The 72,089-nt window shown below is 34.8% G+C and overlaps 2 protein-coding genes across 2 annotated transcripts; both read right to left on the minus strand.

Annotated features, from left to right (window-relative positions):
- Positions 1-15,713: 15,713 nt before the first annotated feature.
- Positions 15,714-22,324, minus strand: LOC148953270 (uncharacterized). Its single transcript, XM_089088442.1, has 3 exons — positions 22,262-22,324; positions 21,091-21,162; positions 15,714-16,088 (listed from the first exon to the last, which is right to left on the minus strand). The coding sequence occupies exons 1-3, from the start codon at positions 22,302-22,304 to the stop codon at positions 15,880-15,882; spliced, it is 324 nt and encodes a 107-aa protein (XP_088944568.1). The 5' UTR covers positions 22,305-22,324; the 3' UTR covers positions 15,714-15,879.
- A 21,680-nt stretch (positions 22,325-44,004) lies between these two features.
- On the minus strand, positions 44,005-68,544 carry LOC148953271 (uncharacterized). The gene is made up of 3 exons (XM_089087596.1): positions 68,470-68,544; positions 67,295-67,363; positions 44,005-44,290 (listed from the first exon to the last, which is right to left on the minus strand). The coding sequence occupies exons 1-3, from the start codon at positions 68,510-68,512 to the stop codon at positions 44,118-44,120; spliced, it is 285 nt and encodes a 94-aa protein (XP_088943722.1). The 5' UTR covers positions 68,513-68,544; the 3' UTR covers positions 44,005-44,117.
- Between the last annotated feature and the right edge of the window lie 3,545 nt (positions 68,545-72,089).

The raw sequence follows: 72,089 nt of genomic DNA on the forward strand, positions 1-72,089 counted from the left end.
GCAAAATAAAAACGTGAAAAAAGGCTTATCGTATATATGCAAAAAGAACCGTGTATTATAGAAAGTGGGGGATCCTAGCATGCAATACCAGGGGGTATGGCTAATATTAGATGCAAATTTAAAGCCCTTAAGAACTTTTTAACGAAAACGCATCGTTTCTTTGAGTGGAATGTTAGATTTAACACCATTATGACAATACACCCCACCCTAACTTTTAAGGTGTAAAAGCATATTACTCCAAGGCAATACAAGCCACCCTGGTAAACTATGGATGGCCTACGGCACCCTATGGTACTCTCATAATTCCAAGGGTATTTACAGATATGTTCATTGACAAAAAAATACTTTTAAATCCAATGATTAATGTTTGAGCAAATAACCCTCAAAATGATAGAAACAGGTTAAAAATTACAAATCTCGCTAAAAGAACCTTTAAAACAGGACTCTGAAGTTGAAGTTCTACAGCTCCCTCTAGCAATCATTTCCAGAGAATAGGATTAATATTAGATGTAAATTTTTAGGCATTGTTGAGGTATTTCCAAAAACAACGCGTTTCTTAGAGTGCAATTTACATATTTACCCACCCAGCATCCATGATAAAAATTCTTTAACACCTCCATCTTATCTTTAAATTGTAGAAAAAGTTATTCCATGCAATTCACGCCACAGTACCATTATTTGACTTCCCCCACAACCCCTAACAATCATTCCTAAGACATTTTTCAGACATTTCTTGCTAAAAATTATGCCTCAATTCGGTGATTCAAGTTTTACAAATCAATTCCTACGTGATACATCATGTCAACTCACACCACCGTGGCATTAAACACCTTCCCATCCGTCATTCACGTGGCACCACCCCTCATCACCCCCTTGGACACTTTCAACCATTTCACTTCGAAAATAAGCTAGTGAATTTAAATTAAACAGTATATTTTTGATCAGCGAGAAGTCGCCATTTCTTTGCTAGAGCGTAATACTCTAACCAATTCATGCCACAGTACCGCACTACTATTGCTCAAATCATCATTTCCAAGACATTTTCAGACATTTCGAGTAAAAACTTATGCTTTGACCGAATGATTCTTGTTTTTCGCATGTCAAGCCATTCATGATGCTCAACAAGGCACATCACGCCATGGCATTACGCTCTTGGCCCACTCCCAGGAAATTTCGACATAGAATATACAAGCATTTAAGGATTTAAGCAATTATCTTAAATACTTTAACTTTTACTTTATATATTTAATATTTTCTTGGGATTATGGCCCGAGGTTTGAGATTTAAAAAAATTATTTTCTATATTTTGTGATTTTTATATATTTTTCACTATTTTCCTGGGGTTTAATAGATCCAGGGCATGAGCAAATCCAGTATCAAGTGAGACGTATGACCTAGTCTATCTTTATAGTGTTGTGTCGTGGTTTTTCGTATTAGTGTTACCTCCGTTGATGTTTCAAAGCACATTTTGCAGCTTTCTCCTTTGAATCGTATGACTCAGGATGTATTTATAGTGTTTAATCGTGCTTTATCTTGTCAGTGTTAACTCTGTTGATTTTTCAAAGTGCATTTTTTTCATAGGAAATGTATGACAAGATATTTTTATAGTGCTGTATCATGGTTTATCATGTCAGTTTTGCCTATGTTGATTTTTCAAATTCTATTTTGGAAGGTTTCTCGTTTGAAACACGTTATTCAAAATTTTTTTGTAGTTTTGTGTCGCGCTTTACCTTGACTATGTTACATCTGTTGATGCTTCAAAGTTCATTTTAAAAGTTTTTCATTTGATACTTATGACTCAAGATGTTTTTCTTGTGAAGTTTCAGGGTTTGTCTTGTCACTGTTACCTCAGTTGATGTTCCAAAGCTCATTTAGGAGAGTTTCTCGTTTGAAACGTATCATTCAAGATGTTTCTCTAGTGTTGTGTATAGCTTTGACTTGTCTGTGTTACCTCAGTTGATGTTTCAATCTGCATCTTGGAATTTTTTCGTTTGAAACTATGACTCAAAATGTTATTGTAGTGCAGTTTCGTGGTTTATCATGAAAGTGTTACTTCAATTGATGCTTTCAAAGTACATTTCGGAAGTTTCTCGTTTGAAACGCATGACTTGGGATATTTTTCTAGTGATGTGTCGTGACTTGTCTTTGTAACCTCTCTTGATGCTTTCCAGGTTCATTCTGGAAGTTTTTTCGTTTGAATCGTATGACTCAAGATGTTTTTATAGGGTTGTGTCGTGGTTTATCTTGTCAGTGTTAGCTCTGTTAATGTTTCAAAGTGTATTTTGGAAGTTTTATCGTTTGAAATACATGACTTGGAATGTTTTAATAGTGTTGTGTCGTGGCTTATCCTGTCACTGGTACCTTTGTTGATGTTACAAAGTTTATTTGAAACTTGTATTTTTTCGTTTGAAACATATGACTCAAGATGTTAGTTGTACTGTCCTGGTTTGTCTTGTCACTGTTACTTCACTTGATGTTTCAAAGTACATTTTGGAAGTTTTTTTGTTTAAAACACATGACTTAAGATATTTTTCTAGCGTTGTATCGTGGTTTGTCTTATCAGTGTAACAAAGTTTTGCTTAATACTATCAAATTTATGTGGGAAGTAACTGGTTTTTCTTAATAGTGACACATTTTTTCTAATAGCAGCAAGTTTCCCGTCAAAGATAACAAATTTCTCTTAGAAGTAACAATTTTCTGTCAATGCTACCAACTTTTCTGTTAGAAGTAGCAAGTTTTCTTAACACTAACTAATTTTCTCCTCGAAGTAACAACTTTTTTCCTTAACATTAACAAATTTTTAATTAATACTATCAAATTTCTCTTGGAGGTAACAACTTCTTCTTAATAGTAACAAATTTGTTTCTAATAGCAGCAAGTTTTCCGTCAAAGATAACATATTTCTCATAAAAGTAACAATTTTCATTTAATGCTACCAAGTTTTCTGTTCGAAGTAGATTTTTTTCTTTAACACTAACAAATTTTCTCTTCGAAGTCACAACTTTTTCCTTAATACTAAAAAAAAATTTACTTAACATTATCAAATTTTTCATGGAAGTAACAGGTTTTTTCATAATAGTAAAAAAAATTCTAATAGCAGCAGGTTTACCGTCAAAAATAACATTTTTTCTTAGAAGTAACAATTTTCTGTCTATGCTAACAAGTTTTCAGTTAGAACAAGTAAGTTTTTCTTAACACTACCAAATTTTCTCTTCAAAGTAATAACTTTTTACTAATAGTATGAAAGTTTTTCCAATAGCAGCAAGTTTACCGTTAAGGATAGCAAATTTATCCTAGAAGTAACAATTTTCTGTCAATGCTACCAAGTTTTATGTTAGAAGTAGCAACTTTTTCTTGCCACCAACAAATTTTCTCTTTGTAGTAACAACTTTTTTCCTTAATACTAACAAAGTTTTATTTCTCATGTTTCTGAGAAGTAATTTCTTCGATCAAATTTCTCATGGAGGTAACAGCTTTTTCTTAATAGTAACAAACTTTTTCAAATAGCAGCAAGTTTTCCGTCAAAGATGACAAATTTCTCTTAGAAGTAAAAAATTACTGTTCACACTACAAAGTTTTTTGTTAGAAGGAGCAATTTTTTTAATACTAACAAATTTTCTCTTGGAAGTAACAACTTTTTTAATAGTAACACATTCTTTCTAATAGCAGCAACTTTTCCGTCAAAGATAACAAATTTCTCTTTGAAGTAACAATTCTCTGTCTATACTAACAATTTTTTTGTCAGAAATAGCAATTTTTCCTTAACACTAACACATTTTCTCTTCGAAGTAACAACTTTTTTCATTAATAGTAAGAAAGTTCTGAATATTATTAAATTTCTCATGGAGATAACAGGTTTTTTTTAGTAGTAACAAATTCAAATAGCAGCAAGTTTTCCGTCAATGATAACAAATCTCTCTTAGAAGCAACAATTTTCTGTCTATGTTAACAAATTTTCTGATAGAAGAAGTAAGTTTTTATTAACACCAACAAATTGTCTCTTCCAAGTAACCAGTTTTTTCCTTAGTAGTAACAAAGTTTTTTAAAAGCAGCAAGTTTTCCGTCATAGATAACAAATTTCTCTTAGAAGTAACAATTTTCTGCTAAGGCTACCAAGTTTTATGTTAAAAGTTGCAAGTTTCTCTTAACACTAACAAAATTTCCTTTGGGAGTAACAACTTTTCTTTAATACTAACAATCTTTTACTTGATATTAGCGAATTTTTTTTAAGGTAACTAGTGTTTGCTTAATAGTAAAATTTTTTTTCTAATTGCAGCATCTTTTCTGTAAAAGATAACAAATTTTTCTTAGAAGTAACGGTTTTCAGTCTACAATAACATGTTTTCTGTTAGAAGAAGCAAGTTTTTCTTAACACTAACAGATTTTCTCTTCGAGGTAACAAATTTTTTCCTTAATAGTAACAAAAATTACCTTAATACTTTCAAATTTCCATTGAAAGTAATAGGTTTTTATTAATAGTAAGAAAGTTTTTTTTTTTCAATAACAGCAAGTTTTCTGTCAACGATAAGATACTTCTCTTAGAAGTAAAATTTTTTTGTTTATGATAACAAGTTTTTCGCTAGAAGTACTAAAGTTTGCTTAACACTAACACATTTTCTCTTGAAAGTAATAACTTTTTCTTTAATACTAACAAACTTTTAATTAATACTATCAAATTTTTCTAAAAAATATAAGGTTTTTTCTTAATAGTAATAATTTTTTTTTCTATTAGTAGCAAGTGGTTTTTTCTATTATTAACAAGTTTTCCTCTAGAAGCAGCAAGTTATTTCTTATCACTAACAAATTTTTTCTTTGACTGAAAAACTTCCTAATTAATACTAACAAAGTTTAACTTAATACTATCAAATGTCTTTGGAAGTAACAGCTTTTTTCATAGCTTTTCTTCTTTTTTTGTTTTTTCTTAACAATTTTTTTTATACCAGCAACTTTTTCGTCAAACAATAACAAATTTTCTCTCCGAAGTAACAGCTTTTTTCTTAATAGTAACAAAGTTTTTCTTAATATTAACAAATTTCTAATGAAGGTAACGGGTTTTTCTTAATAGTAACAAATTCAGATAACAGCAAGTTTTCCGTCAAAGATAACAGATTTCTGTTAGAAGCTACAATTTTCTGTCTATGCTAACAAATTTTCTGTTAGAAGAAGTAAGTTTTTCTTAACACCAACAAATTGTCTCTTCGAAGTAACCACTTTTCTCTTAATAATAACAAAGTTTTTCTAATAGCAGCAAGTTTTCCGTCAAAGATTACAAATTTCTCTCAGAAGTAACAATTTTATGTTAAAGCTACCATGTTTTCTGTTAGAAGTAGCAAATTTATTTAACACTAACAAATTTTCTCTTGAAAGTAACAGCTTTTTCTTTAATACTAACAATAGTTTACTTAATATTATCAAGTTTCTCTTGAAGGAAACTGGTTTTTGCTTTATAGTAATAATTTTTTACTAATAGCAGTCAGTTTTCCGTCAATGATAACAAATTTCTCTTAGAAGTAACAGTTTTCTGTCTATGCTAACAAGTTTTCTGTTGAAAGAAGTAAGTTTTTCTTAACAATAACAAATTTTTTCTTCGAAGTAACAACTATTTTTCCTAATAGTACCAAAGTTTTATTTAATGCTATCAAATGCCTCTTTGAAATAAAATGTTTTTATAAATAGTAAGAAAGTTTTTTTTAATAAAGGTAAGTATTTTTGTCAAAGATAAAATTCTTCTCTAAGAGGTAACAATTTTTTTGTTTATGATAACAAGTTTTTCGCTAGAAGTACCAATTTTTTTTACATTAACAAATTTTCTCTTCAAAGTAATAACATTTTCTTTAATACCGACAAACTTTTACTTAATACTATCAAATTTCCCATGAAGGTAACAGCTTTTTCTTATTAATGACACATTTTTTTTAATAGCAGCAAGTTTTCCGTTAAAGATACCAAATTTCTCTTAGAAGTAACAATTTCATGTTCATGCAAAAAAGTTTTATGTTAGAAAGAGCAGTTTTTCCTTAACACTAACATATTTCTTCGAAGTAACAACTTTTTTCCTTAATTTTATCAAATTTTCACTTAATACGATCAAATATCTCTTTGAAGTAAAAGCTTTTTTAATAGTAACACATTTTTTCTAATAGCAGCAACTTTTTCGTCAAAGATAACAAATTTCTCTTAGAAGTTACAATTTTATGTCTATGATAACAACTTGTCTGTTAGAAGTAGAAATTTTTTCTTAACACCAACCAATTTTTTCTTCGAAGTAACAACTTTTGCCTTAATACTTAACAGGTTTTTCTTTATAGTAAAAAATTCAAATAGCAGCAAGTTTTTGGTCAAAGATAACAAATTTCACTTAGAAGCAACAATTTTCATTCTATGCTAACAAATTTTCTGTCAGAAGAAGTAAGTTTTTCTTAACACCAACAAATTGTCTCTTCCAAGTAACCACTTTTTTCCTTAATAGTAACAAAGTTTTTCTAATAGCAGCAAGTTTTCCCTCGAAGATAACAAATTTCTCTTAGAAATAATAATTTTCTGTTAAAGCTACTACGTTTTCTGTTAGAACTAGCAAGTTTCTCTTAACACTAACAAATTTTCTCTTGGAAGTAAAAAATTTTTCTTTAATACTAACAATCTTTTACTTGATATTATCAAATTTCTCTTGAAGGTAACTGGTTTTTGCTTAAGAATTACAATTTTTTTTAATACCAGAAAGTTTAGCGTCGGAGATAAAAAAATTTATCTTAGAAGTAACAACTTTCAGTCTATTCTAACATGTTTTCTGTTAGAAGAAGCAAGTTTATCTTAATACTAACAGATTTTCTCTTCGAAGTAACAGCCTTTTTCCTTAATATTAACAAAGTTTTACTTTATATTGTCAAATATCTCTTGAAAGTAATAAGTTTTTATTAGCAGTAAGAAAGTTTTTTTAATAACAGCAAGTTTTCTGTCAAAGATAAGATACTCCTCTTAGAGTTGACAGTTTGTTTTGTATATGATAACAAGCTTTTTGCTAGAAGTACTAAGATTTTCTTAACACTAACAAATTTTCTCTATAAAGTAATAAATTTTCTTTAATCTAAAAAGCTTTTAATTAATACTATCAAATTTCTCTTGGAAGTAACAGGTTTTTTCTTAATAGTAATAAATTTTTTATAGCAGCAAGTGTTTTTTTTTCAATATTAACAAGTTTTCCTCTAGTAGTTTTTCCTCAAGTAAAAAGTTCTTTGTTAACACTAAAAAATGTTTTCTTCGAAGTAGCAACTTCCTCCTTAATACAAACTAAGTTTAACTTAATACTATCAAATGTCTTTGGAGGTTACAGATTTTTCTTAATAGTAACGGTTTCTTTTCTAATGCCAGCAAGTTCTCCGTCAAAGATTTCGAAGAGAATCTTGCGACTTTGGAAAAATATCCGAATCTAAATGATTGTTTTAAAAAGTTATCACTGCAATAGAAATTTTTCTCTCAAAGAATACTTGATGATATTGTGAAAGATGAATCTCCAACTTTGAAGTATTTTATTATGCTTATGAGTCATGTCCCAAACGCATTCACTCAATTTATTGACATACTAATTGAAACAAAACAAAATATTGTTGTGGATTTCCTTTTAAACACTACCTTAGAAATTCAATGACGATTTAATACTCTACAAATATGTTTTCGTGAGAACAATAACTAAATCGACAATTTAGAAGATCCTGTTTAAACAGGTTTGGTTAATTTGAATTATAATGTCACTAAGTTTCTCATCTCTCTCTCTCGGAAAGAAAACTCTTTTTATCGAACGTAAGTCTATTTCATTTTTGCGGTGAGAGAGTCAACACCAAAAAATATTCTATACATGTTCAATATGCATGTGAACACTGGACAGCTGTTTATCCTGTGAGAATTGTACAATTTTTGACGAGTATGATGAAGAATGTAGATTATGCAATCCATGTAAATTGCATAGAGCATATGGAGTACAAATTAAAGACTGTCATTCCTGTCTTGAAGAAATTCGTGACTCTCACACTGTAGGATTTCCTTGTTCTAATTGTCACTATGATAAATTTGACCAGTGGGAGAATATCTATTCTAGCATGATTGGAAGGAACCCGATTTTCTTTGTATGATTGGAAGTGAGATTTTAGTTTGTTTCAAAGAGACGTGTATCGTCTTGGTTTTAAAATGTTTTTTAAGGAAGAATCAGGTCTACGCTTCAAGTGTTGGAATAACAAGAGAATTTGTTTTCAACGTTATGTCTGTGAACACAATGGCTATTATGAATATAAGCCTACTGATTTTTATTTGGCTATTGCAGAAAGTGATTTTCCATTTGAAAACACTATATGTGATATTGATTCAAATTAGCAAACTGAAACACCTGAATTTTATAATATGAATGAAAAGTATCATAGACCTCATCAATAGATACAATAAGAGTGAAGTTACATTGTACTGTAGAAAATATAATCCTGGCTTTGCACATCCAAATCAATATATAGTGAATGCAGGTGATCTGCCACCATTAGTGGTTTTTGACAGCTACCTATATGTAGAAGAAGAAATCTAAGATAAGAAAAAACAAATTTCTTTTATTTAAATACATTTTTGCTAACAAACAAACTACAAACATGTTCTGAATTTTTTATTCGTAGGGCACTGAAATCAATATTATACAGGTATGAAAGTGTGTTTACCACTAGGAAGTCATCCAGGCGATGGCTGTATACGTAAATGTTGAGAAATTCATTGTAAGTATAGTCACAAAATCGGAAAACCAAATATAATAGTGTATGAAAGCCACAGCTCTTAGTCGTTAAATCCTGCACTCTATTCTGGTTTTGAATAAAACTTTTCTCACAGCTTTCAATAAAGTTGTCGATGTGCAGATTGTAGGATGTGTATGGTAGGCTAAGAGGATAAGCCTCCCTTATCCTAAGAGGATAAAATTTTTTACATTATTCACTGTTTGGAAGATATATAGCCCCTATCCCGTCTTTACGTGCTAGGGAATGAAATGGAATGGTATTAACAATAACAAGGGTATTTTTATCACTTTGAATTTTGTCAATGAAATCCGAGGGTATACTATAGGATTTGTATTTGGACATGTTCTGATCCATATTAAATATGTTGATTATTTGATTTGTGTTCATAGTGTGAGGTTTATTAGAATACTGCCTTCGGGAATGATTTCTCAGTAAGTTTCAAATTGATTTAATGAGATTAATACAATACTCTTAGCAGAAAGTAGCTTTTATAAAAGAGTTTTTGCAAACATTTCTATCAGTTATACCAATTTCAAATAGTTGTGAATCTCGATCTAGAGACTGCGACGTCAAATCGTAGTGTCCTATATTATAAAAGTATAAATTTTAGAGCAGGATTCCATTTACTTAATAAACCACGGAGGAAAGTCCAAACAATTCAAATTTGTGTGGGGAACATGTCCACGATCCTATAGCACTAGTACTTTTTACAAATGCCAAAGCTAGATTTGAAGGAATTTCAACATTAATTAATGAAGAGTCTGTGAAGCTGTGTGAAGCCGTCGCAATATATATCTGATTGGTGATTGTATGAGGAACAAGTAGTTTGATATTATTTCCACTAGCTCTCAGTTTACCCACTGCCAAAGCAACATAACTCATAACCTCTTGCTTTCGTACATGAAGTATTGCTGAGATGAGAGACTGTTACATTGCTTTTTGTAGAAAGTTCTTTGCGCAAAATTAAATTGGATGGCGCAAGCGTTAAATTTATGTCCACCTTAATATTTGGTGGTAGCCATTGGGATATATACAAAATATCTCGTGATTTATTTTCCCTACCTGATGTGATTCACTAGTTGTCGTTTCTGTATGTGTTTTAGTAGTTTCATTGTCAGTCGTATAATCATAACCGTCGGTTGAACCCCTCAATTCCTTAAACAACTTCAACATGAACTCTTTGTAGCGCGTATAATTTGTTGCTATTGCTCACCGGTGTTCCCATTATGTAGACAATGATTTGTCAAAATAAATTATGCAATACACAATTTTAATAGGATATTCAATCAGTAAGACTTGAATTTTATTATCAGATTTATTGTCTACCACATGTAAATATATAAGTATGAATACAAATCCACAAAACAATCTTTATTGGAATAAATTTGAAAATAAATGTTTTCATATAGAGGTTTATGTTGGTAGAATTGTTCATAGTAACAATTTTTTACACTCACTTCAACATTTTCTGCATTGAATAGAATTAAAGAGAAAATGATTGATTGATGGGATTCCTTGTGCGGTAGATATGCCGCAGAAAAGAAATTCCTTTTTGATCTAACAATTTTCTTCCTTTTTTTCTTCTTCTTTGACAAGAGTGATGTCTTTCGTTTCTGAACTGTGTAGAGACTGATGAGTGATGCAGTGTTTCTTGACTTTTTTAAACCTTTCCACTTTGCAGAGATTTCGAATGCTCGCCAAGGGATCGTGCACCGGACCTGATATTTTCCGAAACACTATTTTTAAAATCCTTGCCAAAGCCCTAATCGTGTAGTGTAGAGGATGTAAAATCTGCGGCAGTCGGTACAATATATACCCCCGTAACTTTGGTCAATAGTTCGTTCTTCAAAGTATTTGAAAAAAAATCCCTCAAACCAGAATATTGTAGTTGCAGCCAATTTTCTTGATTTTCAAGCCAATATTTTTCCCTTGTTGTATTTAGGTTTCTGTATAAGTGAAACATCTGAGTGTCAGCGGTACTTATATTATACATCAATGAACTATTTTTAAGGGTGGTTGTAAATATGTGACACTCATCACATTTAAAAATGCCTATCAAAAGTCATGACCCTGAGGGAATATGAATTTTAGAAAAAGCGAGTATTTCTGGGATCCAGCAGTAGCTAGCAACCTAGTAAGAGATAATCACGCCCCATATAAACAAATGAAATAGGTTATAACTCCTAAAACTGGAATCAGATGAAAGTTTAGCACTAAATTACATTAAGGAACGAATTGTAACCCATAGTAACTGAACTAATAAAAGGAGTCATTATATACATAATTATTTTAAATATATTCTTTAAGAAATCCTTATATATAAAAATTTCCCATACCTGGATTCAAACTAGAGCCAACTGGGTGATATCCAGCTATACCAACCACTAGACCATGTAGGTATATATTAAAATATCTTATTAATGAAGTTTATGCTAAAGAATACATAAGGGGTCGACGCTGTAAATGAGAATTTTGTAAGTATTATCGGTATCATGGTTTTATTGATAGCTGAATTACAAACTAAAAGAAAATGACCCTGGGTGGCCTTCAACAACAGCCTTTTGGTTAACGGCTGATTTTGCTAGCCACTAGCACGACGACTTCATTATTTAAAGTTGTAAAACTAACAATATGATGCATAAAGGAACGATACAGTTCATTATAATTACATTAAAGAACAAATAGTAAATTCCATAATAAAATTACTAAGAAACTAAAAGTTCGTTGTAAAACTTTACTTTCCTGTAAAATCTATATTAAAAAACGATCATTGAAATTTGTATCCTGGAACCAAACCTTCTTGGCTTAACTCATACAGTACGTATCTCTATTTTGTTGTCCTATATTTCTAAAAAAAATCAAAGTTTTCTTAATTGAGGTTTATATTAAAAGATGATCAGTAGAACAAACCATTGCCTGTATTGGACTTATTTAGCTGCCTGATCTGGGTTGCAGCGCTTGCTAGCAACCTAATAAGAGACGATCACGTCCAAAGTTAATAAATATAATAACCCATAACTCCTAAAAATAGAGATTAAAACAAAAAGAACACCATTAGAATCGCTTTACCCAAAAACATCCTCTATAGAAAAATTTCAATCACATGGCTTGAACAGCAAGAGAAATATATTGGCTGGAAAATCAGAAAAAGAGACAGCTACTACAGTATTCTGCCAAAACTGCATTTTTTTTCTTTTTTTCTTCTCCACAGATAGATTGACACTGGAACATCGTAGAGAGTTGTTAAATAGCTCATTTTAAAGGAATATGCAAGATCTAGTGCCATTTGTAACTAAAAAATATATTTTAAATTATAATCAATTTTTCCACTAAAACTGAATTTCATGTACAAGATTGATCAATGACGTCATAATCGTAGGTTTTATATTAAAGAACGAACTGTAGCTCATAGTAACTGAAATAATAAAAGGAATCATTATATACATGATTATTTTAATCATATTCCTTCTTGGATTAACTCATACAGTACGTATCATCATATTCACCATAATCATCATAAGTGAAAATTTCACATACCGAGAATCCAACTCGAGCCAACAGGGTGAGAGCCAGCTATCTCAATCACTAGCCCATTTAGAATATATTAAAATACTTCATTACTGAAGTTTATGTTAAAGAAAAAATTATGGACTTAGATAGCTGCCTTATTCTTTGAGGATAGTCTCTTACTATTCCAAAGAAGAAAAGCCGTAGGCTTTTCCCTGTTTGTAAGATGGTTTTCTGGGTTTTAAGGGGTTACAGTGGTAGCTTATAACCTAGTAAGAGACGATCACGTCCAAGGTTAAAAATATAATAACCCATAACTCCTAAAAATGGAGTCAGATCAAAGCAAGTACGCCATTAGAACCCCCTTGTCCGAAAACTCTATATAAGAAACTTTCTTTCCCTTCGCTTGAACAGCAAGGGATTTATATTGGATTGAAAATCAAGAAAGGTGGGAGCTGCTACAGCATTCTGCCAAAATGACAAGTTTTTTCTTTTTTTTTCTTTTCCACAGATAGCTTGGCACTGGCGCATCTTAGAGAGTTTTCGATGGCTCATTTTAAAGGAAATTCTTATATTTAGTGCCATTTGTAATTAATTTTTTTATTATAATTAGAATCAATTTTTACACTAAAAACTGCATTGTTATTGCCAGTCTTGATGAATGCCAGCTATCATGACCACTAGTTAAAAGCACATATGCTTACCATTGTACCCTCGTAGTTTATATTGCAGTATTTATAGTATGACAAAGCAAAATGTAGTTAGATTGCTTGAATATTAAAGGAAATCTATTGGTTTGAAAAAAAAAAGAAAGAAAAGTTACTGGAACTGCAATATTCTGCATCGAGAGTATCTTTTTATTTGTTATTTCCACTCCGATAGCTAGGCACTGGAAAATACGGGCTTTTGTAATTTAAAAAAACAAAAAAAAATGAATGTTTTACAGATTACATTAAGGAACAAACTGTAGCCCATAGTAACTGAAGTAGTAAAAGAAATCATTATATAGTCGATTATTTTAATTATATTCGTTAAGAAATCATCATAATTAAAAATTTACCATACCGGGAACCGACTTCGAGCCAACTGGATAAAAGCCAGCTATCCTAACCACTAGACCAGGTAGGATATATTCAAATATTTAGTTAATGAAGTTTATGTTAAAGAACAAATTACAGTAAATAATGAACTTTAGTCCATAGTAGCTGAAGTATTATAAGGAATCAATATATAGCTGATGAATTTTCCTTAAGTCTCTAAGGGGACGCCATTCCCCCCCATAGCCCCAAGCCCAAACCCCAAGAAAATACCAAGGGCATTAAGGCCAAAGCTGGGGAATTTTGAGACATATATTATTCTAAATCACAAGGTACTGCGTGCATTCAGTTTTTCAAAAAGAGGGAAATACTATATCTTAGGAACGGCTGAGGGTATTAGATTTAAACTTTCATGACATAATGAGGGCTACCAGCCCCTCCCAGAAGATTGTCAGTTACCCTTCATCCATTAATATTCGATCAAATTTTGAAATAGAAATGTTGTTTACAGTAGCGTAAAGCTAAAAACAACTATGCCTTTGGGATTAACTCAACTTTTGAGAGGGATGCCATAGATAATAAAACAAACTGTTTGCGTGCTTGTTGTCAGAAGTACATATTATCAATATCTAAAGAACGGATTGAAAATTTCGTTTTAGTTGAAATGAAATTACGTATTATCATACGAATGATTACATATTATCATACGAATGATTACGTATTATCATTTCTTTATTAATTTGAAATTTTCAGAGGATGTTGAGGAAAATATTAAAGGGCTATCGAAAAGGTGTCCACGCCCTTGTTCTTTTTAGATGCTTCCTTCCCTCACCACTGATCAAAATCTTGTACACTCCGCTCTCACAGCCTCGCATAGAAGGACTGTAAATTATGCAGTTTGTCCTTTTTTACATATAGGAATTTTTATTAGGAAGAGGGAGGACTTTTGATTCTAGTCGTATTCATAAAGACTAAGGATATTAGGTTGAAACTTCAAGGAAACACTGAGAGGCATGTTAAAATAAATCAAAAGATATAATGTGCATCCTATTTTCAAAAAGGCGTATCTGCAGTATCTCAAGAACAGCCGACAGTGTTAAGTTTAAAAATTCAGGACATTCTGAGAAGGATGCTAAAAAGTGGTCGGAGGCCAAATAGTCACTATCCCATTCCCTTTTCAGCTTTCCATTTCATTCAGAATGACCAAAAAGTGAAATAAATATACGGCCAGGGGTGATGTAACTCCCCATAGTCCCTGGAGCAAGTGTTGTAAGTTATATAAGTTGCCATACAAGGTTGGTTATTGGGAAAAGGGGGCATATTTGATACTTAGTGTCCAAAAAGGCGAAGAGTCTTAAGGTGAAACTTTTAAAGAATCTTGAGGGGGATGTCATTTGCAGGTTAGTTCCCCTGTTTGGTTTTAGTCCAGCTAATTCACTAGTGGAATGTTCGCAGGGTTATTCAGTTTACTTTCTAATCTAGCCCCTGTTAATTCGTTTTTTCGGAGATATATTTCACTCACGTAAAATTGCTTGCTGCGAAAGAAGTCGTTATTCTCTAATGAAGTTTAGATATTCCGGTTATTTAAAAAATTGTTGAATCTCATTACACGGAGCTGATAATTCACAATATTAATTGAGTGCCATAATTTTTGCAGGTGGAAATTGTTGAACTTTCCACAATTACTAATTAAGAGATAATAGAATCGGGAAGGAGAACACTGGTATTTATATCTTCAATAAGAAAATCCTTTCCCTCTGCCTTCACTTTCGTGAATCTGTACCCCTGAACTATTCAATAAGAAAAAAAAACAGCTCACTTTACTAAAAATCCAGTCCAAATAGCAATGGCTTCAAATCATCACTATCTAACTCTCTTGCTCTTTTGACTTTCAAAGTTCAATTGATATGTTTCATTTGCGTTACTCTTGCTAAATAGAATAAAGCAAGGCGGCTAATTATTTAATCCGAAATACTTTACATAAAGTGCATCGTTGCATACAAAATCAATTACGCCACTTTGGCAACGTTTAGGATAATCACTGCGAAGAAAATTCTTCTTCATTCTTGCACAGGGAATACCGTCATAGCAATTACTGGATAATGAACCTCGAGGAGTATAATCTTCACAAATTCGAGAAGGCTGACAAAAATCCCTAGAAACCCCCCAAAATCTTAGATAAAAAGCTCGCTCCTAGAAGACCTAAATAATCTTTTAGGGGAAAACACTAAAGTGAAAACGCTGCTAGCAGTTTCTGCAGGCAGAAAAAAATCATGCTTCTTTATTGTGACCACCTATATACCCACAACGAATCATCCCTTCCTAGTGTCACTTACTTAGGCACAAAAACAATGGTTGGATACTTTTAAAGCAATCCTTGCATATTATTTGAGTAGAAGGAGAGTTATTTTTGACAGCTTTAATGAAAATTTAATGAAATATTACAAAAAAAGTGATCCCAAAGGTAACAATCAATAGCTCTTCTTAGGAATACTTCGTAAAAAAAAAAAAAAAAAAAACAAGTCCTTAAGGAATTTCAACTTGTCATCGGTTCAATAGCTTCTTTTTTTTCAGAAGCCGAATCCCGGGTCTATAAACGGTAAATCTGGTTGGATATCTGGTAAATCTGGCTGGATAATAGGTAAATCAGGTTGAACATATCCTTCATGTTCTTGATATCCGTAGCTTGAGAATGAACTAAATCCTTCAGCGCCACCATAGCCTCCGAGTCCCCCAAATCCAGGTGTCAAATCAGATGCTAATCCTCCTAGAAGACCACCTGGAATGATAGTTCGTTTAGAAACTGTTTTGGAAGAGTCAAAAGTAGAGTCCACGGATGATGAACATATAGTAACAAATTAGGTGTCATGTATAACTTTACTGAAAGCAGTGGTGGATCCAGGGGGCGAGGGGCGCCCCCCCGAACGTAGTCTAAAGTAGTGTACTTTACTTAATTAACGCAAGATTGCGTTAATTAAACTTCCTCCTAACACAAGTTTATCGGATCAACCTATTTCGCGCCCCCCCCCCCTAAAAAAATCCTGGATCCGTCCCTGACTGAAAGCGTCCCAAAATACAAAACATAGCCAGACTGTAGTTACAGTTATTTAACCGGTTTTATTTGTGATATCTACAATTAATATCTTATTGCTTTAAGTAAATTATAAAAAATAAGGCCTATCATTTCCAAGACAATAAAATAGTTTTTTAACAAATAAAACTTTCAAATGGGGATGCGTCCATTTATTTAGACAGTAAAAAAACAGGCGCAAAAGTCCAGAGATTTTGATCACATATACAGCGACCGTCTTCAGCAGAAATACTAAAATAATAAAATTGAAACTAGCATATTTATATACAACAAGATAAATAACTTTTCGGGTCATTCACAAAATAATGAACTTCTGGATTATTCACTTGACTATTTTCAAAGAGAGTTCATTGAAAAAGCTCATTCAAATTTCTTGATGTGGATTTTGTTTGATTTTTTTTTTTACATTTTGGGCAAGATTAAAAAAGAAAATTTACATCAAGAACTTTGAATGAACTTTGTCAATGAACTCTCTCTGAAAATAATCTAGTGAATAATCCGGAAGTTCATTATTTTGTGAATGACCCGAAAAGTTGTTTATTTTGTGGTATAAAAATATGCTAGTTTCAATTCTATTATTTTAGTATTTCTACTGAAGACGGTCGCTGTATACAGTCACGTATACAGCCTGTATACGTGACCGAATTATCTGGACTTTTGTAGACGTATTTCTCCTAGCCAAGTGGATTGGTGCGCCGGATTAAGAATCCTTTGTCCGAAAGGACGAGGGTTCGAATCCTGGCGTGCTCAATTTATTTGGTTTTGTGACTGGGGTCAGTCGCGTGACTCTGTAAGCTCAGCCAGAGTCGACCCGGCTTTAAATGGGTACCTGGAGAAATCTAGGGAAGGTGAACAGGAAGGGTGTGCGAAAGCACAGGATGGTTGGCCCCCAGCCCCTCCCCCCATTGCACTTGCTGGCTGAAGGGCCAAGAAACGGAGATCAGCACCGCCGGTAGGGACTGTATATCCCAATTCCGCATTCTTTACCTTTTTTTCTTACTGAAGACGGTCGCTGTATATGTGATCGATATATCTGGACTTTTGTACCTGTTTTTTTTTTCAGTGTCTAAATAAATGGATTTATCCCCGTTTGAAAGTTTATTTTTTCGTCTCAGAAAGGGCCGTGTGGTCTAAGAAAACAACACTTAATTAAAAGTGTTAAGTCGAAAAGATAATTTCTTATTACAATTTTCATGATATTTCTCTTTCCTTCGTGAATTATTTTTTTTTTGAATTTGGAAATTAAAGTTTTCTTGAATTTTATCATAAAGAGTTGAAGTTTCTGATCTACACTGTTTCTCTTTACTCTCCAAAAGTTATATTCTGGTTTCGTTCAGTTTGTTCAGTCTTTTTTTTTATATTCACAGTTACTAGAGACATACAATGTTGTCCTTCCCTCTGAACATTCGGATTATGCTAACGCATAATTTCTATTCGCTCTTTTTCTACCTTTGCTTCAAGAAAAATTGGGCTCATACAAAAACGGTGTACTAAAAGCTCTTTTTTTTCCGTAGGTGATTATACTTTGGCTATAGCCTAAGTAATACAATTTTCAGCTGAAGGGTTTTGAAAGACAAGAAGTAAATGAGACACTTATAATTGCCAACTGGCTTTTATTTTGCAGTGTAAAATGCTCTTAGTTAAACAGTAGCTAGTTAAACTTCAGCGTAAAGAGTGCAGGGGTTGAGGAATTGGTAGCCCTCCTCATATAAAGGATGATTTCTTCTTTGGTATCATAGATACCTTAGCGTAGTTACTACATCTTAAAAGTTATATAACTTTATATACAACATCTAATAATTCTAGAAGCGACTTGAATCCAATTGTTTGGAACATTTCCAAACAACAATTTATTAGATGTTAAATTGTCAGTTTCCGTCCTCAAATATGGATGCATAAAAACTTGGATGTTTAAGTTAAAAGGCTTGACTTGCACGTTTCAATATTTGAATTAGAATTTTGTATAAGTCTTATCCTGTTAGATGTTTACTCAGAACTAAAATACAAACAACCTTAAAAAAAACTATAATTTGTAGAGAAAAATAGATAAAGATGCTCTTCAATCCTTTCGTATTTCGTGTTTATTCTGTCTTTTCTTGGGTCTCATAATCATTTTGACTTGGCTATAAAATTATTGTTTTTGAATCATGCAACATAATTTATCAGGGGTAATAGATAATTCTTTAATGGAGTATTACTTTAAAATGAATCCCCTGGACATGATGCCAGGATCCCAATTTGGCCCTAAAAAATAGATTTTATTCTATAGTTTTAATTTTCATCAACTTTTGTCATTTGAATATTTTATGCATAAACTAACAATTCAATTAATCATAGTTCAAAACTCGGATTGACTCTCCACCCCCATTTCGGAAACAATGCTATACTAATTACCATATTAAATCATAAAAACTAATTAATCAGGCAACAAAAGCCGTCGCATGTCTTCAGTGTATGAGGTAGATGATTTTTCCTTTTCTTAAAATATAACTTTAGCCTAAGGAACGTAACTGAAGAGTAAATGAACCATTATTTCCTGTAGCTACAGCTGAGTTAAAACTGGGATAGAACAAAACTAGAACAAAGCTAAACGAAAAGACACATTGTGTTTATGTAGGTATGATATACGTTTTCATTAAAAAGGTTATTTTAATTAGTGGGTCTTCTGTTGATAGTTTTCTAAGCTTAAAAGTATACGAAAATCGTGACTTTAAAATTTCTGTTGATTTCCTAAGCATCAAGATTCCAGAAAAAACATGGATGGTTAAACAAGTATAAGTCATTCACTTTTGTAGGGTGAGTTGAGCTCCAAAATTTTCTAAATCGTCACTCGTATACTTGTAGGACCTATCTGCTATTTTTGAAATTCTGAAATAATCACTAAAAGCTGTTTCCTGACCTGCATCCAAAGAAAGGACCAGCCGGACAATGTATTTTTGATCAAACTCCTATCCTCCGGATCTACATTAACCTTCTGTTTTTCTCTTTGAGAATATCTGGCATAATTTCGAAAATGCTAGTTACGTTATTTAGGCGAAATAACGGTAATGCCGTCGTTACCTTCGCTGTATATGTGACGAAGAACTTGCTTTTATCTTGTTTCCTGTATAATGTGGATAATAAGTCCCAACTCTTCTCTGATATTGTCAAAATTGGATATAATATATCGTAATTGGTGATTCGAGCCTATCCTTGAGATATCACCCTTTCAATCTTTCGCTAATGTCTGAACTATCATAAGCTACATCAACCAGTTCATGATGAGGACCTGTGAATAAAGAGTGACATGGCAAATAGTAACCGAATCTCAAAACACAAAAGTTTGACATCACTAGATATATCAAAAGCATAAGCTTTTTATGCTGATTCCAAATATATAAGATTTATTGTGTTTAGTATCACCAATCAAAAGCTTAAAGCAGGAGAAAATTTGCCTGATTTTCCAAAAAGGGAGAAACAATCCATAAAAATTAAATATCTTAATGAAAATTACACCATCAATTTTAGCGTATCAGAGAGCCCTGCTGTAGAGGTTTTAAGCTTCCATCTACAACAATGTGGAATTTTTATTGTTTGCCAGAAGAAAGATATCTGATACGTATTTACTTTTTTTATCTTTTTTTTATATTTGTCTTCCTCAGGGGCGATTCTCATGAACCAATGGTCCTAGAATTTCGGGAATGAGCTTGTTTGAATGACATTTAAGAGCCCTAGTGCCCTTTTAAGTGACCAAAAATATTAAAGGCCAACTAGCCCTTCCCTTAAAGTCATTCGATAAATTTTTTGAGAAAGCCATTTTGCTCAGCATAGTTGAAAGGTCCGATAACTATGTCTCTGGAGATAATATTACCCCTATATTCCTTGGGGACAGTCCATAAGTTATGAAATGTGCCCATTGTTTACCCAAAGTATTTGTTATTGGGATGTATACATACATTTTTCGATTGGAGGAGGTATGAATTTTTGTCGGGGGATTTTGTGCGCGGAAAATTTTCCATTGGGAGAGAAATTTCCAGCGGGTGAACTTTTCAGAAGAAATTTTACACTGGGGATAATTTTTTAATTCCTATGCAAAATTTTTTTATTTGTCTTACTCTCTCTTTACCGGTTGAATTTTACACGTGGAGATGATAAGGGTAATTGTCCGGGGCAAATGCTCCCCCGAACTTGATTGTCTAGAGGATCTTTCTGTGGGGGGAATTTTTCCGTGTAGAGGGAGACGGCGATGCCAGCATTATTTATAAAAAACATCAAAAATTAAACAAAAAAACAAGCTTTTCAAATTGAAAGAAATGATCAACATTAAAACTTAAAACGAATAGAAATTATTATGTATATGAGTAGGATTGCACCCTTCTCAATACTTTACTCTTTATGCCATAGTTTAAATTTGTGTCCCAATTCCTTAAGAACGACTCCTGAAAGACAAGGGTCATTTAATTAGAACAATATAAAGCTTTTTTAGTGTTTAGAACGAGTTATTGAGGAGGGGGCAAACCCCTAATATATATAATACTTTCTGTTTGTTTTTGGTTTTTATTTTTCTCCGTAATTTCATTTGAAGAAAGTAGTTTTTTTATATAATAATAGTAAGAAAAAAAAAACCAGTTTGAAGCTGAATGCCAATATAAAAATATAGCCACTATTTATATTAGTAAATGAAAGAAAGAGTCATGTAACATGTACTTACCAGGTAGCACCTGTCTACCGTATCTCACATTTTCACTTGCTAGTGTACGCTGAACAGGAGCAGCATAGCAAACTAAAAAAGGGAAATGTAAATAATTTGAACCACAGACAAATAACTATAAAGAGAAATATGAAAGGAACAACAACAATAACACCAAAGAACCAAGAACAAGAAAATTGTATAAACAATAGCCTAGCCAAATGAGGTTTGTTAAGCTTTTGCCAAACTGGCAATGAATGGTGCTAAAGAGGGTGTATAATTCCTCAGAAGGCTCGCTTTCCGATGCTGATGGACGCTCACACAACAAAGAGCAAGTTGATAAATGTAGCTGGTAAAACGTTGGGGAAAAAAAAAAAATCAGCACACAGCTTATTAGCACTGACATAACAAGGCAGTTCATGCAGGAAACGTAGGGCATCATTTTACACCTCTTTAAGCTCACGTCAACCCTAAATACTTGAATAGTATGACAAAAAAAAAGACAAAACAAGACTAGAAAATTTTGTTATAGTAAGCGTGGAAAAGAAAGTTGATGACATCAAAAGAGCAATTACGAAACCGGCGGCGCAGTGGATGTCCAATGAGGTTTATTAAACAGTTCGGGGTAACGAACCGTTTCTGCTACCCGTTTCAATAGTATTCGAATCTCTAAAATGTAGAATTTGATACCAATCGGTAAATCAGAAGAATCAGTTTTTTATGCAAATTTCAAATATAAAGGTTTCATTAGTGACTTTTTAAGTGACTAAAAGGATTGAAGGACAACTAGGCCCCCTTCCTCGCCTATTTTTTTCAAAATCGTCTGATCAAAATTTTGATATAACCATTTTGTTCAGCATAGTTAAAATACCAAAACACTATGCCTTTGGAGATATGACCCCCCACAGCCCGTGGGTAAAGATCTTTAATTTATGAAATTTGCCACGGAAAAATTTTTGTCATGCAAAAAAAAAAAAAAAAAAAAAAAAAAAAAAAAAAAGGGAAAACCAATTAGGCCCTATCTAAAGTATTTCGGGAAAACAATGGTGCACTAAAGAGGAAGTGGATCAATCGGATTACTATGCCCAGTTTCGTGATTATTATGTTAATTTCAAATTTATAAACATTGCAATAAGGATTCCCAAACTACCAGAGCTAGTTCATTTATACACATATATTATAACTGAAATACCTGAAATAAAAAGTAAAACTAAGAAAGATACACTTCTATTCATTTTTTGTTACTAAAGCCTTTTATCGCACTCACTGTGTTATTAATAGATTTTAAAATATAATGCAATACCTGGAAAAAACATTTTGAAACGTTATGCAATACCTGGAAAAACAACGAATTAAGAAAGGGCATCCGACTATGGCATTCAAATCATGTAAGACGTGAATTACTATTCTTAGAGCGTTGATTATTAGAAGAAATAAGATTTTGCGTAAAGTTTTAGGTTTTACCGAATTTTGATTCATCTGGACTTTCCAACACATCAACTTTAAATTTCACAGTTGATGATCCTTTGAAACTTTTAGTTTTATTTTTGGGTTTACATAAGATAAGATTTATTCTTCATTAGATACACATACAATATCACATGTTATTATTTACCCAAAGGCTCATTGGCCTGTACAAAGGGGGAAGACAAATCTGTTGCTTACTCAGAGATGAAAGGCAAAAGAAAATTTAAAATGATCACTTACTCACATACGAAGGAGAAGAAAAGAAAATATAGATAAAATGAAAACTATAGCCTCCTGAAACCTGACCATAGAAATACTTTTCTAATTTTGTTCATTTCTTTGTAGTTGACTTAAAAAAAATAAAAATCATTTTGACCATTGATGAACAAAAAAAAAAGTTGACCCCCCCCCCCTCCCTCTGGAGGATGTCCACAGGTGTGGACATTGGGTCCCTATCGAGCTAAGAGTATAGTAAAAATCTCTTTTGTCTATTAAAAAAGATTTTTCAAACAGTTGAAAACAAAACATTGCTCTTCATGAAATTTCTTGAAGCAGTTGTTGTCTCGTGTCAAGCAGAGAATGTTTTTACACTGCGAACACATCCATCTTGACCTTTTGCAGCATCCAGGCCTTCTGCATTGGGCTGCATTTGCCAAGTCACAAAATTCTGGTAGATGCAGTGCAGCTCTGGCATATGGTGGAGGGATTGGCCTCTTTTTCACACTCAAAACACGGTGTTGAGTTTCACCCAATGGTTCTTCGTTGCTATTTTTTTTACCTCGTGACTCTGAGCTTCCAGAATTGAGCAAAAACTCGGCCACGTTGAAACGAAGATCAATGAGCTATTTGAGGTCACCAGAAACTTCTGGGCCATAGCCCTTCAGCTCATGAAATGCATTGGCTAGTGCAGCATCCACAAAATGATGAAACAGACGCACAGTCCATTTTTTAGTACGCGTCTCAAATCGGTAATAGCTGACCATGCGGTCCACAAGGTCGACCCCACCCATGTAGGTGTTGTAGTCGGAGACTATTTGTGGACATTTGACCTGCACGTAAGACCCCTGGCACTTGTCATACCATTTGACCTCTGTCTCCTCTTCTATACCTTTGCAGTTTGAAGACAGGAGAACCACTTTGTTATCATACCGCTAGGTCACGGCTACTTTTCTATCTGAGCGCACAGACATGACAGAGGTTCCTCTGCTCTTTCTTTTCATTTCTGTTTCGGTAAAAAGCGTTGGGCTGTTGGCGCCCAAACGGTTCTTCATGATAGTTCTGGTTGCATTTATTTTTCTTTCAGCCAGTATATCGAGGAGCTTAACAGATGAGAAGAATCGGTCAAAAGAAAGGTATGTACTTTCTTGTAGGGTCTAAGACAAGCACATTACGATCCCAGCTTAAAAGCTGTGTGCTACCAGCTGTTCTTTCAGGGTGTTGCCTCCCTGGTAGATTTGGAAGTCAAGTATCAGCCCTGAGGAGCTGGCCTATTTTTGTTTTTTTTTCGTCTGAGATTTCTGAATCAACAACGGACTTCAGGTTCGACCGGATTATGAATAATCTATCTCGAGTCATTTTTTGCGATATGGCATCCATCCTAAACTTCCCAGACCAGTACATGCTGATCTGAAGAAACTTGAGGTTCCCCATCAGGATGACAATGCCAACAAAAATTTTCAGCTCGTCTGGAGTTACATTCAAGCTTTTGTGGTTGGTCAACTGATAGTTGTAATTCATGCAAACAGCTATACGTTTGAAGAAGCTCTCCGGGTAATATTGCAAAGAGAATTGTTCTGTACTCCAATCGTCGTGGTCCTGGAAATGAGCGGGACCCACGTCCGGGCCATGATGATTATCGCCGTAGCCGGCCCGGAGAGGGGTTGGACCGGCCTTCGGCCAGCCAATGCCAGCGGCCACCGCACCCTTCCGGGAGGGGGGGATGGGGACCCCCTTTCAATTCTGATAAGTGCTTTTTTAATGTCTTATTTTGAATTTATTACGTGATAGTGCCTTTTTCATCTTTTTTTTATGTGTGTGTGTATAAATAAAACATAGTATTTTTTGTAGTGATGTTTTTATTTGTAAATAAAATAAATGTATCATTCTTAAAAATTTGTTATTTTCTTCTTCTTCTTCTGATTAGGGAAATTACTATTATTATTTATTGAAGGGAATGATGCAATATACAGTCAGTTGTATTTTGACATTGCAAGGGGGACTATGTATCAATTTAGAACTCAAGTTAGGTCGTTTTTTTGTGGATCGTCAATGTCTGGCAAAACAAAACTTTTAACAAAAATAATTAAAAATCGTGATAAAATGTTTTCAGAAAATCTAACTAAAATTTACTATTGCTACAGTGTTTGGCAAGAATCCTATGATAGAATAAAAACTATTGCTCTAGACACGAAAATTCATACATGTACTTGACATTTTCAACAGTATTGAATCAAACTCTTGGTTGATTATTGACGATCTGGCTGAGTCCATTGAAAAATGGTCTCAGGAGATGATACAATTGTTCACTGTCCGATCTCATCATCAACGGATTTCCGTAACCCTAGTTCTACACAATCTCTTTCAGCAGAGCAAGTGTATGAGAATACTTGCTTTGAATTGCACCTACTATATCATCTACAGGGTTGTTCGTGATTCCAGTTCCCTCATAAAGTTAAACAGACAAGTATATCCGGGTGAACCGTAATTTCTACTCTCAGCGTAGAATCAGGCTACCAATAAAACCTATGGCTATATTCTACTGGGCCTGAATCAGAACACACCCGAGGATTTACGCGTAGTCACCGATATTTTTGACAATGAGATTACTGTATATCTGCCAATGAACAGTAAAAAAGGTCGTTAGTTGCAATCATGACACTGAAGAAACTACATGAACATCAAAATTTATTCACCGTCCTAGGTAATTCAAAACCACGACTTAGGAAGGTCATACTCAAACATGGTGTCGACAGAGAATTCATTAATCTCATATCTGAACTTTATTTAAATTTAACTGAAGCCAATATTCAACTGCCAGAAGGTGTTAAGCAACAGAAAAAGCGAAATCGTTCCCTTGTATGCTCCCTAGCATCAGCAGCAAGCAAAAATAAAGGAAACGATTTTGTAAGAAAACGAATTCTTCAAGAGGGTGGTAACTTCTTTAAACTATTACTGCCAGTCATTGCAGGACTTATAAACAGTTTTCTCTAGAGAGAGACTGGCCAAACCCTATAAATTGACTCCAATTGAACTCGCCCTTTCGCCCAAGGAACATTTCAAGGACAGTCTCAATAAATTCATTAGCAATCAGACAATCGCCAACGACGAAAAATTAGTTCCTCCTCAAAATTCACTTTGCCTATTCGACAAAAACAAGCCCTATCGTGAGAAACCTCTCAAATTAAATGTCGATGGTAACAATAAGAAAAGTGCTGCATCATTATCATCATTATCATCATCATCAACATCAATAATACAAAGAGAATAAGAAAATTTGTCTAAAGTTCTGACAAGTGTTGCAGATATAATACCACATTCCTATCGTGAACAGTGTAAAAGACTCTTGACATATCCCAATGACAGTGAACATGTTCAAATTAAGGCTAATGGGAATCAAGTTGTATTCCATGGCAAGACCTATATTCTACTTGATTTATTATCAGATTTGGTCACGAATCGTAAAAGACTTCTATCATTTGACAGCAATCTGCATACATTTTCAAACTCATCGAACTTTCCCAAAAGCCTTATTGCCAATAAACATGTTTTAAAACGATTAAAAGAATTTAGTGAAATATCAAAAGATGTTTTTAAATCATTTTTGGAAAATACTAGCACGCCAAGTGGAAATGATTTGACAAGAGCTATGAGTGGGGAAGTCAAGCGAAGACGTCTTAATATCACTGCATCTCCCTCACCATGTCCTGTTTAGTATGCAAATGGGCAGTGGACACTTCACTACGTGTTTACGTTCAAAATGGTTGAAGCATTGAAACATGTTTATGAGAATATTGGTGCAGTGGGAAGTTTAAGTTCACCCACCACACTTGCTCAAGTCACTGGAATTGAAAAGAATCGGGCGGCAGAGTATCTACAGAATGAATCAAGTTACACTCTACATCATAATCGTAGAGTTCGTGGTAATCACTATCGAAAAACTAAAGCCTTTTTCCCAATACAAATATAACTAGCAGATCTTTTGACTCTGGATGAGATTCAACGGCGTCAAAATCACTCATACAAGTACATTCTACTTGCAATCAGTGTTTTTAGTCGCTATGCATATGCCATTCCACTGCGGTCAAAGAGTGGCGATGAAGTTGCTAAAGCTCTTAAAATCATCCTTGAACAGGATTGCCTTAAGAAGATTCAAACGGATTGGAGTAGTGAATTTGTTAATCCCCATGTAAATAAGGTTCTACTGAAATATAATACAATCCTCTATCATAGTCATAGTCCAATCAAGGCAGCATTTGCCGAATGGTTGATAAGAACTATTCGACTTTTAATTTCTAGATATTGCACTTTAAAAAAAATACTGCTGCTTTTATTCATGATTTGGATAAAATCATGTTTATTTATAATCAACGTCCACATTGATCCCTGTCCAACTCAACCCCAACAGAAGTTCATCATGATATCACTACACTTTTCTTAAACAATATTCCAATGGTGGTAATGAGAAGAAAAAGAAGAAATTTAATGTCAGTGATACTGTTCGAATCAATCGAACTACTAATGTTTTTGAACAGTGTAATTACTTATAGTCTACTGAACTTTTTAAAGTCTCCGAGCTCTTGGACACTACACCCATAACGAATCGTTTACGTGACATGAAAGATGATGAGATTCTTGGTGGCTTTTATGATTATGAATTAAAAAAAGTTAAAAACATTGGATATCTATCAGATTGAAAAGATATTAAAGACTCGTACTCACAGGGACATGAAACCGTTGCTTGTTCGTTGGCTAGGATACAACTCTGATTTTGATTCGTGGATATCCGCCAAGGACATACACAATGCCCAATGATTTTTATGTATCATTTATGTCCAGCGTCTCCAACCCTCTCTACAATGATTTGAATAAAACAAGTGATATTTGGATGAAACTCTCCCCACCATCAAATTTGATGACGGAAAGTATGAAGTTGCTCTCTTCTATTGTATTCTCACAAATATATATGATATCCTGAGAAAAGATCACGTGTATGAGATAAAGTTATACCACTCGATTGGCCACTCCTTGTCCAGTATGAATGGATTGAAGCATTTAAATTTAGTGAATATCCCCACGTCACACTTAAATACAAAGAATTTGGTAGCATGAGCGATTTGTGTCGTACAATCAATAGGAAAATTTCTTTTCGTAAAAATGGTACACTCCAATTTAATTATTCAACGGAACATGATAGGATTTACATTAGGTCACCCGTTAACACTGAAATTATTCATCTCCATTATAATCTGAGAGATATTCATGGCTTTAAAGGGAATATGATCAGTGGTAAAAACTCTGGAACTGTCAGTGGGATGAATCGTGTTAGTTTTGTTGGTTATCCACTCGGACTCGCCCTCGGACTCTTGTATGTTTCTTTATACGTCCTTTTTTGACATCTTGAGAGTTGGTAATTCAAATGTTCCCCTCCTACGTGTTCTTGAAAGAAAAACCACACATGAACATGTTCATCACTATAATATAAAGCATATTCAGTATGTTCCTGTAAACACTTCATATTTGGAACTCTGTCAGTTAACACTAAGAAGTGAATTAGGTGATCCTCTAGCGATAACAAAAGGTTTAGCCGTGATTACATGTCATTTTTGACCCATTCGGCCACAACAACAATATGGCTAATAGAAAAAATATATTTATATGTCCTGATATTGATTGCTATGTTACTGCTCTCCAACCACGACAATTGGATCATGGAATGGACTATTATAAAGGCCGTTCGTCAATGACGGGCTACGGTCTTGGCAGTTGGTTTGCTAAGCTGTTTCGCTCTGCAATACCGCTGGCTAAAAAATATTTTGCATCGGTTGCCGCAGATTTTGCATCCTCTACGCTACACAATTGGGGTGATGGTAAAGAGTTTAAAGAACGTATTTCACAAAATCTCAGGTCCAGCGTACGATCCCTTGGCGAGCGATTGAAATCACGACAAAGTGGAAAAGGTTTTAAAAAGAGGAGAAACATCTCATCATTCATCAGTCTCTACTCAGGTCAGAAGCGAGAGACATCATCACTCTTGTCAAAGAAAAGTAAGAATATTAATAAGAAACCAAGAAGAAAAATTGTTAGATCGAAAAGGGATTTCTTTTCCTAGACTGAAATGGCATATCTACCCCACAAGAAGTCTCATCCCACTGTCACCACGTCTCTAAATCTTTTCAATGCAGGAAGTGTAGATGTCAGTGTAAAACATGGATACTATGAACAATTCTATCCACAGCAACCCCTCTCTGAAAACATTCATTTTCAAATTTATTCCAATGAAGACTACTTCATAGATTTATCATCCACATTTATTGATTTAAAAGTTGTGGTGAGGAAAAAGTCTGAAAATTTACCTCCCTCCAACGTCAATGCATTGTCCTATGAAAATGGTATACTACACAATTTATTTAAACAAATATGTGTCTACATAAATGGAACATTGGTGAGCACTAGCAATAATCTATCAAACTATGCTAGTTACATACAATTTATGTTCATGACTCCCATGGCTAATAAGAAATTGAGAGGTCTGCCAATGGGTTATGACAATAGATCAAATGTTGATACTGACGGTGAACTCACTGCGGAAGTGAGCAATGAGTATCATTTAGTTGGTAGACTCAATCATGAAATATTCAATATATCCCAATGGATGCCCCCGATGTTAAAATTAATATAAAGTTACAACTTGCACCGTCTAGTTTCATACTGAGAAAAAAAGTTGATGCAGCACCCAATATTAATGCCAATCTCACCTCGGCAATACTTCATGTGCGAAAACAACAGGTTATGAGTTCTGTTGCTTTGGCAATTGAAAAACTAAGAGACTCTGGGAATAATATCAAACTGCTCGTTCCTCACACAATCGCCAATTAACGTCATATTGCCACTGGATCAAGTAACTACACCGATTCTTCAATTATCAATGGTGAAATTCCTTCGAAACTTGCCTTGGCTTTTGTAAAAAGTGCCAGTGCCATAGAATCATGGACAAGTTCTCCACATGAATTTGAACTGTTTGGAATTTCCTCTCCTGTATGTAAAGTACATGGAATTCCTCTCTACAATTTGTCCTTTGATAAATCCTATAGGACCCTATATGAATTGACAATGCAATCCCTAGATCGAGATTCTCAACTATATGAAAATGGTATTACCGATTCAATGTTCGCAAAAAGTTATGGTATCATTGTTTTGGACTTGTCTGGTACTCAAGATATGAGTATTGTCCGAACGGGTATTGTACGTTTAGAGTCTACCTTTAACAAACTATTGACAGAGAGTGTAACATTAATCTCACTCAATCACTTTGAAACCTATTGGGAAATTACCCCCGACGGTAGTGTTCTATTAGACATGGCACCATGAACACCAATCAAATAATCGATTCTTTAACTAGGATCCTTTCATGTCCAAATACAAATCCTATTGTATACCCTCATATTTCCTTGATTATATTCATACTGTTAACAAAACTATTATCATTGTTAATAGTAGTCCATCGACTGTACAGACGGGTCATTGGCTATGCATCTTTCAAACAGCAAAGAATATTGAGTTTTTGATCCTCTTGGTCTACCATATGCATTATACACACCACAAATCAGAAACTACCTTGAAGGAAGTAGGAAAACAATTATTCAAAATCGGATGCGAGTACAAGATTTATCAACCAAAAGCTGTGATTTTCATGCATTACTTTGTTTAATTTTTCGATCTCGTGACTATACTTTCAGTGAATTTCTCAACATTTATGTACACAGTCCACGTTTGAATGACTTTCTAGTAGAAAATACCCTCTCAGACCTGTATAACATTGCTTTCAGTGCCCTAAGAATAAAGTGTTTTAAAAATGTATGTGAATTTGTTTATTAATAAAATATATATGCATTATAAAAAAAGTCTTTTGTCTTCATTGTTTGGATTTTTTCTTCTTCTTCTTCATAGTCATTTAGATTTTCATCATCATAGTCAACGTCGACAACGATTAGCGGTGGCAGATCATTGGGATTCAACTTGTACTGACCCTGGCGTGCAAAGTCAGGGTCACATTTTCCACAATATATTGTAACTTCATTTTTATTAAATCTTCTTGTGAAGTCATATTGAAAAATTCACCTGTTTCTATCTCTTTATTTGGAGTAATGTCGCACACAATATTCTCATATGAAGAATCACTTTCTTTCACAGCAAAATAAAAATCGCTAGGTTTATAATCATTACTAGCATTGTCCTCACAACGATGACGCAGGAACCATACTCTCTTCATGTTTTTACAATTGAAACGTGCTCCAAATTCTTCTTCCCAATACATTTTAAATCCAAGACGATACCAATCCCTTAGAAATAAACTGAAGTCACGTTTAGAGTTTTTTCCAATCATACTAGGGTAAGTTTTTTCCCACTGGTCACACTTATCATAATGACAATTGGAGCTTATATGTCCATTAGGATGAGAGTCACAAGTCTCTTCAAAACAGGTATTACAGTCCTTAATATGTACAGCATATCCTTTATGCAATTTACACGGATTGCATAATCTACACTTTTCATTAAAGTCATCAACTATAGTACAGTTCTCACATGATAACCAGCTGCCCAATGTGTATAAACATAGTGAACTTGTATGATACATTTTTTCGATTTTGTCCATCTCACGGCCAAAACGAAACTGACTCAAAATCAATAAAAAAAACATTGTCTTCTAGGAGGAGAAGGAGAATTAATCGAGTATCGTCACAAAAACTTATTCCTATTATTTTAAAGAATGAATTTCTAGGTAGTGGTTAAAAGCAGAATCCCAATGTCATTTTGCTTCGTTTCAATTAATATATCAATAAATTGAGTAAATACATTTGATCCACAACGTATAAGCTTCATACAATAGTCCGAAGATGGGAAATCAGTTCCCATGAAACTGTTAAGCATTTCTAGAGTAAAAATTTTCCTTTTAAGAGATAATTCCAGAACCTCATCATCTAACACTAAACATTTTTCCCATTTTACTAGACTCCGTAAGATCTTCTGTTTCTCAATTCCAATCATTTTCGTCCTTGATACTCCCACTACCATTTATAGACTAAAATAAGAATTGTAAGTTTTTACTTTGTGCACAATCTCAATACCTCTTGGTCATCCCCCACTATAGAGAGAGAGAGAAAAAGTGGAGTAAACAATTTTCTATGGTTTCTAATCCAAAAAAGCATTATAAAAAACATTTTCATTGACAGAAATGTAATAAAAGAATCTATTTTCACTCTCTTTGCGTTAGGTGAGTCAACCCCTTTTCCTCAATATGCTTCATAATAGCATTCAAGCCATGCTGTATTCGTGATATATACATTATATTCACTTTTGCGGCAAAGCATAATTGTTCATCTGACTTTAAATTTACTCAATGATATAACGTATCTGCCAAACATCTCATCCCACTCAAATGTTAGTCGGGAATCCTTTACAATTTTAACTGCTACACTGGGAGCCCTTGTCTTCACAACCTCACTGTCAGCTCCTTCGTGGTGTAATAGTGTGAAACTACTCATTTTCACAATATTTGAACGTTTATTTCTCCAATTTTAAATAATGTAAACTAATCAAATTCAACTTATTGACTGAGATACTAACTCGGTATCGGTCTTTTTATATCCACACTCAATGTCAGAGTAAAAGCGTAAACTCCTATAATCATGCTACAATGAAGAATCATGTCTAACATTAAAACATCCATAACAGCCTGAAAAACTATTAAAAACCGCATATCCATACAATAAAACATCCATACAAAAAAAAAACATTAAATAAAACAGCAACCATATAACAATACGTATAATAAATCATAAAGTAACACACATATTCAACCATATATCAAAAACCATCTCTGTAATAACAATCAGACTCCGATACAATGAAACATCAAATATAATACCAATACAATGAACAATAAAAATCCGTAAACATAAAACACCCATATACCTATATTGTCTCTTTAATCAATGCAGTAATGTCCTATCTGCCCTCTTTCTATCATTAATACAGTAATCTCCTACCACCCCGTATCTTTAATTGATACAGCAATTTCCTACCACCCCCGTACCTATCATTAATATAACACTACTACTATTGCTACTGCTGCTAGGCCGACTACTATTACTACTACTGAGGCTAAGGGTGTTAAGGTGGAACTCTAGGAGAATGTTAAGGGGGATGCAGAGCTAATAGAATCACAATATGTCAGTGCTGGTTATTAAAAGGCCGTAACAGCTATATCTCAGGAACAGCTTAGAGTGTTAAGTTGGAACTTCCAGTGCATGTTAAGGGGCATGTGTAACTAACCAAAAGATACTATATGTCATGGGCGTGGAGGGCATGGCTCACCCTGGAAATCACGGACCATATTGAAATTATAAGGAAAGCAAAGTGAAGAGAGTACAGTTGGAAAACAAAACATCTTAAAAATGTGTGTTGACCCATGGTTGGCCAAATGCCAATAGGTTTTGACCCTTGATATGGGTAATGTGAATTCTAATTTGTGACTAAATGACCCCTTTCCATTTTTCTGCAAATTTTTTCCTAAATGATTTGGTTGGAGCAAAAACAAAATTGAATTAGTTATAGTAATGAATGGTAAGTAAATAGCTATCAATAACGAAAGCATAAGCACCTAAATATTGATAACATTAAATCAAAGAATCAGCTTTTATTTCAAAGATGTGTTTTTTTCGAGTTAGAAGTTAACGTTCCAAGTCACTTGCACATAAGAAAGTTTGGTTATAGTTATGAAGTGTAAAACCGTCAAATATATCGGTTTTTGTTCTAAAAATTAAATCCAAAACATCACTTACTCAGGATCGTTCAAGCCTTTACGCCTTTTTGAATAACGCCCAGCAGTACAAATTTTTTTCCGATATCCTAAATCTTAGTTTCAATGCTTTATAAACTAAAAAGTTTGAAAGCGTTCAATATATCGGCCGCTTGATAACCAAGTTCACAAATATCGATATTCTTCAGTAGTATCCGTCCAACACTTCGGTACTGCTCAATAAAACTGAATGATAAGACTTCCTATTTTATTTTTCATGTGTATGCTATTGTTCTTGCAATTGTTGTAAATAAATTTGAATTTTAATGTTTACATATCTTTAATTCAACTGACAAATTTTTTCATTATCTTTAAAAAAAAATATTGGTTTCTAAGCTTTGCTATCCATCAAAATGCAGGGAGCGTTAAAAAATTTGTCGTTTTTTCTGCGTTAGCAAAAGTATCGTGTTTATAAAACTACGCAATTTTGTTAAATGTGATTAAACCAATAAAAAAACATTTTTCAACTAAAAGTAAGGAGCAACCTTAAAAATTTGAAAGAACCGGAATTATTCTGTATATAAGCAGGACTGCCCTCTCCTCGACTCTCCACTCATTAAGCTAATGGTTTTTAGCTGTTCAATTATTTCGTTTTAAATTCAATGGTCCTTGTGTTTCAGAAAATGTTCTTAAAGAATTGGAAAGAGCAAGGAGCTAAAGGGCAGACAGATTCCTCAGATGAAGCATAATTTATGTTAAATTAGGTTTCAAAGCTGCTCCTTACTTTCGGTTGAAAAAACTACTTATTTAAATTTGATTTTCAATTGTTTTCCAGACCATGCTTAGGCCTGACCCAAAGTATAATGTGGGATACTGGCCCCTTTAACCCCTGGTTTATTTTTGCTGAGATGTATACATTAGTAATTTTAATCAGAGGTTTCTGCTCAGAAAATAAAATTTTGGATTGCAATTTGAATTTTGGATAAAATTTGAATATACTGTCAAAATTTGCGATGAATAGTATGTTTATTCAGTAAGTCTTTATTAATGTTTCGTCTGCAACATTTCAGTTGGACAAACAGGGTTATTATTTTTCATGTGGATTGACATTCTACGTGACTTTTAATCTTCAATGTGGGTAAAAGCGTCATAACCTCTGCAATGGAATTTTATAATTGATGGATACAATTGTATACATATGATTAAATACATTGAAATATTGTACATAAATAGAAGAAGGGAAGTTGTTACCATTTCAAATTGCTAAAAACAAAGTTCCTAGTAAAATTGGCCACGGCCCTCCGAAGCAAATATCATGGTGGGGCTCATGGCCTGCCTCACCTTTTCCAACTCTATGCGGATATGTATTGGAAAGTAATGCCTTATGCTACATAGAGACAAATTTTTATTAATTCCCCATTTTAACTCTTTCTATATTTATCTGAAGGTTCATGGAGAGTTAGCGGTTTGAATATTAAAATGTGCTCTTTTAAGTATATGCAACCATACCCACCTAAACAATGACTCGCCCCTCCTTCATGATAGCTGATACGCAAATACACATCACTAAACATAATTTTGTGTATGGGTCCTTAAAAATGTGAAGATCTTTGCAAAACCCCATGTTAACAGCTATTGAGATCTTGGAAATTTGTTGACTAAAGGTAGATAAACGAAGGTTCCAGGAATAAAATTAAAGCTTACAATATCACCTTGGAAGTTGTTTTAAGTTCCTATCTCCAGATTTCCTATAACCAGTTCTAAGGCATAGGAAATACTGTAAAGGCAAGTGTACACCTGTTGTATTCCATGTTGTATGTTGTACAAGTGTACACCTGTTGTATTGTTGTATTGAGAAACAATCAATTTTTCCGTAATTTGGGTTTGAGTCTGATTTTCTTTGACTCTAGTTTTGAAAATAATGGATTACCATTGAACACAGAATAATACACAATAATTAAATTAACTGTCGATTAAATGAATTGATCCCTTTTTTTCAGAAATCTTTGCTGTTTAAAATTTACTGACTTTTTTTTAATTTGCATCCAAAGTTTGTAACCCTTTTTATTTGATTTTATTTATAGTTATATTTATAAGTAAACTTATTTCTAAGAAACTGTATCCTAAAGTATATTAATGAAAAAAAAACTTTTTCAACAAAATGAGTTTTTAAGAAAAAGTAAAGAACTCCTTTAAACCAAAATGAACAAGAATAGAATTAAATAATCTACCAAGAATACAACTACCACAAATCAGTATCAATAAATAAATGAAACTCAAAACAAAGAGAAAATAAGAATCAAACTTAAAACAAGCAGAAATTAATATGAGCAGGGTTCTAAACCCCAAGCTTTCTAAAAGCAAGAATATAATTTGTACTTTACTGAAAAAATTCAGATGAATTTAGTGAAAAAAAATCTGAATTATCAGTTTAATATAAAAATATATATACTGATATTTATTCCTTAAAATCTTAATTGATTTTGATATATGGTTCTTATGGAGGGTATGCTCGTATAAACTTCGGAGAGGGCTCTTTTGATATGAAATTGAAAGTTCTAGTTCCCTTTTAAAGAGCAAAAAGATATCGCAGGGAAACTAGCCCCCCCCCCACCCTTCATGCTCTTTTTTCCTCAAATCCATCTGATAAAATCTTTGAGATAGCTATTTTTTTATAGTTCTTAGATCATATAATCAAAACTACAGGGTCGACACAACCCCCCCAGGGCCTGGAGCCAGGCGTTGTAAGTGATGCTTTGGGGGCATATATAGTTCTCAGGGAAAGGATGCTAGTATAAACTTCGGAGTGGGCTCATATGATTGGAAATTGAAAGTTCTCGTTCACTTTTTAAGAGTCAAAAGAGATCGGGGGCAACTAGCCCCCCTTCTCCACGCCCTATTCCGATTTCTATTCCCTATTCGCCCTATTCCCTATTCCACGCCCCATCCGATAAGAACTTTGAGAACATCATTTTTTTCAAAATAATTCAAAGATCATATAACGAAAACTCCGGGGTCGACACAATCCTCCAGGACCCGGGGTAGGAGTTGTAAATTATGCCTGGGGAGCATATACAGCTGTTGTGGAAGGAATGCTCGTATACTCTTCAGAGATGATTCATTTGATTGGATTCTAGTTCAGCTTTCAAGAGTCAAAAGAGATCAGAGGGCAACTATCCCCCCATGCCCCTTTTCCCCCACATGCACCCGATAAAAATTTTGAGATAACCATTTTGTTAAAAATAGTTCAAAGATCAGATAGAAAAAACTGCGGTGTCGACAAAACAATCCAGGGCCCAGAGGCAGGCTTTGCAAGTTATGCCCTGGGGTCATATATGGTTCTTTTGGAAGGGATTTTCGTAAAAACTTCATAGAGGGCTGATTTGATTGGAAATTGAATGTTCTAATTCACCTTTCAAGAATCAAAAGATATCCAAGGGCAACTAGTACCCCCCCCCGCCCCCGCTCACACATAACCAATTTCCCCCAAGCCCATCCGATAAAATTCTTAAAATAGCCATTTCATTAAAAATAGTTCAAAGGTCACATAAGAAAAACTCCTGTGTCGACGCAATCCCCCAGGGCCTGGAGGCAGGTGTTTTAAGTAACTCTCTGGAGGCATATGTAGTTCTTATGGAAGGGATGCTCATATAAACTTCGGAAAGGGCTCATTTGATTGGAAATTGAAAGTTCTTGTTCACTTTCATAGAGTCGAAAGAGATAGGAGGGCAACTAGCCCCCTCCCCACTCTACACGCCCTAAATGAATCAGAAAAAATTTGAGATGGATATTTTGTTGAAAATAGTTCAAAGCTCAGATAACAAAAACTCCGGTGTCGACACAGCCCCCCAGGGCCCGGGGATAAACGTTGTAAGTTATGCCCTGGGGGCATATATGGTTTTTATGGAAGGTATGCTCGTATAAAATCCATAGAGGAGTCATTTGCTTGGAAATTGAACGTTGTAATTCACTTTTTAAAAGTCAAAAGTGATCGGAGGGCAGCTAGCCTCCCCCCACACTCCAATTTATTTTTTCCCAGAGGAACTTCATATAGAAGGGGTCGTCGCATAAACTTCAAAGGGGGCTTATTCGATTGAAAATCGGGAGTTCTAGTGCCTTTTTTAAGAGTCAAAAGTGATCAGAGGGCAGCTAGCTGCCGCAAGCCCTCTTTCCCCAAATACATCTAATAAAAAATTTGAGGTAGCCATTTCGTTAAAAAAAAAAGTTTAAAGGTCAGATAAGAAAAACTCCTGTATCAACGCAACCCCCCCACAGTCCGGGGCAGGCAATGTAAGTATTGCTCTGGGGCATATATGGTTCTTATGGAGGTTATGCTCGTATAAACTTCGAAGAGGGCTCATTCGATTGGAAATTGAAGTTCACTTTTAAAGAGCCAAAACATATTGGAGGGCAACTAGCCCCCCATGCACTTTTTTCCTCAAACCCATCTGATAAGATCTTTGAGATAGCCATTTTTTTAAATAATTCTTAGGTCATATACTGAACCCCCCAGGGCCCGGAGGCAGGCGTTGTAAGTAATGCTCTGGGGGCATATATAGTTCTTATGGAAAAAAAGCTCATAAAAACTTCGGAGAGGGCTCATATGACTGGAAATTGAAGTTATCGTTCACTTTTTAAGAGTCAAAAGAGATCGGGGGCAACTAGCCTCCCACAACCTCTCCACGCTCTATTTTCCTCAAACCCGTCTGATAAGAACTTTGAGAAAGCCATTTTTTTGTAAATAGTTCAAAGATCATATAACGAAAACTCAGGGGTCAATACAATCCTTCAGGACACGGGGTAGGCGTTGCAAGTTATGCCTGGGGGACATATACAGCTGTTGTGGAAGGGACGCTCGTATAAACTTCAAAGATGGCTCATTTGGTTGGAAATTGAAAGGTCTAGTTCAGTTTTTAAGAGTCAAAAGAGATCAGAGGGCAACTACCCCCCCCCCCCCCTCACGCCGCTTTTCCCCAACCTGTATCCGATAAAATTTGGAGATAGCCATTATGTTAAAAATAGATCAAAGATCAAATAAAAACACTCCGGTGTCGACAAAACAATCCAGGGCCCGGAGGCATCCGTTGCAAATTATGCCCTTGGGGCATTTATGGTTCTTATGGAAGAGAAGCTCATATAAACTTCAGAGGGCTGATTTGAATGGAAATTCAAAGTTCTGGTTCAATTTTTAAGAGTCAAAAGAGATTGGAGGGCTCCTAGCCCCCTCCCCCTCCTTGCCCTTTTCCCCCGAACCCATTCGATACAAATTTTGAGATAACTATTTTTTAAATTAAGTTCAAAGGTCAGACAACAAAAACTCCAGTGTCGACACAACCCTCCAGGGCTAGGGGTAAGCTTGTCAGCTATTGTAAGCCATGTCCTGGGGCCGTATATGGTTCTTAGGAAAGGGATGCTCGTATAAACTTCAGAGAGGGCTCATTTGAATGGAAATTTTTAAGTTTTAGTTAATTTTTCAGAGTAAAAAAGATCAGAGGGCAACTAGCCCTTCCGGCCCTCCACGCCTTTGGGTTTATTGGATGGATAAACCGATCCGATAAACATTTGAGGTGACTATTTTGTTAAAAATAGTTCAAAGATGAGATATTAAAACTCCGGGGTCGACACACTTCCCAGGGCCAAGGGACAGGTGTTGTAAGCTATACTCTGGGGGTATATATGCTTCTTTTAGAAGGTATGCTCCTATAAGCTTCAGAGAGGGCTCATTTGATTGAAAATAGAAAGTTACAGTTCACTTTTCAAGAGTGAAAAGAGATCGAAGGTCAATTAGGCCCCCCCCTCTCCCATGCCCTTTTTCCCCAAACCGATCCGATAAGAATTTTGAGATAGCCATTTTGTTAAAAATAGTTCAAACATCAGATAATAAAAACTACAAGGTTGACACAACCCCATTTTTTCACTTTGATATTCTTGCTTTGATATCAGTTTTGATACTTTGATGAACATTTGATTTTTTTTAAGTTTGATTTTGAAATAATGAATTTTTAAAAACTTGAAACTTTTTGCAATTCGAAAACGAACAAAAATTAATTAAAAAAACTTTCCGAAAAATAAATTTTTCAAAGCAAACTAAAGGCCATTTTAAAGTTAAGCTCAGCAGATACAAATACCTGTAACAAAATCAAACTCAAAATGACCAGAAATTACTATTAAAGAATAAGTGACACCCAAACCGAATAGAATTTAAATAAACAATAATAGCAAATAACATACAACAAGTAATAATATAAATGAATAGATCTTAAAGCGAGTAATGATTAGATTGAATATGAAATTCAAGCTTAATAAGAAAAAAAATTGCTGTTGAAGTTTAAATGAAACTTAAAACAAACAGAAATTAAAGAAACAGTCAATGCAAACAAACATACAATAGATATTAATGTAAGTGAATAAATAAGTCTGAAAACGAGTGAAACTTAAATGGAATATGCAAATTAAGCTTGAAAAAAACAAAAACAAACCTACTGCGTCATTGGAGCTTTACTGAAAGCTATATGCGTCTAGAACAGTCCTGGAGAGTATAAACAGCATCAAATTGATTATTTGATATATAATGATATTAATTGTTGAAAGATCCATCAGTTCAAGAATTTATTTCACTGTAATTTTATTTTTATTTTCAATTCTGTAAGAAATGGAAAAGAAAATATTTGTAATATAATTTATTCTCAGCTAAGCGCCAATGACGCAGTAACCTTTTGGTTTTTATTTACAGTTACGGAAGGGGGCAGTATCCAAACTCTTGTTTGTAGTGAAACTATATTCGTCTTGAAAAATTATAGAAAGAACTAATAAATTAAACTGAATATTTTGATGTATAGTAATTGAATATTTGATGTATATTAATTGCTGAAAGCTCATCAGTTCAAAATTTTACTATAATTTTAATGTTTATTTTCAATAATAAGTACAAAAGAAAATATTTGTTATGTAATCGGTTTTCAGTAAAGCGCCAATGACGCACTAAGCTTTAGACATTTAAAGTGAGAGAAGGAGGCGATACCCAAACTCTTGTTTGTAGTGATTTTTGTTATTTTCAAGCTTTATTTACATATTTAATTTAAGTTTCACTCGTATTAAGATTTATTTATTCATTTACATTACTATCTATTGTATGTTTGTTTGCATTGATTGTTTATTTAATTTCTGTTCGTTTTAAATTTTAATTAAACTTCAATAACAAAATTGTTTTTTTTTCGTTTTAAGCTTGATTTTAATATTCAGTTTAAGCAGTAGTCGCTTTAAGATCTATTTATTCATTTATATTATTACTTGTTGTATGTTTTTTGCTATGATTGTTTATTTAGTTTCTGTTTGTTTTGGCTTTCATTTATTCTTTAATAGTAATTTCTGGTCGTTTTGAATTTGAACTTTAACTGGTATTTTTATCTGCTGAGCTTAAGCTTAAAATAGCCTTTACTTTTCTTTGAAAAACTTATTTTTCGGAAAGTTATTTTTAATAATCCCAGAAAGAAATCTGGGTATTATGTTGGACCTTCAGAGTATGCTTTTGGGTATGCTAAACTAAATTAATGTTATACTAAATGTGCATAGTTTTATTCATATTCCATACCTGTGGTATTTCAGGAATGGCTAAGGATATTAAGTTAAAACTTTCAAGAATTTTTGAGAGAGAACAACTAAATCAAAATTCATTATTGGCATCCAAAGTTGTCAAAGGAGTGTATCTGTTATATCTCAGGAAACGTTAGGAGAATCAAGTTAAAACTTACAGAGCATCCGGAGAGAGATAGTTATTTAACATTTGTCTCTACTCAAGGTTGTAACACACTGGGGGTCCGAATTCTGTCAGCCCAGTAGAACCCCGAACATGATGCACATTTTTAACCCTTATATTTGAATGTTTCCCGTCACCCATTAATCCATAGTATTTTAGTGCAAGTGTTATTAAAAAGATTTGCAAAATTTATTTCAACGTGTAAACCAAAATTTAGATTAAAAAATTGAGTTTTTGCCTAACCACTGGAAGAAAATATGACAATTAAACATAAACAAAAAACAATATCAAAACGCTTTTTCCACAAAAGAAGCTTTTCAAAGAAAGGTAAAGATATACAGCAAATCAAAGATGAGCGTTAATAAAGTCAAATAATTTTTTAAGTATCAATCTACCGTATATCAAAATCAATCAATAAAACCAAGTAAAAACCAAAACGGACAGGGCAGAGGATGGAGCAAGAGTAGTAAGACGGAAGCTACGTTAATTTTTTTTTTCAGTAACTTTGGTATATATGGTGATTTTTTCTTCTTTTTTTAAGAAACAAGAATACATAAGGTCAACTTGCATGTGTTATCCTTAGCAAGGTTAGATAGTTGTCAAGTAGGTCCGCCTAACTTTTAGTTTTAAGAAGCATGGATGCATAAGATAAACTTGCATATTGTGTCCTTTGCAAGGTTAGATGATTTTCAGATAGGTGTACTTAGCTGGCCTCCCCCAGGCCACTCAGCGTGTCCCCAGGTGGCGATAAGGAAACGCCCTACAAATATGTAGGGTACCTTCATAGGATGAACTGACCAAGGGGGGGCCATTTCCCTGGGGGTCCGTAATAGAAACTGGGGCACCCTCACCTGGGGTCATAAGTGCAAGTGGAGGAGAAAGAAGGTCCCTCGAATGTACACTCAATAGGACCCACCGGTGTCCACAAGTCCCATGAGTTACAAACCTTCTCCCAGTAGATTAAATTGCATGATAATACAGAACGCCATCACAGGAGGATCCTCCATAGGAGGACAACTGCGGCAGGGCGTAAGATCCAGATATTTGAACAACGGCCTCTGCGAAAGGCTGCCTCGACCCTTTTAAGGTACCTGCAAGACTAGGGACCTTGCGGTCAATCCTACTTCCAATTGAGGAGTGGGGCCCCTTGAGGAAATTTTAGCCTAGTAAACGACACGGCATTTGCACGGGATTCTGATTAATGGCCATGGCTCAGGGTATTTTTTCACAATTAAAAAAGTTTGGAAGAATAGGAAGACAATTCTGCAAACCAAGATTAGAATATTAGAAGCTTCAGTGATGAGAGTAGTCAGATATGGCTCTGAAGCACGGGCGCTTTAAAAAGCGGATGAAGAATTGCTAGATGTATTCCAGAGAAATTGCTTAAGGATTGTTCTGGGTACCCCGAATGACTGACCGTATTTCAAACAATAGATGGTGCGAAAAATGTGGTTCAATACCACCCTCTAGGGCTATAATGAAAGAAAGGTTCAGATGGCTAGGGCACGCTGTGCGGATGAAGGATGAAAGATTGCCGAAGTATGTTCTTTTCGACCAACCGTCTAGGGCTAAACGGAAAGCAGATCGTCCTCGTCTGGGGTGGGAGGACGTTATAAAGAAAGATTTAAAGGAAAAGGAAACTTTGCGCGAGGGTGTATAAAGGGAGGCTTTGAATAGAATGGGATGGAGGAGGAGCGTGCGTAGCTGTGGCATCAGGTGGCTTGGTATTGCAGTGAGTTGTTAGTAGTAGAAGTAGTTTTTATGCCATGAAAAATAAAAATATACAGCTCGAAATGAGAAATATTACAGTGGTGAAAATTATGCTCTGGTCTTTAGATGGCACGAGGGAGGGGGGGGGCATCCGCTTGATTATTTTTAAATTTATTAATGTCTATATCTGGTTTTGATGCACCTTTTTACTTTTTTTGGGGGGAAAAGTTGTTTTGTGGAAAAAGTTCTGTGGTGTATGCCTATATTTTTTTTTAATGAGAAGGGATAATAAATACTGATGGATAATAAATTCTTAATCTGCGTATTAATCTGCGTACATTCAAAAGTAGCCTAACGTAGAATAATTTTATTACTAGCGGAAAATAGAAAAAAACATATATTATTCAGTGCGAACCAAGGGCGATAGCTCTTTAACCCCTTTTCCCAGATACAACCGTACGCACTTATGTAGCGATTAATATTTTTTTTTTTGCACTTTCTCCACAGAATTTTTTTTTCAAGTTCTTTTACAATTTGCTTCATAGTTATATTAGTTGTTTCAGTATCTTCAGTTTTGTCTACGGGCTGCATTATAATAACGCAGAATATTTTCAAACTGGAGTGATAATTTGTTTCATTTTTAAATGACAAATCTTGATTGCAATAACCTACGACCATCTCTGATTCACCTAAATTGGTCGATCCTGGTCACATTAGCATGTAGGACTCAAGAAAAGCAAGAATTTAAACGTCTAAGCAATATATAGTTCGTAAATAAACCTTGGAAACTAAAAAACGTTTACTGACCTTATGATAGTCTTCTTAAAAAAAAAGAAAAAAAAAGAAAAAAAAAAGGAAATGATCTCCAAAATTCTTTTTATTTACTTCCAATAACCCACAAACAGCAACACATTGAACTTCGTTCATTTTGCTAGATTTGACATTTGCACTGTTAACGCTTCAAAGACCTCAAAGACCGCCGATATTAAGAAACAAGAGGTATATTTATTGAAAGGAAAAACAAACAACATATATAGTTGAAAACTCAAAACTCGCTTAGCTGTAAAAGTCAGAAGCTTAGCGATTATCTTTTTTTTCTCAGAATAATCCTGTGTTTAAAATTGTCAAATCTGGTTGACCATAACCTCCATAGCCGAAGTTCGAATAAGAATTGTATCCACCAAGACCACCATATCCTCCATAGCCTCCATATCCTCCGTATCCACCGTAACCAGGTGTCAATGCGGATCCTAGTCCTCCAAGAAGACCACCTGGAATGAAATAACTTTCATTTCAACTGGTAGCATCTCACAAGGCAGAAGATATAGCTAAATGGTAATTGCAAGTGTTTCAGTGGCTACCATTAAAATCTAAACTTAAAATTACGTCGTTTAATTCAAATAATAATTAATGAGCCCTATATTTTTAGAGTTAATATATTAACTCTAGAAGGTATTTCTAGAGTTAAAACAATATATATGTCTAACAGTGTGGTTTTACTTGACAACATATCAACAACAATAAAATAAAATCATGATAATAATCAAGACTATAGGAAAGAAAAACACATTTCTTGAATAGTTATATTTGCAACTTTCAATTTGATGTTACAATTTTAGAAAAAAATATTTTTTTCAAACTTTTGCTTTTGATTCTATCTCATTCAAACCAACAAAAAGTTCATACCTAAATATATCTTTTAAATTGATCATTGATGAGTTTTGAAGCTATCTTATTCAGTTCGTTCAAGCAAAATTTCGGACTGAATAAACAATAAATGTCATAGCTATAGATCTTCTATACATTTGAAAGGAATATTTTTGAAAGAAAGAAAGTAAGTATAAAAATTTAGTGGAGATTAGGCTAATGAAACTGAATTAATTGTTTGAAATATTATGTTATTAGTTTTTGGAATTCTCAATAATTTTTCATTTTACAGTATTATGATGATACAAGTGAAATTGTTTATTTTTGATAATTTCTGCTTGTTTTCACTTTATCTCGATTATTTGTTGTAACTTTTACGGGGTTTAGGATTCGTCAAATCATTAGTAGTAGCATGTGTTATCTTTGCATTTGATGTTTTTTTTTTTAATTTCATTTTGATTTTGGTATTATACAGTCATTCCTAGTAATTTCTGTCAAAATGGGATTTGATTTAGTTATTCAGAGCAATTTATGCTAGTTTTAAGATCGAATCATTATACTATCTTATTTCGCCTTCCTTTTGGTTTTGAGTGGGCTCTCAACATTTCTTCTGAAAATATTTTTGGGGGTCTGTTTTTTTTTTTTTTTTTAATATTTCAATTGACATGGTTTTCTTACTGTATTAGATACACATTTTTTTTTTTTTATTTGATAAATCAACAACTAATTATCCGAGGCATGCCATTAAAGTAGATTGAAAATCAAAATTAATGTTGTTAAATTTCACCGCTTTTAACGTTGTGCCTAGTAAATATTGAATAAGAAAAACAGGTTTCTTCTCAACTGAAAGTAAGGAGCAACATTAAAGCCCAAAAAGAAAAAAAAATATTATTCCGCACATGAAGAGTTAACCCCTCCTCAGTACCTTTCTCTTTACGCTAAAGCTGTTAGCACCTTTAAAAAAGCTTCCTATTCTAATTAAACCACCCCTGTGTTTCTGTAGCCGTCCTTAAAAAATTTGGATAAACAGAAAAACTTTAGCTTTTCAAACATTTTTCAAACGTTACCATCAACTGTTTGATAAACGTATTGATTGTATCTTGACATGTGCCACATTATTTCTATATTGAAAGCCACACATTTTTCTATAGCTGAGCAAAAAGACAAACTGAGTATAGAAAAGCTCTTATAAATTGTATCTATCCAAAAACATTACGAGAACTGTTTCTTACAACTCCTGTTATTTGTGTACAGCATCTCATAGATTCTAGAAGTAACTTAAGATCGATTGTTCGGAAGGTTTCCTAACATTAATTTATTAAAATGTGAAACTTTATTAAAAGTTTCAATAATTGAACTTGGGCGAATAAAAACTCGACGTTTAAGCTTCGAAGTTTCAATATTTGAACTAGAATTCCGCTATATTATGTACTCGTGGGATTTGTTTACTCTGAAATGAAAATTAACATAACTTTAAAACAAAACACAGAAGTACAGATGCCAAAAAGTCTTGGGAAATCATTGAAGAGTTTCTTACTTCCTCTAAACCATCGTGATAAGCAATCGGCTTGGCCATATCTTGATTTGGTTACAAAATAATTTTTTTTACCTAAAGCCTAATAGACTTTATATTGACTAAGAATTCATTTAAAAAGATTATTATTGAAAGACTATTCAACCGGGGTTTAACGCAGGGTTGGAACATTTGACTTTACACCGGCCCACAAAAATGATTGCCAAACACTAGATGTATTTTATTCAAAATATTTTGTCTTTAAGACTCATTTATGAATAGACTAACAATTTCATTGAGTAAAGTTGAAAATTTTCATCAAATCTCTTCCCTGTTCTGAAATCATTGTTATATTAATGGCAATTTTATAAACTGTAGGAATTATGTTATAAGAGCTTTACACATATGACAAGTCATCACTTCAGTGTTATTGTGGAGGAAGCAGATAACGTAAACAAAATGCCCAGGTTTAAAAAGGCAAAGTTTTCATTTTATATTTATTTAACTTCCAACTTTTGAAGAGGAAACAAAGGGCATACGAATTCAACTTTATGTAGCAGTGTTGACTCGTTGGGGATAATAAATCATAGGCAGCGCAATAGCACCGCCTATGTAAAGAACAATGTTGGCACAATGTACTATTTATTTATGGCACTTCATATCTAAGGAATTGTCGTAGAATCTTGGAAAAGGGCTCATTCGATTGGAAAATTAAAAGGGTCTGTGCCCTTTTTAATAGTCGAAAGAGATTGGAAGGCAACTAACACCAATTCCACGCTCACCATTTCACCAAAAACATTTAATCAAAATTTGGAGATAGCCATTTTGTTCAACGTAGTTGAAAAAACTAGAAAATTAAGTCTTTGAAATGGACACTCCCCCACAGTCCTCAGGGCAAGGGTTGTAATTTATGCTCTGGGGGCATATAAGGTTTTTATTGAAAGCGTTGTCGTAGAACCTTCAAAAACGGCTCATTCAAATGGAAATTCAAAAAGCTAGTGCCCTTTTTAATAGTCGAAAATAAATGGAGTGTAACTTACCCACCTCTCACACACACCATTTCCCGAAACACATCCAATCAAAATTTTGAGATATCCATATTGTCTAACGCAGTTGATAGTTTTGGGAATTAGGTCTTTGAGGATGATAACCCCCTCAGAGCCCTCAGGGCAAGGGTTTTAAGTTATGCCCTGAGGGCTTATGAGGTTTTTATAGAAAGTGTTGTCGTGGAAAATTCAGAAAGGGCTCAATTGATTGGAAATTGAAAGGACTAGTGCCCTTTTTAGTAGTCGATAGTGATTGGAGGGCAACTCCCTCTCACGCCAACCATTGTCCCAAACAAATCCAATCATAGTTTTGAGATAGGCATTTTGTTCAACGTAGTTGAAAGTTCTGGAAATTCTGTCTTTGAGGATGACAAAAATCCCCACACCCCTCAGGGCAAGGATTATAAGTTATGTCCTTTGGGCATTTGAGGTTTTTATAGAAAGCGTTGTTGTAGAAACTTCAAAAAGGGCTCATTCAATTGGAAATTGAAAGACCTAGTGCCCTTTTTAATAGTCGAAAGTGATTGGAGGTCAATTAAAAACCCTATTACGCCCATCATTTCCCTAAACCCATACAATTTTGAGATATCTTTTTTGTTCAACGCAGCTGAAAGTTTTGGAAATTTGGTCTTTGAGGATTATAACCCTCCCACACCCCTCAGGGCAAATGTTGTAACTTATGCCATTGAGGCATATAAGGTTCTTATAGATTAAATAAAAAAAACAAGTTTTTTCAACTGAGAGTAAGGAGAAACATTAACACTTAAAACGAACAGAAATAATTCCGTATATGAAAGGGGCTGTCCCCTTCTTGACGCCTCGCTCTTTACGCTAAAGTTTTTACTGTTTTAAAAAATGGCGTTGTGAGAAAGAGTCTAACTTTAGCGTAAAGATCGAGGCGTCCAGGAGGGGACAGCCCCTTTCATATACGGAATAATTTCTGTTCGTTTTAAGTTTTAATATTGCTCCCTACTTTCAGTTGAAAAAACATGTTTTTTTTTACTTAATTTTTGAATGTTTTTGAATTAATGCAGGTTTTGATTCTGGCTCACCGTACATGAATAATTAAAACAAAATTTGCATATTAATTTTACTTTTATTTGGTTAAATGGCTTTCTAGAAAGTTGTTAAATTTCATTTACGAACGTTTTTATTTGTAATAAATATACGTAACTTACGAATTAACTTACGTAACAATTTCTAATATTCATATATTTTCAATACGTATATTAGGGGGTTCGCCCCCTATTCAATACCCTTCTTTTTACGCTGAAGTTCGAATTTTGTTTAATTTTTTTTTTTAAATGACCCCTTAATCACAAAGGCCGTTAATTAGAATAAATAGCTCTTATGAAAGTACTAAAAAAATCTTTGGTTTAAAGAGCGAGGAATTGACTAGTAGGCGAATCCAATCATATACGTCATTATTTCTGTTCGTTTTAAGTTTTGATGTTGCTCCTTACTTTCAGTTGGAAAACTTGTTTTTTTTAAATTTAATTTCTGATCGTTTTTTAAATAATGCTGGGAAATCCGGCACCCCTTCATAGTAATGTCCCTTCCCCCATGAAAACTTCCTCGATGGAAAGATCCTCCCACATAACCCCCGATCCCCCCCCCCTACTACAAGAAAACATCCTCCCTGAAAACGTCTGTATTCTTCCCAATAATCAATACTATATGTAAAGATTCGGTAAAGTTCATAACTTTCAGCCCTCTCTCCAGGGGCTTTGGGGGATTTAGTCATCCTAAAAGACATATTTATTATATTTTCGATAATACTGAACAAAATGGCTATCTCAAAATTTTTATCGGGTGACTTTGGAAAAAAATGAGCGTGGGAGGGGGCTTAGTTGCCCTCTATTTTTTGGTCACTTAAAAAGGGCACTATAAATTTTAATTTCCGTTCGAATGAACCCTCCGACGATATTCTTGGAACACTGGGTCGGTACCATCAACCCTGGGGGAAAAAAAACAAACCAATAAACACACATTCGTGATCTTTCTTCGGGCAAATATACAAAATTCCCCACAGATAGGAGCTTGAAACCTCTACAGGGTTCTTTGATACGCTTAATCTGATAGTGTGATTTTCATTAAGTGTGTATAATTTAGGGGGGTGTTTCCCCCTTTTTTCGAAAACCAGGAAAGTTTTCTCAGGCGTGTAACTTTTGATAAGTAAGTCTAAACTTGATGAAACTTGTATATTTGAAATCAGCATAAAAATACGATTCTTTTTATATATCTATTTGTATCCAAAGTCCGTATTTTAGAGTTTTGGTTACTATTGAGCCGTGTTACTCCTTACTTACAGCTTATTACCACGAATTGTTTTAAAGCGTTGTTGCAGAAACTTCAAAAAGGCTCATTCGATCGGAAATTGAAAGGGCTAGTGCCATTTTTATTAGTAGAAAGTGATTGGAGGGCAACTAACCCCCCTCTCACGCCCACCATTTCCCCAAACACATCCAGTAAAAATTTTGAGATAGCTATTTTTTTCGACGTAGTTGAGAGTTAAAGAAATTAGATCGTTAAGGATGACAACCCCTTACAGCCCTTAGGATAAGGGTTTTAAATTGTGCCCTGGGGGCATATAAGGTTTTACAAAAAACATTGTTGTAAAAACTTAAAAAGGGGCTCATTAGATTGGAAATTCAGAGAGTAGTGCGCTTTTTGATAGTCGAAAGTGATTGAAGGGCAACCAGCCCCCTCTGACGTCCACCATTTCCCCAAACACATCCAATCAAAATTTTTAGATAACCGTTTTGTTCAACGTATTTGAAGTTATGGAAATTAGCTCTTAGAGGATGACACCCCCCCCCACAACCTTAAGGGCAAGGGTTGTAAGTTATGTCTTGGGGGCATATAAGGTTTTTATAGAAAATGTTGTCATAGAAACTTCAAAAAGGGCTTATTCGATTGGAAATTGAAGGGGCCTGTGCCTTTTTTAATAGTCGGAAATTATTAGAGGCCAGCTAACCCCCCCCCCCCTCTCACGCCCAACATTTTCCCGAAAAAATTCAATCAAAATTTTGAGATAGCCATTTTTTTTAAACGTAGTTCAAAGGTCCAGAAATTATGTCTTTGAGGATGACAAACCCCCACAGCCCCCAGGGCAAAGTTTATATGTTATGCCCTGGGGGCTTAAAAGGTTTTTACAGAAAGTGTTGTCGTAGAAACTTTGAAAAGGGCTCATTCAATCGGGAATTGAGAGGGCTAGTGCCCTTGTTTATAATAAAAAGCGATTGGAGGGTGAATGCCCCCCTCCCCACGCCCATCATTTCCCCAAACACTTCAGGTCAACATTTTTGATATAGCCATTTTATTGAACGTAGTTGAAGGGTCTGGAAACTATTTTTTTTAGTATGACAACCCCCCCCCCCATAGCCCTCAAGGCTAAGAATGCGTTGTCGTATGTGTTGTCGTAGAAACTTCAAAAAGGGCTCATTCGACTGGAAATTGAGATGGCTAGTGCCCTTATTAATAGTCAAAAGCGATCGTAGAGCGAATCCCCCCCCCCATGCCCATCATTTCCCCAAATACTTCCGATCAATATTTTAATATAGCCATTTTGTTGAACGTAGTTCAAGGGTCAGTAAATTATGTGTTTGAGGGTGACAACCCTCCCCCCCCCCTCAACAGCCACCAGGAATAAGATTGTAAGTATATAATGTTTTTATAGAAAGTGCTGTCGCAAAAGCTTCAAAAAGGTGTCATTGAATTGGAAATTGAGAGGACTATTGGACCTTTTTAACAGTCGAAAGTAATCGGAGGGAGAATCACCCCGCCCCCTGCCTATTATTTCCCCAAACATTTCCGATCAACATTTTTATATGGCCATTTAGTTCAACGTAATTAAAAGGTCTATAAATTAGATCTTTGAGGATGACAACCCTCCCCCCTATCCCTCAGGACAAGGGTCCTAAGTTAGGCCCATGGGGTATATAAGGCTCTTATAGAAAGTTTTGTCGTAGAAGCTTCAAAGGGGTTCATTCGATTGGAAATTGAGAGGACTAGCGCCTTTTTTATTAGTTGAAAGTAATCAGAGGGTAAATGCCTCCCCCCTCCATGTCCATCATTTCCCCAAGCACTTACAAACAAAATTTTGAGATGGCCATTTCGCTCAGCGTATCTGAAAGGTCTGTAAATTATGTTTTTGAGGAAAATAAATCCCCCCAGTCCTCAGGGCAAGGGTTGTTTGAAAAAAATTCTTTTAAATGTTTTCACTTTTATAACTTTAAGAAATCAAAACTTAATTAAGATTTTAAGGAATAAATATCAACATATGTATATTAAACTGACAATGCACATTTTTTTTCACTAAATTCTTTTGCATTTTTTTCAGTATTGTACAAATTATATTCTGGCTTGTAGAAAGCATAGGGGCTTAGAACCCTACTCATATTAATTTTTGCTCGCTTCTGCTTTTGAGTTTGACTCTGTTATTTATTTTAGTTTCTGTTTTTGTTTGGTTTCATTTATTTATTGATATTGATTTGTGGTAGTTGTATGCTTGGTAGATTATTTGATTCTATTTTGTTAATTTTTAGTCTAATTCTTTACATTTTTTTGAATTTTTTTTTTGTGGAAAAGGTTTTTAAAATTAATTATAAGTTAAGAACGGCGCTTACTAATAATACGCAAAACTCTCAGTAACAAAAGTTGAGAAACAATAAATGGATTAAGAAAACTTTCCATTTCTGGTTGATTCCAAATAAGTAATTTTTTTAAGTTTTAAGTGACTAATCAGAAGAATTAGCAAACGTCTCGTTGTTGCAACATTTTTTACAAAGGAACACAACAGACAAATGCCGAGCGCCCAACAGCGTCTCAACTAAACCCCGGCACCGCGCCGATGAGGGAAGACCGGCGGCGGCGGGGCCAAAAACAGCGCGCCACGCCGCTCCACCGGTAGGACGCCGGCGGCGTGCCGCCGGTAAGATGTTGGCGGCGCGCCGCCGGCGCGATCAATGTTGACCGCAAACAATAATTTTTTCATCAGTCTTTATCAGATAACACCATAAATTCAAAACATATTCGAGCCTATTCATGAGTTCAAAAATTCAAAAGTCGCTGGCGGGAACTGGTCTTCTTCGTTATTCATCAAGAGAAGTAGAAATCTGGTAGAAACGAAATGGCTGTGGCGTTTCAGAACCCTTGCATAATACGAGTAGTTGAAGTATCTATTAGCTATGTATTCTTAACATAAATAATTATCAAAATTAGTTGTTTTTTTAATCGAGCATTACTGCATATAAACTTCAAATACCGTATCACAAAATTCGTCAGTTATCTGGGTAAGAACTTTGAATATAACTTTGAACTTAGAAGCTTAATTTTGTCCTAATGCCCTTTGCCTATATCTATTTTGGCACCTTTAAACCAGTTGAAATGGGCGACTTTGATATTGATTGTTTTTTTGTTTTTTTGGCTCTTTTGGATTCCTAAAAAGCCTTCTTGTATTAAAAACTGGTTTTTAATAACAATTTTAAAAAAAATGCATTTTAAAGTTTTTTTTTGGCTTCTTTATAGAATATATGTCATGTAGGCTAAGGCTGAACTACTGCTTTTTCATTGCTTTTGGCTGCTCTTTTGGATATTATTCATTTTTTGGGGGGGATTCATTCCAAATTATAAACTGATAGATACCTAATATCAGTCAAATTATAAACTGCATCTAAAAGGAGTAAATTTATCAAATTGAAAAATACATGATGAACACTTCACATGAGAACACTTCAATTACAATGACACAAAAAACACTTAATAGTTTATTCGCTATGAAGAAAAATGAAGTGCCAGCTATTTTCTTAGGTAAAAAATGAAAAGCTCATCAAAAATGAAAAAATGAAAGTGTAATTAAATGAAATAATATGCAGACGGAAGTAGCTCAAGGAAGATATTGAAATTTTCATCCTAGTTCGTCACTTTTAATCCAAGCAAAATGTTAGGACACTTAGTATCAGTTATTGAGTTTAAGCTTTGATTTCCAAATACTCACAAAAATTCCCAAATTTAAGAAAGTCGCAACAATAAGTCACCTGTGGTCAAAATGCTCAAAGACTTCTCTTTAATCCCCGCCCAGACTGAAAGCTTCTGATATGGTCATTTCCATGGAAATCCTCAAAGAGTGTCTTTTTTAAATAGCTTTCAAGCGTAGTAAGGCGTATTTAGGCTTTTTTGCTTTTCTTCAAAGCTTTGAAAAAAGTGTTATACCATAATATTCCAAATGTTACATTTGTGCATATTTTTGGTAATCATTTGTGGGGTGATCGAATTTCTAAACCCCGGTAGATACGTAAGAACGTTGCAACATCTAGGACCCTGAGGTCATAAGACAGTCAAAGACTCCTCCTTGAACCTCAAAAATTGAAGCTTTGATGATGACCTGGCCTTTGAATGCAACTTGGGCACTAGACCGTAGGCGCCAGTGTTACTCGAGCGCACCGTTAGATAGGGATGTCGATATCGATTTCGTCACGCCAATTCGTTTTAGTGTGAATCTGCCTGGTACATAAGAATGAATGTTTTCAAAGTAAACCCGTTTCATCAATAGGAAAAAAAAAACGAATTGGACGCATATGTCCGTTTTCCTTTGGATGATAAAACCATGCAAGTGCTGGATCAAGTATAACTCACGAAAGTCTTATTAATTTTGTCAAATTTTCAACTTTTTGGCATCCCTGCTTTCAATAAAAAAAAAAAAATCAAGGTGCTATCACTTAAATATAATAACTCCCTATGCCCCCCTTCTGGATACCATCTTGATAGGATACCGTTTCTGCTTTAAATAAAAAAATTAATTAACTTATTGGCACCCCTGCTTTAACAAAAATTGAGATATTATCATTTAAATATGATAGCTCAATACCCCCCCTCCCCCCTCTGGATACCACCTTGATAGGATGCCGTCTCTGCTTTAAATTAAAAAAAATCGACTTTTTGGTATCCCTGATTTCAATGAGGACAATTTCGACCTATTATAATTTAAATATAATCGCTCCCTACGCCCCCCCCCCTCTGGATACCGTCGTACACCACCTTGATAGGATACCGTCTCAGCTTTCATTAGAAAAATAATTTACTTAATAATTAACTAGGTCACTATACGGTTCAAACAAACACGCAAAATAACGTTAAACAGCTTAGTGTTCCTTGAAAAAAAATTGAGGGTCCAAGTAAAGGGGTTCAAAGACAACAACAAATGTGTCGAAATTATTTAAACATATCTCAAGTTTTTTCAAAACTGAGTGACAGATTCGCCATGGCATTCCATAAGGTCCAAAGGATCTAATTAAAAGGAAGCACACAAAAAAGCCAAATTAGGCCAGTAGCCTATGAGAAATTGCAAAATACCCAAGACAATGAACAAGTCCTAATGGGGGGCCCTGGATCTATCAAAATATTTCAATGGTTTCCCAGGGAATTTGATATCATTTTCTTCTGTCTCCACTTTAAATGAAAAAAATAATTATCTTTTTGGCATCCCTGCTTTAAAAAAAATGATGTATTATTACTTAACAATGATAGCCCCCTACCCCCCCCCCCATAGGAAATAATTTACATTTTATTTATGAATCATATTTTTTGGGTAACTTCCGGTTAAATCTTTAATTCCCCAACATTGTACATAGCTTAGTCTATAGCTAAATTTTGTCTCCGGCGATGGTTGTTTTTGTGTTCTTTTTGGGGGGGGGGGGGTAAAAATGTTCCAGAAAGAAGATTGTATTTTCTATCAGGCGTTCAATAATTGAGCATTAAACATTAAGAAAATCTTATCTAAAAACAGCAAAAAAAAAAAATCTGCAAACTTACAATTCAGCTGTAGAAACAATCTGTCGGCTATCAATTTCAAAATCCAACAAAAAGCTGAAGCTGTATAGTAGTGAATGCGTTTTATAATTCTATTCAACTTGAACATAAAATTCTTGACTACGAATGATGTAAGAAATAGCGATTGGAAACTGTATTCAAAATGAATGAAACTCATTTCAAAAAGACGATACTTTTTTTTGTCAACATATGAAGAACTGTGTATATTGCAATATTTTCAATAGCATATTGCATCTATCTGATTTTTATGCAAAGTAATAAAAGAGACAAAAATTAATGAACAGGAGAGTAGTGAAGAATTTTGGTATGCAAAGTAATATTTGGCAGGGAAAGTCACTGGTGATAAATTGCTAGGGGTGGCATCGTGATTGTGTAATTTTCGGGGATTCGGGTAACCAAATTTTTTTTCGGGGTGACGCATAGATTTTCGGGGAAATACCCGAAAATTCAAAGATAGAGCAAGTTCTACTTGATTTCTAATCAGGGAAATCGAAATTCTAAACCACATGATAAGGAAAAGGTCCGACTTTGCTGTTGACGCGGTAAAGAATTGCCGCAAAAATAATTTAAAGTCGACCGAACGCCGCCGCCTCTGTCGATGGCGGCGTGCCTGCGGTGCGCAGGCGGCGTTACGACACGTCGGCGGCGTTCGACCGGGCCTCTCGTCGGCGGCGTTCGGTCGATCCGCTGGCACGGCGCTGGGGTCTAGTCTCAACCAAATTTTTAAAGCCCCGTTTTGCTTTTTCGCCAGAGATGTTCATATCAAAACAGTGGCCGTTAAATTGTGGATGAGATTTCTTCCGAAAGAAAATCACAAGCTCTATTGTAGTTTTTACGAGCCGAAAATGATCATGTGGTAAATGGAACCACTTCTGTGCCATTTTTCATCCTTAGAACCTGCTAGAGCCGAAAATTGCTTGGCATCAAAAACTAACGGTAGGCCTTTTAAGCAGAAAGGTCAAAATATAAAACAAAGATATATATCCGAACGTAGTTCAAAATGTTCAAAATCCAGAGTTGTAAAGGATTGCTCATCTTATTTTGAAGAGTTCATAAATAAATCGTCTAGAAAGGTTTTGAGCCCAACTTATGTTAATTCCTGCTCGTTTTGAGTTTGCCTCGATTATTTATTGTAATTTTTGCTCGTTTTGGGTTTCATTTATTTATCGATGCTGATTTGTGGTAGTTTCACGCTTGGTAAATTATTCTATTTTGTCTTTGCTAATTTTTTGTTTGATTGAGCTCTTTATTTTTCTTTGAAAAACTCATTTTGTGGAAAAAGTTCGTTTAATCAATTTATGTTTGTTTTTTATTGAAATTACCTTTTCAGAGGAAAAGAAAATACTACTTTAAATCTTTTCGTTTTTTTAAAAGATTTATAGTTTGGCCTGCTATTTGTAGGCTGGAGAAAATTTTTCAGCAATTTTTAACTACATACACCCTCTTAAAAATCTGGACACAAATAGCAGTGTTTAATTTATTTTCATACCTCCTCTAGTTGACCTGAAATGGAAAACTTGATACCATTCGCAAAAAAATCTGTTTACTTTCTTTGATAGCTTGGATACACTTACGCTATTTTGATTTGGTTAAATTTTAAGACCAGAAGCAGCCCAAAAAGTTTGAACATAATTCCCTCAGTCGTTCTTGGGATACTGCTGAGATGCCTTATTGGGAATTAGCATTAACGCAGTGCATTTTGATTTAATCTTATGGCAACATTTAGTTTTTAAACATAAAGTCAAATGGGATGGTGGGCGTGGGAGGGGGATTAGTTTCCCTCCAATCACTTTCGACTATTAAAAAGGGCATCAGCCCTTTTTATTTTCAATAAAATGAGCCCTTTTCGAAGTTCTTACGACAACTCCTTTGATACAAAGCGCCCTGGTCTAAACAACAACAACAACAAAAAAATTATACGTTATATCCACATCGATCTTTACTATAAAAATGCCAAGCCTTCCAATAACTTTCGACTATTAAAAAGGGCACTAGGCCTTTCGAATTCCAATTAAATGAGCCTTTTTCGAGTTTCTACGACAACACTTCCTATAAACACCTTATATGGCCCCAGGGCATAAATTACAACTCTTACCCTAAGGGCTGTGAGGGTGGTTATCATCAACTAAGACCTAATTTCGAGAACTTTCAACTATGTTACACAAAATGGCTATCTCAAAATTTTGATTGGGTGTGTCTGGGAAAATGGTGGACGTGAGAGGGGCATTAGTCTTTCTCCAATCACTTTCAACTATTAAAAAAGGCACTAGCCCATTCAATTTCCAATCAAATGAGCCCTTTTGAAGCTTCTACGACAACGCTTTCAATAAAAACCTTATATGCTCCCAGGGGATAACTTACACCCCTCACCCTGAGGGCTGGGGGGGGGTTGTCAGCCTCACAGACCTAATCGTCAGAAGTTTTTACTGCGTTGAACAAAATGGCTATCTGAAAATTTTGATTGGACGTGTTTGGGGGAATGGTGGGTGTGAGAGAGGGGTTAGTTACCGTCCAATCACTTTCAACTATTAAAAAGGGCACTATCCCTCTCAATTTCCAATTGAATGAGCCCCTTTCGAAGTTTTTACGACAACTCTATCATTAAAAGCCTTAAATGACCCCTTGGAATAACTTACAACCTTTGCCCTGGGGACTCTCGGGGGTTTGTCATCCTTAAATGCATAATTTCCAGAAGTTTCATCTACATTGAACAAAATGGCTATCTCTAAGCTTTGATTGAATGTGTTTGGGGACATTGAGGGCGTGAGAGGGGGGTTAATTACTCTCCACTCACTTTTGACTATTAAAAAGGGCAATTTTTATATAAACCTTATATGCCCCCAGGGCATAAATTACATCGCTTGCACTGAAACCTTGTACTTTTCCTCCTCCTCTTTGAAATAACGCACGTGCGCCATTGAATACAATTAAATCAGTCAAAGATACACAAACAATGTACACATTCCTAGCCATAAAATATAAAATAAAATAGCCATAAACCCATATTGCTTTTCAATTAATCACATCGTAAAAACTAAATAAATCTTTTTTACAACTCTTCTCTACCGGGCCCTTTATCTCATTTACTCCTTAGGTAAATGAGGTTTTAAATTAAACCATATGATGGGGTTATCATCATAAAAGACCTAATTTCAAGAACTTTCGACTAAGTTGAACAAAATGGTTATCTCAAAATTTTCATTGGATGTGTTTGGGGAAATGGTGAGCGTGAGAGGGGGGTTAGTTGTCCATTAAAAAAAAATTTATATGCCCCCAGGGCATAACTTATAACCCTTGCCCTGAAGACTACGGGGAGAGTGTCCTGCTCAAAGGTATAATTTCCTTAAACTTCGTGGAACAAAATGGCTATCAAAAATTTTGATCAGATATGTTTGGGGAAATGGTGGGCGTGGAAGGGGTGTTTGTTGCCTTCCAATCACTTTCGACTATTAATTCCAATCGCTTTCCAATCCAATCACTTTCAATTTCCAATCGAATGAGTCATTTTTGAAGTTTCTACGACAACGCCTTCAGTAAAAGCCTTATATGCCCCCAGGGTATAACTTACATTCCTTGCCCTGAGGGCTGTGGGGGAGTGTCCTCCTCAAAAACATAATTTCTATCTGGAAATCCAAAACACTGAATAAAATGGCTATCTAAAAATTTTGATTGGATGTGTTTGGGGAAAAGTTTGGGTGAGAGAGGGGGGCTAATTGCCCTCAAATCACTTTCGACTATTAAAAGGGCATTAGCCCTTTGAATTTTAAATCGAATGAGCCCTTTTTCAAGTTTCTACGACAAAGATTTCAATAAAAACTTATATGCCCCCAGGGCATAACTTATAACCCTTGCTCTGAAGACTGTAGGGGGAGTGTCCTGCTCAAAGGTATAATTTTCTGAACTTTAGCTGCGTGGAACAAAATGGCTATCTCCAAATTTTGATTGGATGTGTTTGGGGAAATAGTGGGCGTGGAAGGGGTGTTAGTTGGCTTCCAATTACTTTCGACTATTAAAAAGGGCACCAGCCATTTCAATTTCTAATCGAATGTGCCCTTTTTGAAGTTTCTACGATAACGCGTTTTATAAAAACATTATATGCAACCAGGGCATAACTTACAACCCTTCTTCTGAGGGCTGTGAGGAGGTTGTCATCCTCAAAGACCTAATTTCCAGAACTTTAAACTACGTTGAACAAAATGGCTATCTCAAAATTTTGATTGGAATGATGGGCGTGGGGGGGGCTTGTTGCCCTCCAATCAATTTCGACTATTAAAAAGGGTACTAGCCCTTTGAATTTCCTATCGAAGGAGCCTGTTTTGAAGTTTCTACAACTACGCCTTCTATAAAAACCTTATATGCCCCCAGGCCATAACCTAAAACCCTTGCCCTGAGGGTTTTGAGGGAGTGTCCTCCTCAAAAACATATTTTCTATCTGGAAAACAACTACGCTGAACAAAATGGCTATCTCACAATTTTGATTGGATGTTTTTGGGAGAATGATGGGCGTGAGGGGGGGGGGCTAGTTGCCCTCCAATCACTTTTGACTATTAAAAAGGGTACTAGACCTTTGAATTTCCAATCGAATGAGCCTGTTTTGAAGTTTCTACGACAAACGCCTTCTATAAAAACCTTATATGCCCCCAGGGCATAACTTAAAACCCTGGCCCTGAGGGCTGTGGGGGAGTGTCCTCCTCAAAAACATATTATCTATCTGGAAATCAACTACGATGAACAAAATGGGAATCTCAAAATTTTGATTGGATGTGTTTGGGGGAATGATGGGCGTGGGGGGGGCTAGTTGCCCTCCAATCACTTTCAACTATTAAAGATGGTACTAGCCATTAGAATTTCCAAGCGAATGAATATGTTTTGAAGTTTATGCGACAATTCCTTCTTTAAAAATCTTATATGCCCCCAGGGCATAACCCTTGCCCTGAGGGTTGTGGGGGAGTGTCATCCTCAAAAACATATTTTCTATCTTGAAATCAACTACGCTGAACAAAATGACTATCGCAAAATTTGGATCGGATGTGGTTGGGGGACGTATGGGCGTGGGGGGGGGCTAGTTGCCCTCCAATCACTTTCGACTATTAAAAGGGTACTAGCCCTTTTAATTTCCAATTGAATGAGCCTGTTTTGAAGTTTATACGACAACGCCTTCTATAAAAACCTTGTATGCCCCCAGGGCATAACTTGAAACCCTTTCCCTGAGGGTTGTGGGGGAGTGTCCTCCTCAAAAACATATTTTCTATCTGGAAATCAACTACGCTGAACAAAATGGCTATCTCAAAATTTTGATTGGATGTGTTTGGGGAATTATGGGCGTGGGAGAGGGGGGGAGGCTAGTTGCCCTCCTTTTCGACTATTAAAAAGGGCACTAGCCACTCCCATTTCAAATCAAATGAGCCCTTTTCGAAGTTTCTACGACAACTCTTTCGATACAAAGTGCCCGGGTGGAGAAAAAAAAAACACATTGTGCCCACATCTTTCATTACGTAGGCAGCGCTAGCGCGCTGCCTATGATAATACGTTTTTTTTAAAGGTTCTAGAAAAACTTTAACGTAGAGACCGAGGTATCAAGAAGGGGGAACATTAAACATTAAATAAGCAACATTAAAATTGAAAATAAACAGAATTTATTCTGTATACGAAGGGGTTTGCCCCCTCCTCATCCCTCTACTCTTTACACTAATGTCTTATAGTGCTTCAAAAATACTGATTATTCAAATTTAAAAAGCCTTGAGTTGGAATAGTCGTTCTGACAGAATTGAACAAAGAGTAAAACTTTAACGTAAACAGAACGGGGCATCTCCCCCTACTTTCATTTAAAAAAAGCTTGTTTTTTTTATTTAATATATGGTTGTGCAAAACAGCATACCCGAGGTTACTCTAAACATGAAGAAGATTAACGCCCCCTCAGACCCGACCTTTTAAATCAATTAATTAAAAAAACTTTTTCCACAAAATAAGTTTTTCAAAGAAACGTAAAGAAGTCCATTAAACAAAAAATGAGCAAAAATAAAATCAAATAATCTACCAAGCGTGAAACTACCACAAATCAGCATCGATAAATAAACGAAACCCAAAATGAACAGAAACTACAATAATTAACCGAGTCAAACTCAAAACGAGCAAAAATTAACATAAGTTGTGCGCAAAACCCCTATGCCTTCCCAAGGTCAGAACAAAATTTGCACTTTACTAAAAAATATAAATGTTTATACTTTTATAACTTTAATAAATCAAATAATATTAACATTTTGATTACTAAATATTTTTTCAGTAAAGTGCAAATTTTGTTCTGACCTTGGGAAGGCATAGGGGTTTTCGCACAACTTATGTTAATTTCTGGTCTTTCTGAGTTTGACTCGGTTAATTATTGTAATTTCTGTTCTTTTTGGGTTTCATTTATTTATCGATGCTGATAGTCGTTTCAGGGAAAAAGAAAATAATACTTTAAATCTTTTCGTTTTTTAAGACTTTATAGTTTGGCCTGCTATTTGTATACTGGAGAAAGATTTTCAGCAATTTTTAACAACATACACCGTTTTAAAAATCTGGACACAAATAGTACTGTTCAATTTAGTTTCATACCTCCTCTAGTTGACCTGAAAAGGAAAATTTGATACCCTTCACAAAAAAATCTGTTTACTTTCTTTTATAGCTTGGATACACTTACGCTATTTTGATTTGGTTAAATTTTAAGAGCAGAAATGGGAGGGTTGGCGTGGGAGGGTGGGCGTGGGACAGTGTGAGTTGAAGGGGGATTAGTTGCCCTCAAATCACTTTCGACTATTAAAAAGGGCATCAGCCCTTTCTATTTTCAATCGAATGATCCCTTTTCATAGTTCCCACCACAACTCCTTCGGTACGAAGTACCCTGGTCTAAACAACAACAACAACAAAAAATAATACATTATACCCACTTCGATCTTTAATATAAAATGCCTTCCAATCACTTTCGACTATTAAAAAGGGCACTAGGCTTTTCAATTTCCAGTTGAATGAGCCCTTTAGAAAGGACAATGCTTTCTATAAACACCTTATATGCCCCCATGACATAAATTACAACCCTTACCCTAAAGTCTGCTAGGGTGGTTATCATCCTCTAAGACCGAATCTCCAGAACTTTCAACTACGTTAAACAACCTGGCTATCTCAAAATTTTGTTTGGATGTGTTTTGGAAAATGGTGGGCGTGAGAGGGGTGTTAGTCGCCTTCCAATCACTTTCGACTATAAAAAAGGGCACAAGCCACTCCAATTTCCAATTGAATGGGCGCTTTTCGTAGTTTCTACGACAACTTCTTCGATACGAAGTGCTTCCCTCTAAAGGAAAAAATTAATAAATAATACATTGTGCCAACATTGCTCTTATATGCCCCCAGGGCATAACTTAAAACCCTTGCTCTGAGGGTTGTGGGGGAGTATCCTCCTCTTTACATAGTCCCCAATTCTTGTCTCGTTCTTGAGTGTTCCCGTTCTTTACTTAGGCAGCGCGATCCTGCTGTTTATGATTTATGCAGCAGCTTTCTATATAAACAATGTACTATGTATTATTATTTTCCTTTAGCGCAGGGCACTTCATATGGAAGAGGTCGTCATAGAAACTTCAAAAGGGGCTCATTCGATTGGAAATTGAAAGTTCTAGTGCCCTTTTTAATAGTCGAAAGTAATTGGAGGGCAACTATCCCCCCCCCAGGCCCATCATTCCCCCAAACACATTCAATAAAAAAAGGTGTTTATTGAAGGCGTTGTCCTAGAAACTTCAAAAAGGGCTCATTCGATTGGAAATTTGAAGAGCTAGTGCCATTTATAATAGTCGAAAGTGATTGGAGGGCAACTAACCCCCCCCCCACGCTCATCATTCTGCCAAACACATCCGATCAAAATTTTGAGAAAGCCATTTTGTTCAGCGTAGTTGATTTCCATGCCCCCAGGGCATAACTTACAAGCCTTGCACTGAGGGCTCTGAGGGGGTTATCATCCTAAAAGACCTAATTTCCAGAACTTTCAACTACGTTGAACAAAATAGATATCTCAAAATTTTGATTGGACGTGTTTTGGAAAATGGTGGGCATGAGAGGGGCATTAGTCGGTATCCAATAACTTTCAACTATTAAGAAAGGCATTACCCCTTTCAATTTCCAGTTGAATAAGCCTTTTTGAAGTTTCTACGACAACTGTATTAATAAAAAACTTATATGCCCCCAAGGCATAACTTACACCCCTTGCCCTGAGGGCTGGGGGGGGGGAGGGGTTGTCATCCTTAAAGACCTAATTTCCAAAACTTTCAACTACGTTGAATAAAATGGCTAACTAAAATTTTAAATGGATGAGTTTGGGGAAAAGGTGGGCGTGAGAGGGGGGTTAGTTGCCCTCAAATCACTTTCGACTATTAAAAAGGGTACTAGCCCTTTGAATTTCAAATTGAATGAGCCCTTTTTCAAGTTTCTGCGACAAAGATTTCAATAAGAACCTTATATGCTCCCAAGGCATAACTTGTAATCCTTGCCCTGAAGGGTGTGAGGGAGTGTCCTCCTCAAAACTTTATTTTCTATCTGTAAATCAACTACGCTGAACACAATGGTTATCTTAATTTTTTTATTGGATGTGTTTGGGGGAATGATGGGCGGGGGGAGGGGGGGGCTAATTGCCCTTCAATCATTTTCGACTATTAAAAATGGCACTAGCACTTTGAATTTCCAATCGAATGAGCTTTTTTGAATTTTCTACGACAACGCCTTCTTTAAACACCTTATATGCCCCCAGGGCATAACTTACAACCCTTGCCCTGAGGGCTCTGGGGGAGTGTCCCTCAAAAACATAATTTCTTCTGGAAATCAACTACGCTGAACAAAATGGATATCTCAAAATTTTGATTGGGTTTGTTTGGGGGAATGATGGGCATGGGGGGGTTAGTTGCGCTCCAATCACTTTCTACTATTAAAAAGGGCACTAGCCCTTTGAATTTCCAATCGAATGAGACTTTTTTGAAGTTTCTACGACAACGCCTTCTATAAAAACCCTCAGGGCATAACTTAAAACCCTTGCCCCGAGGGTTGTGAGGGAGTGTCCTCCTCAAAAACATATTTTCTGTCTGGAAATCAACTACGCTGAACAAAATGGCTATCTCAAAATTTTGATTGGATGTGTTCGGAGGAATGATGGGCGTTGGGGGGGAGGGATAGTTGCCCTCCAATCCCTTTTTACTATTAAAAAGGGCACTAGCCACTCCAATTTCCGATCGAATGAGCCCTTTTCGAAGTTTCTACGGCAACTCCTTCGATACGAAGTGCCCGGCCGAAGAAAAAAAAAACACATTGTGCCCACATCGTTCTTTACTTAGGCAGCGCTATCGCGTTGACTATGAAACGTAATTTTAACACAGCTAGGCTTTGAGAAAAGAGCTTATTTATTTGCTTTTAAAACCAAAGTATTATTTTCAAAAATATACTATGTAAAATAAAATAAAATAAATATGACAAAAAATCAATTAAATATGATAGTGGCTTTAGGCCTCTATAAATAGAATTTCTAAATAAAATAAATATAATAGTGGCTTTAGGCCTCTAGCAAATGTTGACTTTCTGTTTAGGGTTTCGTTTAAGACCGCACCCCGTTCTGGAGGTCTTCAAACCTGTTTTCTAAATTTATGCCAAATTTGCCCGTGCTGATATCAATGATGAACAATTTCAAAATGAACCGATTTTGTAGGTTTTGAATCGTCATGAATAATGTGCTTTGTTGTTGCATTCACTGTAAACCAGTTTTGTTTTTTAAGGTTTCGATTTATTTTGCAAATTGTCGCTCTTTACTTACAGCCTGTTTCTAGGTGCTGTTTAATCCAAGGCTCATTTAAATATAAAGCAGGCTACTTTCAATCCCGGTTTTTTACAGTCAATTTTAATGTTCGTAATACAATGCTTTAAAAATGATGACCATACATTAAAATATTTACGATGAGAGAGAGGGGGGGGGGGATTTGAGTTATCAAGTTAATCATAGAATTATCATTTTTACGGGTTTAATGGCAAGTATATCAAAGCCCCCCTCGTCGGTAAGACTTCTCGGTGGGACTCATAATGCCCTCCCCACCTTTCCATCTTTTGGGCCAGTAAGCATGCAAATGAAATATTTTATGCTTCACAAAAAAGGGCTCAGTAATAGGGAAATTATTACCTTAAGGCCCCCCATATTACAGGCGTAGTCTGAAATATCTTTGGAAATCAAGGGGAATTAGAGATTAATTTTTACTGCCCAAACCCCGTCTTATTTGTATCTGAAGTCCCACGGAGAGTTAGGGAATTTGGGTATAAACAGGCACTTTTTGACACAAGCATACTTTCCCCACCTACACAAAAGTTCATCAGCCCTCCTCCATAATGGCTAATGTTGAAATATACAGGGAAGAAAATAGTTTCATCAAATCTCAAATTAATCAACTTAAGCAAATGAAGCTTTTAAATAAATGTCTATATTAACCTTTTACTTTGAACGACAGTGTGTATCTTAAAAAAAGAAAAGAAAAATACACCGACGCACGGCGTTACCATCTCTGAAACTGAAAAGCACAAAATATAGTTTTCCATAATTTAGAATAGTTTTTCTGTTTCAAAATTTTTATTTGTTAGCTTTGTGACACCTTTTGCGCCAAAATTGCTGTTTTATGCCACAAAAAGAGAAAAGACCACTTCGCTGCGGGAAGATCTTTTTTGCTGCTTAAAAACAGCAATAGAATTTTCAATTTCAGTTCAAATGAGCCTTCGTCCTATTTTTTTAGGATCATGGGTTCGATACTATTACCCTTCGAGAAAAAACACACACATCTTTCTTCTCGAAAAAAAAAATGTAATTTCAACGTAATTATAGATATGAGCTTGAAACATCTTAAATAGAGTTCTCTGATATGTTGGATTTGTTGGTAAGATTTTTATCAGCATAATTCACCCTTCCACGGGCTCCCAACTTCTCGGGCTCGTAACTTCTGGCGGGTGGCTTAATATTACATATTTGAAACAGCCATAAAAACCTATTCTTCTTACATTTACATAGTTATCAAAACTCCTTTTTTTTAGAGTTTCGGTTAATATTAGCCTGCGTTGCTCCGTACTTACAGTTCGTTACCACGAACAGTTCTAAACGGTTACAACTAAGATGAAAGGCTTATTGCTATTTATGATGGACCCTTCTGTTTACAAGGAGGCTAGGATCATGATTTTAGAAAGTTTCACAAGTGTATCTAGAACTTGAATTTTGTTAAGTGCAGGAAGGGGTGAACTAGGAAATAGGTCTTAAGAGGACAAATATATATATATGATGAACAATATGTTTTGCTAAATCCTTCCAAATAGTTTGGTTAGAGGGCTGGGAGCACTTACAGATCTTCTTTAGCTCTACCGCTGGAGATTATAGTAGCAATGTCGTTTAGATGCTGGCACGACGAACTACTCTACAATGCTTTTACAAATATATGAACTGTGAAATTCTGCACCAAAGTTAAGTAGTATGTGGTAACAAGCTATAAGTAAGGAACAGCGCAGGCTAATACTAACTAAAACACTAAAAAAGCGAAGGTTTGATAACAATACGTACATAAAGAAAAACAGTTTTTTATTGAGATTCCGAATAATAAAATTCATCAATTTTAAAGTTACTCATCAAAAGTTACGGGCCCAGGAACATTTGACTGATTTTTGAAAAAGGGAGAAACATCTTTAAAACGTGAGTTATCCCGAGGAAAATTGTACCGTCAAATTCAGCATATCTGAGAACCCTAACACAGAGGTTTCAAGCTTCTATGTATAAAAAAGGAGAATTTCGATTTTTTTTTAAGTAGAAGAACATGGATGCTTTTTTATTTGTTATTTTCCCCAGTGTTCACCGTGTGAAACCAATAGCCCATGAGAATCAGGGGAGGGTTTATTCAAACAAATTTAAGAGTTCTTGTGCCCTTTTAAGTAGCGAAAAACATTGGCGCATAGTAAAGTCGTATGTCCTTCCATTTCATAGCAAAAAAAATTTCAAAATGATAAAAGCCTCATATATTTAGCTCCCCAGCTCCATAGGCGTTAATGCCGCGCGGTGGCGCATTCATTATTAAAAAGTCACGTAGTCCATACAAACTAAATGGTTAATGTAAACAATTATTTTATATCTTCATTTAAATATAATAAAAAGTAAATATAATAAAAAAGAAACAATGAAGAGGCGGTAAATAAACATTATCAAATCTACTTACCACCTAGGTGTCGACCATATCTCATATTTTCATTTGCTGATGTACGCTGTACAGGAACAGCATAGCAAACTAGAAGTAAAGGGAAAATATCTGTGACCTAAGGTAGTATAATTGTTTTAATTAAATGTTTATTACATAAGCTGAAAGCTGTAGTTTACTTGTCTATGACATAACAAAAGAGAAAAATAAATACATAGAAATAAAGAACACATAAGCCCGGAGTGAATAGATCTTTCTTTTCTGGTTAGACAATCATAAACTATTATCAAGATTCAATCCCAAGAAATAACGAAACAAAAACTATTTTTCTCTGCTGAATTTTAATTTTCAAGTCATGTTATCTAGATATTGTATAAATTGAGTAAATTCAGTATAGTGATTACCTTCCAGAAAATATTTTAAAAGGGGTTGCAGAGCAATGCTACTGCTTTCGTAGTTTTTATTTATTTATTCGATCAGCGGTCAATAGCTAGAAAACTGTAAGCTATTATATAAATGATCAGAGATAATAATATAAATTGTATAAATCCATAAACATTTCGAATAATGATTCGTAATAAGTAAAAACAAACGTACAACATTACTCTGAGACGAAACTTTAGCACTAACACAAAAGAGTAGAATTACTTGTAGACAGAAGGGAAAATACTACTTTTATTTCTCCTGTTTGGTACTCCTTAAAGCTTGTAGAATGGGTCTACTTGTTGCAACTATATTTAAGCTTTGGGTCTGCTTTGAATTTAATTTTGTTTAGTGTTGAGCTTTATCACCGAGGTTCCTTTGAATCACTGGCTTTGACGAGTTATCACCGAGGACTGATATTGAAATGAGACTAAATTCAACTTTAGGACTTATATTCGATGCTTTTGTTTGATAAAATGAAATAACATCACGCTCTATGTGAGGGATTGCCCAGTTTAAGATTAGGTAATACATGACATTTTTTTTTTATACAATCATTTAGAGAAAGTAGAAAGAAATTAAATTAGAAAACAACTAATTTAGTACTTTGGAAAAAAATATAATGTACTAAAAACTAAATTAAAGCAAACTTTGCAGTGGGCCTGACCTTTGGAGGTATAATGTTTAAATTATTGATCTCAAAATATATTTCCAAAATGCTTCTGAACCTTCACAATCCATTTATTTTCGATAAATTTTAGAAGAAAGTATACCTGCTATAATCAGTAAAACTATGAAAGATACACTTGTGTTCATTTTTGCTACTGAATGCTTTCATCGTGCTCGACTTTTTTTTAATATATCTTCATATGGAATGCAATAGCGGGAGAAAAACATTTTGAAACGTGGTGCAATAGCTGGAAAAACAAAGAATTAAGAAATAGCATCCAACTGTAGCATTCAAGTCATGTAAGACTTTAATTATCATTCTTAGAGTGTTTATTCTCAAAAGAAATGTAGAAATTCATATAATACAGGGTGTTTCCAATGTTTTCATTCATACTTTCCACATATTCTACAATACTTTTTGCGTTTCTTTGATGCTTCGTACAATGTTCAGATTTATTGTCATTCTTATGCAAAGTAGTTAAATAGCCGTTTTGATGAAATTTTTCAAACTTAATTCCTATAAGCTATAAATCATAATTACTAGGCGACTACAACGATAAATTTATGTGTGATTACATTCAAGATCCCAAACATCATGCAAAATGTTTTTCTGTAATTTTTTTTCACAATCACTTCTATAACTATACTATGTTTCTATCACAGTCCATATAATTATCCAGTATGATCATTCCCTATCTCACCCATTATAAAAACCCGGACCGGGGTGCGAGTGCTCCAGAGAACGTAGAAACATAAGCGGCGTCAGATCATTTCACGGGTAGACAAGTCAGACGCGAAACAATCGGAAACAAGTGGAAACCCGCTATTACGGATAATGCACTTTACGCGAAACAATCGGAAACAAGTGGAAACCCGCTATTAATAACTGCACGAAGAAGTGGGAGGAGCTTTTTGTTCGCACCGAGAACGAAGACCAGAAATGATCTGCGACAAGCTTACTGGATAATTATATGAACTGTGGTTTCTATAGTTCTTTAACAATCATTAATGTAGCTATCATGAATTACAAAACTAAGTAAACTTAGTTTTGTAATAAGCTTAGTTATGTTTGTTAGGTTATACAAAAATATTAAATTCTTATTTGGCTAAACAACATTGAAATGACATTTCATTCTCTAATTAGCAGCAAAAAATCTTAGTTAATTTATTTTTTTATTAACACAAATATTTTTCAGTTGTCACCAATGAATAACTACACTTCGCTAGCATATGAGAAAAAAGAGCTAAAAAAAAATTTGTATTTAAAAAGTACGCGAAGATTTTTGACAGCCTGCCAGTTAAACAACTGAGTTTTAGTCGACAAACCTGCGCTATAATACTTGTATTCAACCCCGTTACCTATGATTGTAGGCAATTCGGCTCTTCAGTAATCCTATTAACAAATGAATGTTGGCCATTTTCTTATTTGGCTTAATGGAATAAATTTTATATAAATATTGCTGTGTTAGAGGATAATCAAGCAGTTCGTGGTAATGAAATGTGAGTAAGGAGTGACTCGGCACAATAGTAACCGAAACTGTAAAATGCGGAATTTTGATACCAATAGGCACATCAAAGAAGTGGATTTTTATGCTAACATCAAGTATATGAGTTACATTAAGTTTAGTCTTACCCATCAAAGGTTACGAGTCTGAGAAAACTTGCCTTATTTCCAAAAAAGGGGTAAGCATCCCAAAAAAGTCATAGAATCCTAGTGAAAATCACACCATCCGATTCAGCATATCAGAAAACCCCATTTCAGAGGTTTCAGGATTCTATCTGCAAAAATGTGGAATTTTGTATTTTTTTGCCAGAACAACGATAACGGAAGCGTGTTTATTTGTTCGTTTGTTGTTGTTTTTTTTCAGAGGTGACCGTATCGACCCAGTGGTCCTAAAATATCCTGAGAGGGCTCATTCAAACGAAATTTAAAAGTTCTAGTGCCCTTTTTAACGGACGAGAAAGATTAGAAGGTAACTAGGCCCCCTCCCCCACCCATTTCCCCCCAAAATCGTCTGATTAACATTTTGAGACAGAAATTTTGTTCATAATAGCTGAAAGACCCAGTTACTATGCCTGTGGATAAAAAAGACCCTCCGCCCCCTACAGCCCCAGGGGAAAGGTCCTTAAGTTATAAAGATTGCCCATTGTTTACGCATAGCATTTGTTATGCTATTGGGAAGCATGCATACATATTAGGGTGGGAAGACGAATTTTCTGCTGTTTTTTTACGGGGGATCTCTCCATGGGGACTGAAGTTTTCAGGGGTGAACTTGCCAGAGAAGATTGTTCACAGGGGGATTTGCCAGAATTCCTACACAATTATTTTTTATTTCTTGCTTTCTCTTTTCCGTTACAATTTTACGCATGGATCTGTTAAGGGTAATTGTCCAAGGTAAATGTTGAACGGGATTGAATTGTATAGAGGATTAACTAAAAAAAACAAATTTTTTTAACTTAAAAGTAAGGAGCGACATTAAAACTTAAAACGAACAGAAATTATTCCGTATATGAAACGGGCTGTCCCCTCCTCAACGCCTCTCTCTTTACGCTAAAGTTTTTTACTGTTGAAAACAATAAAGTTGTGAGACATAGTCAAACTTTAGCTTAAAGAGCAAGGCGTTGAGGAGGGGACAGCCCCTTTCATATACGGAATAATTTCTGTTCGTTTTAAGTTTTAATGTTGCTCCTTACTTTCAGTTTAAAAAACTTGTTTTTTTTAGTTAATTTCTGAACGTTTTTGAATTAATGCAGCTTTGATTTTGGCTCACCGTACATGAATAATTAAGACATAATTTGCATATTATTTTTCCTTTTTCTTATATGATTTGGGATCTTGCTGTCAAGATCACTTGGGTTCAAGGTAGCCTATAGCAGCATGTTTCAACAATAGCCTAGCAAAGATCTTGTTACTTATAGGGCAGAAATTGGATATAAACCAAGACATAAACCACTTGAGTTCCTGGTGATACAGAATAGGCTAGGCCAGGGTTAATCACTCCTGTTGCTAGGCTGTCCTAGGGATATTTATAAGGTGGCCTAATCTTAAACTAAGCCAATAGATTTGAAAAATTTAAACTCTTGCTTACCTGTCAATGATTTCCTCCAGTAATTGAGCTTACTGAAGCAACAAATAGTAAAGCACGCAGTCACTAACTCACTAGGCTACAAAACAGTGATGTTGTGTACAACTAAGGTTATGCACAAAGAAAAGTTAAATAAACACAAATTCAATGCAGCAAATCCTTTAAATCCAGCAGGACAATGTTCCAAAGCACTAAATGAGTAACTAACAAAACAATCCTAATTTGTTTTTGTTTGTAACAAATTTGTTTTGCCAGGCTAAGTTAGTATGCAGCAAATTTGTTTGATAAGCTAATTTATTTTGCTTTAGGCTAGCTGTAAGATTGCTGTTGTTGTTGTAGAAAATGACATTCTCGGTTTTCGTCACGAAAAAAATATAAATGCATTTAATGCAGAAGCTACACTACAATATGTATTTACATTGGGGGGGGGGTACAGGCTAGGTTCATGGACTTTACATGTTTCAAATCAATTCAATTCTCTTGATATATCTATTGTTATCAAAACTCTTCATTCGCGTCGCACCTTACTAACATTGCGTTACCACGAACTGTTTGAAACAAATTAATTTTTATCTTTTCCTGCATGAGAGGTGGGTAAGCCCACCTTCAACACTTTGCTCTTCACGCTACAGTTTATA

Source organism: Artemia sp. Qi Xiang Cuo, chromosome 4 (genome assembly GCF_049724085.1).
Source record: "Artemia sp. Qi Xiang Cuo chromosome 4, ASM4972408v1, whole genome shotgun sequence".
Classification (NCBI taxonomy): domain Eukaryota; kingdom Metazoa; phylum Arthropoda; class Branchiopoda; order Anostraca; family Artemiidae; genus Artemia; species Artemia sp. Qi Xiang Cuo.

What these genes read in the sequence shown, in the direction of transcription:
- LOC148953270 (XM_089088442.1), bottom strand. Translation starts at nt 22,304, where the DNA reads ATGAATAGAAGTGTATCTTTCTTAGTTTTACTTTTTATTTCAG. An exon ending in AGTTTTACTTTTTATTTCAG is followed by an intron (nt 21,163 to 22,261) that starts GTATTTCAGTTA and finishes TCCCTTTTTTAG; the next exon opens with TTTGCTATGCTGCTCCTGTT. An exon ending in CGGTAGACAGGTGCTACCTG is followed by an intron (nt 16,089 to 21,090) that starts GTAAGTACATGT and finishes CTATCATTCCAG; the next exon opens with GTGGTCTTCTAGGAGGATTA.
- LOC148953271 (XM_089087596.1), bottom strand. Translation starts at nt 68,512, where the DNA reads ATGAACACAAGTGTATCTTTCATAGTTTTACTGATTATAGCAG. An exon ending in AGTTTTACTGATTATAGCAG is followed by an intron (nt 67,364 to 68,469) that starts GTATACTTTCTT and finishes CTTTACTTCTAG; the next exon opens with TTTGCTATGCTGTTCCTGTA. An exon ending in ATATGGTCGACACCTAGGTG is followed by an intron (nt 44,291 to 67,294) that starts GTAAGTAGATTT and finishes ATTTCATTCCAG; the next exon opens with GTGGTCTTCTTGGAGGACTA.